Source organism: Ischnura elegans, chromosome 10, assembly GCF_921293095.1.
Source record: "Ischnura elegans chromosome 10, ioIscEleg1.1, whole genome shotgun sequence".
In the NCBI taxonomy this organism is placed as follows: domain Eukaryota; kingdom Metazoa; phylum Arthropoda; class Insecta; order Odonata; family Coenagrionidae; genus Ischnura; species Ischnura elegans.
Window position 1 is genome coordinate 38,054,538 of NC_060255.1, and position 50,795 is coordinate 38,105,332.

General features: G+C 40.0%; 3 protein-coding genes across 3 annotated transcripts; all 3 read left to right on the forward strand.

Moving 5' to 3' along the window:
• Positions 1-13,609: 13,609 nt before the first annotated feature.
• LOC124166821 lies at positions 13,610-18,342 on the forward strand. The gene is made up of 3 exons (XM_046544517.1): positions 13,610-13,862; positions 17,048-17,286; positions 18,085-18,342. Coding segments are annotated over exons 1-3 (369 nt in total). The 5' UTR covers positions 13,610-13,860; the 3' UTR covers positions 18,213-18,342.
• A 27,182-nt stretch (positions 18,343-45,524) lies between these two features.
• Positions 45,525-47,550, forward strand: LOC124166417 (piggyBac transposable element-derived protein 4-like). Its single transcript, XM_046543949.1, has 2 exons — positions 45,525-45,886; positions 46,046-47,550. Exons 1-2 carry the CDS (start codon positions 45,700-45,702, stop codon positions 47,548-47,550), a joined length of 1,692 nt encoding a protein of 563 aa, XP_046399905.1. The 5' UTR covers positions 45,525-45,699.
• Positions 47,551-48,760: 1,210 nt separating this feature from the next.
• On the forward strand, positions 48,761-49,800 carry LOC124167356. The gene is made up of 2 exons (XM_046545363.1): positions 48,761-48,878; positions 49,088-49,800. The coding sequence occupies exons 1-2, from the start codon at positions 48,769-48,771 to the stop codon at positions 49,725-49,727; spliced, it is 750 nt and encodes a 249-aa protein (XP_046401319.1). The 5' UTR covers positions 48,761-48,768; the 3' UTR covers positions 49,728-49,800.
• Positions 49,801-50,795: the final 995 nt, after the last annotated feature.

Genomic DNA, 50,795 nt, shown 5'->3' on the forward strand with positions numbered 1-50,795 from the left:
ATTTCTCTTTACCGCTTGTGATGTTACGTCATACAACTTCTGCGGTTGGACATCCTGCCGGGTAGGCACACCTCTTGAAAAGCTCAAATAGTAAACATAATTAGTTAGTTATGGTTTATAATTAATAGTTATAGTTTTCAGCAGCTGTGGGACCCTCTTATTTATGTTATCAATGTGCAGTATTACAATTGTAACATTATCGTAGAACAATTATTCACTTACTGGGGAAAAATGTAGTTATGAATTATTCTTCTCCCTGTCTTGCACTTTTAACATGGTGATAAAATCACCGCTAATGATGATGTATATCTATGTAGACATTTCCACTGAGAAATCTCAAAATTAATCCATCATACAAAATTTACTTAAGCATTAAACAATTCATAGCTGTCATTTAACCAACTACCACTGTAACTTTAGCTCCCCCAGAGCTTGTGGATGAACCTAAGGAAACGATGAAAGGAGAAACAAAAATATTTGCGTGGAATCCAAATGCCACGAAATTGCTTTTAAGTTCATACGGAGAGAGAAAAGAAAAATTTCGGAATCCCAAGGTGAAGAAGAGGAGTGTCTGGAGTGAAATTGTTAATGTTTTCGTTTCAAAGAGTTATTTATTTATTTATTTTATTTATTTCTAAATTCCCCGTAAACAGCACATTGTGGCCTTTTACAACGGGTCTTCAACATTAACAAATCACAGCACAAACATCCATGCCCTGGTTAGGGATCGCCTACCCAGGTGGGATTCGAACCCACAACCTTCGGATTGGCAGGCGAGGACTTTACCCAACCGCCACCGAGGCCGGCAAAAAGCCGGCCGGTTATAAAGTAGCTGAGGATATTTTCGATGTTAAAATGAGAAATCTTAAGAAAACATTTCAGAGAGTCAATGAAAATAAGTCAGCCACAGGCAGGGGTCATATTTCATGGGATTATTATGATTCCATAGTTGAAACATTTACTGATGACCGAACCATAAACCCTGGATACACACTGGCCTCATTTCAGTCATCTAGTGTCCCCTCTCTTAGCAAAGGTATGCCCTCAACTTCTGGGGTGAGTAGGGCAGTCTCCAGTACGAAGCCCACACAGGAAGCCTCATGCAGTCCACCCAATTCACCTATTGATCCCCCTCAAAATTTTTCACCTTCGGACTCATTTGATAATGTCACTTTGCCACCTGTTGCCTTCAATACTTAAGAACTCCAAAAAGAAAAAAAGTTATATGGGCAGATAAGACAACAGTTGGAGTTAGAAGGGGAACACAAAGATTCCATCAATCGCCTCACAGAAGCAATTAAAGAATCTAAGGAAATCCAGAGGGAAAGAAATAAAATCCTAATGCTGATGGTTAACCAAAGAAAATAAAATAATGATGAGTAACCTCTGATTTCAGGAATGATTTTGTACCGCAATATATATTGAGATTATAACCCTTTTTGTGTATATTCCAATGTAAGAGTGAATTTATTTAATTTTTGGGTTTTATTTGAGAGCTTTTTTCCCGTGGGTATTGTTTATTTCTTTCAAAAGTTCAATTATAACCTTGACACTTTGAATGTGCAATAATATAATAACATTTTTAAACATATATTCAACCATTCATCAGGTTATTTACTTTTAAAAAATGTTAATGCGTCACTTTCAACAGGTTGTTATTGATATGAATAATGAGCTGGAATTCTTATATCTCTGATTCATTTCAACATTTCTATGTGATAAAATGTTGATTTTATGCATTATAAATGATATGCTCCCTCTCCATAAATCCTGACCTTTGGTATAGAGTGCTGGCAATAAGTATGTTGGATATCTGATGTCATTGGCGCCGCCAACATTCTTCACGCACATAGTATTAAAAAATCACAAGCTCATGCGTAATATTCATTAAAGCTTTAATTGTGTATGATTTAAAAGGAAAAGTAATTTACATTAATAACTCAATAATATTGTTTCTTTTGATGGCAGCAAGCACCAAAACATCTTCATCGTTGGTTTCATTGGCATTATCGTCAGCGTAGTCTCTAAATTCAATATCATCACAAATAATTTCCCTTCTTAAAACGAGGAAATTGTGGAGCATACAGGCTGCTGCCACCACGTCACATCCTAATTGCAAGCTCTGAACATATAGATATTTTACTCGTCTAAATTTATTTTTCAGAAAACCATACGCTCTCTCTATCACTGACCGAACTGAGTTCAATTTTATGTTGTAAATTCATTAGGAGAGGGTATGCTGAATCTCCTATGAAGTGCAAGTGGGGGGGGGGGGGTAACAAGGGATTGTTTCTGTTCACCAGGGAGGCATAGACAGGACTTCGTCTTAGCACTTGGGCATCATGAATGCGCCCTGGTAGTCCAACGAAAATATCCAAGAATTTTGTGCGATGGTCTCCTATACCTGTTTAATAAAGACAAAGTTTGTTTTATCTTTTTAGTCGAACATACGAACTTAATTAAGAGAATGAGATCAAAAACAAATATATAATGAAAAATATAATCAGGTGTTTGTTAAATTTGTTAATAAAATTTTATTGGTCAAATTTTTGGAAAACTCAAAAACAGTTCTTTTTCCAACAACAACATAAAAGATATATTGAAAAGGAAAAGCTAAAAAATGCAATATTTTTTAAAGAAGAAATCAAGAACTTTCAAATGAGGTAAGTAACATTATCATGAGTTGAGTGCTTACTTTGTAATAGATTTTTGAAAAATAGCAAAAACGGCCGGCACACAGGGAATGACCTGCAGTTTTTGGGCCGGCATGCTAAGTGTTAATGATGTACTTCTTGTAGAAAATCTTAAATGCAATCTTTTGCCCATATCCAAATTAGAAGATAAAGGGTGTAAAATGACTATTGATCAGGGATTATTTACAGTTTTTCTCAATGATTATAACTGTGGCATAGGAGAATGGGACACATTAGTTCAGAGGGTCTTAGAAAATTGTGTAAATCAGCTGATGGTGTAGATGAAATTCCTAAAATGCATGGTAAATTTTGTGATATATGTGTCGAATGTAAACAAACAAGCACCACTCACAACCATCCAAGGAAGAGAGCAGAAAGACCTCTACGGAGAATACACAGTGATGTATTTGGACCAATAACACCCACTGCATATGATGGGGTTAGATACCTTTTAACACTTGTTGATGATTACTCCCACTTTGTAGTTGCTTATGGTCTTAAACAAAAAAGTGATGTACCAGCACTTATTAAGCAGTATGAGGCTATGGCTACAGCTAGGTTTTCAACAAAAATATGTCACTTCCGATGTGACAATGGTAGAGAATATGTCAATAATGAAGTGATTGAATTTTTCAGAAATAAAGGAATACAATGGGGAACCACTATTGCCCATACTCCAGAACTTAATGGTCTTGCAGAAAGGCTAAATCGCACAATAGAGGAGAAAGCTCGTTGTATGTTAAGAGATTCAAACTTGAGTAGAACCTTTTGGATAGAGGCACCATTGACTGCAGTCTATCTAATCAATCGTAGTCCAACCAAAGCATTAGAGGGAGATAAGCTTCCAGCAGAGCTGTGGTATGGGTACCGTCCTAACCTGAGCAAACTAAGAAAATTTGGTTGTGTGGCCTTTGTTAAGAAACAAGCATCTGAGTGTCAGGGTAAATTTGACACAAAGGGAAAGAAATGTATTTTCTTGGGATATTGTCCAAATGGATATGGATTATGGAGCTTAAAAGATCATAAAGTAGTAAGCGCATGTGATGTGAAGTTTGATGAAAGAAGAACTAAATTCCAAGATAGCTGGGAAGATTTCTTCCACAGTGAACACCTAAAGCCAACAAATGATTCATTTGAAAACGTAAAAGAAATTACTGAGTTAGTCGAGGGTTCAGATGGTGGGGAAGGTAATGCTATGAATGATAACGTAGTAGATGGTGAAGCAACTAATGCTAACAAAGAAGTAGAATTAAGGAGGAGTAAAAGACTTAAGAAAACCCCATCATACCTCAAGGATTATATTACAGATAATTGTCATGATTTTGTATCAGAAGAAGAACGAGAAAGAGTTGAATTTGCTTTGTTAATGAATATTCCCAATGATGGTAATGTCAAGTATGTTAATTTTGATCATGAAGGACTTGTGCTAAATGCCATTTCTTACAGTGAAAATGTTCCTAACTCATTTGAGGAAATCCGTGGTAGGCCGGATGAAAATGAATGGCTAAAGGAAATTAGTGAAGAAATGGAGGCAATTAAATGTAATCAGACTTGGGAGTTAGTTGAACTACCACCTGGTAAAAAACCAATTAAATTTAAATGGGTATTCTCTGTTAAATATGGTGATAATGGTGAAAGAGAGAGATATAAAGCACGTTTAGTGGCAAAAGGGTGTTCTCAAAAGTTTGGGCAAGATTTCACGGAAACATATGCACCTGTGGCCCGAATGTCAACTTTACGAACATTGTTGTGTGTAAGTAACTATCAAAAGTTGCATATACATCAGTTAGATGCAAAAATTGCTTTTCTAAATGGTGTCCTGAAGGAGGAGATTTATATGATACCTCCTGAAGGTATGCAAGTGCAAGAGGGACTGGTATGTAAGCTTAAGAAAACACTCTATGGTCTGAAGCAATCACCATTGGAGTAGAATGACCGGTTTGATAAGTTTGCTAAAAATATTGGTTTTGTTAAATGTAAAACTGATTTATGCATGTATGTAAGTACTGTTAGTAATGTCATAATTTACCTACTTCTCTATGTTGATGATGTAATTGTGGCATGCAGTGATCTTGGTGGATTGAGTAATCTCAAGGGTACGTTAATGAGAGAATTCAAAATGAAAGACCTGGGTGAACTGAAATATTTTCTAGGAATTAAAATTGAACGCATAAATGATTCTTTGTTTTTGAGTCAAGCAAGCAAAAACAACAACGCTCAACCCACGTGGTCTACAACGGTCAGCCCAAAAATCTTCTGGAAGTCATCTGGACAGCTTCCGGAGGACCAGAGAAGCCGAGCGCCCTCAAGGGCTCAGCCAGCTGAGGACCTGGTCCAGCACAGCAGCCGAATCTCTCGCCACATTGGCCCTCTTAAGGGCCTTTTCTACCGTGAAGCCTATATTCAGCCGCTTCTACTGCATCACCATTGGCCGCCTTCAAGCACTGCTTCGGCAGCGCATTCTTCGCCACTCCCGTCGCTAAAAGGGCACCCGGGGGGCCGCGGCTGACTGGGCTCGTACCTACCTTTCGAACCCGGTCACCGTGGTTATCACCTCCGGGTGGTGCCTTTTCACAATAGCGACTCCCCAGGTTGCCCCGGCCGCTACCCCAGGCACTAGAGTCTAACTCATTGCACGCCTGGGGGACTCGGCCGGGTCCCCTCGCTAGGGAGTTAGGCCCCTATAGCCCCCCCTGTCCTCCCCAACGAGACAACAGGCCGCCATGGAGTCCATGGCGGCCCAACCGAGCACCGAGACAACGGCCGGTGATGACCCCGCGGCACTGCTGCGGGCGATCACTGACCTGATTGCCAGGCTACCACCGAACGCCCTCCAGGTCCTTAAGGGGACCATATTGACATGCGAAGCATCGGTAAAACAAACTTCCACCTCATCTGCCATCCCCGTTCCAGCCGCGGCACCAGCTGCGACACCGCCAACTACCCTTACTCCACCAGCTAACCCTGCCAGCCAGAGGCTAAAAACGCAAGCCCCCTGTAAGAGTCTGGACAACAACTTCCAACCTACTTCCTCGCGTTCAAGAGGAAAAAATGTCACAGTCACGCCCATTTTTGTTAACTCAAATAAATACGCCCTTCTGGCCCCAGACAAAGTCAATACCGTCCCAAATAAAGACGCCTTCAGCAAACCGGCCCAAAAAAGGACCAATTCAAATTCAAAGCTAGTAAACACTGCAGAACCCAAGCCCCAAAAAGTCAAAAGCACCCCCAAGGCGACTAGCCAAGCCAGTCACGACCTGGCCCTTAAAAGGACCAATTCTGCGATTTTCAAAGAATCTGTGATTTTCACAGAAAATGAACCCCTGGGCAAAAACAATAAAGATTGCCTCAAGGACTCAAACGGAAACAGAGATGGCCCTTAAGAGGGCCAAAATCACAATCCCAAACTCAACTGAATCTGACTCTATAGCAGAGGAAATAACTGCCAACCTTATTCCTGACTCCCAAACCCAAGCCAACTCCTCCACGGCCCTTATAAGGACCAACACCATTCCCCAAAAAAGCAATCCCATAGATGCGATTAGAAGCATCTCGCACGCCGATCCCTGTTTAAACAACCTAACATCACCCATTGCCGATAATAGCACTACAGCTAGCTCATCGCAATTCACACAAGACCCAACCAGAAAAAGGTCCAATATTCCTCCAATTCATATTGCCGATACTTCCAGTTGGCCTTCTCTCCATGCGCAACTACTCAAAAGTTGCCAGTTCCCCCCAATTTCTCATGCATCTTCCAAAAATTCAGCAATTATAAAATGCTCTACATCTGCCGACTTCCTCACAACGCAATCCATACTGAAAAAACTCAATATCCCCTACAATACTTATTGCCTCCCTGAAAACAGGCGGAGAGAATTTGCACTGCGCGGCATCTTCGTCTCAGTACCAGACGAGCAAATACTTGCCGATTTTCAATGCCTAGGCTTCCCCGTAATCTCCTGTCGCCGCATTTACTCAACCAGGCCATCCCCCCGAGAACAAGGGACACTCTCAGTTCCCAAATACCCCACTCAAACGGTCCATGTTATAACCGAAAACAACATTGATGCCGCCAAATTTATGGCAACGAAACACCTTGCTGGTGTAGGAATCAAAATAGATATATTTAAAAAACCTGCCATCCCCGTACAATGCCATAGATGCCAAGCAATAGGACATACAAGAAACCACTGCGGACTCCCTCCCAAGTGTGTCAAATGTGCCGGAGATCACGCATCCATTGATTGCGAGAAAGACCCAGAACTTCCAGCAAAATGCGCGTTATGCGCAAATGATCACACGGCCAGCTACCGCGGGTGTGAAAAACACAAAGCGGCGAAAGCTGCCATGGCAGCTCGCCGTCTAGCAAGCTCCACCCAACAATCAGCTCCTCAACCTCCCCAGCTTACCCGCTCATTCCCCTCTGCCGTCAATCCTGGATTCCCTCCACTTGACCCTTCCGCTACTCCCCAAAACGATGTCAGTGAACTTCTTACTTGGTTCACGGACATAAGCTCCCACCTTTCCTCTCTCCACTCCCCAGTAGAAAGAAAAATGTTCCTACTTAAACAAATGCTACTCCTCCAAGCCCAACAATGAACATACACCCAAAGAACATTAATTCACTAAACGTCATATCATGGAACTGCAACGGCGTATTGGCTAAAAAACAAGAACTCTTCCAGTACGCCCTAGACAACAACACTGACATTATGCTATTACAAGAAACGCATCTTACACCAAACAAAGCATTTTACTCACCACACTACCACACATACAGACTGGACCGCTTAACACGTGGCGGCGGAGTAGCAATCCTTATCCGGAAAAACCTCCCACACTCCCTGTTAAACTCACCTGATCCCACCAAATTTGAAGCTCTTGGTATCTCGCTAAACACCAAAGCCGGTCCACTCAACCTTTACACAGTCTACCGCAAACCAAATCAAAAACTCACATCGGACGATCTGGATCACCTATTCCACGGCCCAAGCGGCGTCTACTTTGGAGACTGGAACTGTAAACACCCTATGTGGAACAGCAATAAGACAAACAGATTTGGGAAAACCCTACATTCTTGTATTAAAAAATAAAAACTTCCAAGTCCTGGCCCCACTCTCCCCTACTCACTATTCCCCTAATTCCTGTGACGTTATTGATTTCGGCCTTGCCCATAACCTACCAATTTCTTTCTCACCATCAGTAATCTATTCCTTCACCTCAGACCACCTCCCTCTAAAATTCTCCCTTCCCTTGCATAACCAGCCAACTACCCCCCCCCAGTAATGAACGTCACAGACTGGGACAAATTCATAGTCCACCTCAACGAGTCCCTCTCTAAAATAAACCCAATCACAGACCCAACACCTGAAATGATAGAAAATCAGGTGAACAAAATCACCTCCGCCCTAACCTCAGCCAAAGAACTGGCCTCTCGCTCCTTCACTCCTCGACAAAAGGACCACGCCAAATTCCCCCAATTCCTGGTCGAACTTATTAAGCGCCGCAACATCGCCCGTCGGCTATGGCAAAAGCACCGTGCACCAGAGTACAAAACCACCTACAACCGTCTCTACAACGAAATCAAAAAGGAAATAAGCATCATCAGCCGCCGCAACTGGGAAAATCACATAAAACAACTAACTTTCGACAACCCTGCTCCTATTAATACTAAATCAATCTGGAAGACAGTTAAATCATTAAAAAAAAACAGAAAAATATGTTTCATCCAATTTCTTTAAACCAAACTCTAATTTTTGATCCCAGCAAAAAAGTAGAAATTCAGGCAGACCATTTACAAAACACAATGTCCCTTAACAGGTCTGTCTCTCCAGTTGAAGAGGCGGTCAATAATTATGTGGACAACCTCCCTTCCTGTTCCATCGCTAAAATCACTCTCTCCACTCCCTCTGACATCCTTTCTATTCTAAACTCTCAACAAAAAAAGCTCCCGGCCTAGACAATATTAGCAACTCCCAACTCAGATATGCCGGTCGTTGCCCAAAGTTCCCTATTCTTCTATCCAACCTATTCAACCTTTGCTTCACCCTTCCACACTTCCCATCCTCCTGGAAAAAAGCCAAGGTAATTTTACTTCCCAAACCCGGGAAAGACCCAAAAGTCCCAGGTAACTCTCGTCCGATTTCCCTTCTCTCTAACCTGTCCAAAATCCTAGAAATCCTAGTCCTTCGCCGCCTCGAGTTCTTTTCCACAGACAACAAAATAATCAGACCTGAACAACACGGCTTCAGGAGAAGCACTTCTGCCATACACCAAATCCTACGGCTAGTAGAAAAAATCAGCCATAGCTTTAACCGCCGCCTATCCACAGACGCGGTGTTCTTGGACGTTGCGCGCGCCTTCGACAAGGTTTGGCACAGTGGCCTCCTATTCAAACTACAACAACTTAAATTCCCCCTTCCTGACATCCTTTTCATCAAAAAATATCTACAAAAAAAGGCAGTTCCTAGTCGCCGAAGCTAAAACCCACTCCTCCCTACGGCCAATGGAAACTGGCGTTCCTCAAGGATCCATTCTAAGTCCGCTTTTATTCACACTATTCGTCAACGACATGCCACACACATCAAACACTACACTACACATGTACGCCGATGACACCGCTATAGCAGCGACGTCTCGGCGGGGAGACACAAACATTAACAAACTCAACACCCACCTGAAACTCATAAACAAATGGACACCTACCTGGAAAATACAAATAAACGCCGCAAAAAGCACTCACATACACTTCTCACAAAGACGTAAATTTCCTCCACAGACATCACCTTACATAAGCAAGAATAGAATACCAAGAGCGCCCACCCACAAATTCCTCGGAGTCTTGCTAGACGAAAAACATTCCTACCAACCCCACCTAAAGTACTGCACCGGCAAGGCATAGGCTGTTAGGCAGGCAATTGCCTCACTATGCTCTAAATCCTCACCTCTCTCTCATAATCACAGAGCGAGACTGTACACCTCAACAATCCGTCCAGTCCTTCTGTACGGCTGCGAGATATTTGCTTTATCCAAAAATATAGAGACAAGCTGGAAGTTTTCCAAAACAAAACCCTACGCCAACTCCTCCGCCAATCCAGGTTGGTCAGAATGTCCGATGTACGGTCCAAACATAACCTTCCCACCATTAACACATTCATCACCAAATTAGCGATTAACTTTTAGTCCAGACTCGGGGCAACTAAAAACACATAAATCACAAACATATGGGATTATGATCCAACAATCCCCACCACATACAAACTGCCTCAACAAATCACTCGTCTATGAGTCTTTCCTATGTCTTTCTCTCTTGTAGAATAGTCTCCCACTGTAATATTAAAATGAAGGTATCCTATATAACTTTCTATGTGCACTCCAAATTAATGAAAATGATGATGATGAGAAAAGAAAAAAATATAAACAAAATATAAAGAAAAAATCTTGGAAAAAAAATACAAAAGAATGGAAAAGATAAATAAAAATATATAAATAAAAAATAATAACAAAAAATAATAAACAAAATACAAAAAAGAATAAAAAAAATATAAAAAATGATAAATACTTTATTCAAAGAAATAAATAAAGAAAAAAGAATTTCCATATGCATCATCAAAATTATAATATAGCTGTTAAAACCAAGTAATATCAATGTCAAGAAAATCTATGATTTTTTAGTTCAAAATGAATCTATGTATCAAATCAAAAATATGTATATGTAATAATCCTCATTAGTTATAAGTTTCAGCTCATACAAACAAAACATTACCCCCACATCACAGACAATTGCGCACCAAATACAATCAATGTAATCTGGCTGGTTAGGGTGAAGGAATTCACCGGGACAGCGAGACAGCGCCTTCGGCGCGTTATTTAATGAATGAGAGTCAAGCAAGCTATTTGGATAAAGTAATTTAAAAAATTGGAATGGATTCTTGTAAACCAAAATTAACCCCTCTGGGTATAAATGAATTGAATGATATTCCCTCACAACCTGTAGACAGTAAACCGTATAGAGAACTTATTGGTTGTTTGATGTATGCATGCTTAGCAACTCGTCCTGATTTATGTGCAGCCATTAATTTCTATAGTCAGTATCAAAGTAAAGCCACAAAGGCTCTTTGGGAAGGCTTAAAAAGAGTGGTACGTTACATAAAGGGAACATTGCAGTGTGGACTTTGGTTTAAGGGTAATACTAATGTAATTGTACGTGCCTATGCTGATGCCAGTTATGCCAATAATATCGATAGAAAATCAGTAACTGGATATTTAACTTAAAGTTTTTGGTGATACAGTTATATGGGGTTCTCGCAAACAGAGCACAGTTTCAAAATCTTCAACTGAAGCTGAGTTCAAGGCACTAGCTTCAGCATCAGCAGAATTATTATGACTTAAACAGTTATTAGCTGAGATGAAAATTGAAACTACTCAACCCATAACAATGTATGATGACAACCAATCATGCATATGTGCATTACCAAACTGGGAGCAGAAGAGATTAAAACATACGGATATTGTTTACAAATTTGTTAGAGACCAAATTAAGAATAAGATCATTAATGTAATTTACATTCCATCTGAAAGTCAAACTGCAGATGTTCTAACAAAGGGTTTACCATATGTTTTTTTCTAAGCACCGCACTGAACTTGGTATGAGTGAAATAAAACCAGAGTAATTGTAAGTGTGCCTTGTAAATATTGAGGAGTGTTGGGAGTTGCAATATTTTCAAGGCATTCCATGGCATACAAGTAGTGCCATCTTTCCCTGCTAAATTTTGTATTGAAAAACAGCTGACAGATGTGTTAATAAAAAGGCGGAGTCTTCCGTTGAGTGTCAAACAGAATGGACGTTCTTTCTTTCTTACCCAACCTGCGCCAACAAAAGCTTCCTCATTAGATACCTGAAATGTATTACCTTGTATTTTCAATGCTTACCCAGTACCATTAAAGTATTGTAGTGCAATTAATATGAGTATGACTTATTGATTTAACCTACGCATATGGGCATACGGGTATAAACCGTGAAAGAATGGTACAGTACCACCGATACTTTCGGTAATAAATTATTTTCTTATATTCTAACTTATTCGCATTTGGACGTTCTTGATTTACTTATGTTTAAAGGGACATAGCCTCGTGGAAATTTTTAAGCATGCCCAAAGAACAACTTGGATGTGTTGGAGTCATTGTAAAAATAGATGAGTGTCGTAACTCGAAGGAAGTACCATAAGGGCCGAATGGTCCGAGAGAAATGGGTGTTGGGAATTTACAACACCCAACGGAAATTAGGGGTGTTTATTTATGTTGTGCGGAGCGACCAGGGCACATTACTTCCCCTAATAGAGGAGTACGTTCCAAAGTATAATATGGACTGATGGCTGGGCAGCGTACGATGGGTTGAAGGATCTAGGGTACACACACCATACCGTGAATCACAAAAGGGAATTCAAGAGTGCGGATGGTGTGTGTACCAATGAGGTAGGAGGGTACTGGTCGCGGCTAAAGCAGTTTTGTCGACACACTGAGGTGTTGCGAAGCAATTCATTAGCCGAGCATATTGATGAATTCATGTACAGGCAGCATTTTCAATGAACCCCTGCCACAATTTATAGACAATTTTTGATTCACCTAAGCTATTCACTTAATGCTATTTTTTTATAACCTTTGATTTTCTAATATTGTATTTTGTAACACATTCATTTCATTTATCTTTAGTTACATAAAAATATATATTGAAAATTTGCCATTAATTTTTCAATAAATTGGACTGATTTCGGCTTTTTTTTTACTAATTCTCAGTGTACGGTCGTAGGACCGGAGGGTTGGGCTGGGTAGCGCACGGTGGAAGCCGCGCCGAAGGCGTGGCTTCTTTTAAATTATGTGCTCATACATGTCGACAGGGATTTATGATGGCAATAGCGTGGATAAGCGGGACGCCGTCTTTTGGTATATAGCCCTTGAAAACGACGGACGGTGGCTAGCAAAAGCGAATGGCTGTTATGGAGTAAAAGAAGACTTTGGGCCTAAAGAAGGGAGTGATTGTGAAGGGTCAGGAAGCTCGGGATGGGGAAACATATACGAGTGGGATGGGTATGGATGGTGATGTCACACTCATATCACCCCAAATGCTAGTTACTAATACAAGTGAATATTCTCCCATAGTATTTGATGTGGAAACCACAGACCTGTGTAATTCATATGAAATTATTCAGGTTTGTGCTGCGGGAGAATCATAATTCTCTGTGCACATTAAACATTCAGGAACTATTCCTGAGCGGGTAGTCGATTGACTGGGATAAGTGTGAGGATCGAAGCTCATGCATCATAGTGCTGTTGAGGGGCTGAAGGCCTTCATTCGATTTTTGTCGAAGTCAGAGAGAGGTGCCTTCTTGGTGTACCATAATCTGAATTTTGATGCAAGGATGATTGTGGCAGCTATCCAGAAGGCCAACCTATTGGAGGACTTTATGTCGGTTGTCGTGGGGTTTGCGGATAGCTGCCTCATATTTAAAAAGATTCTCCCTGTTAGGCAGTCCAATCGACAGGAATGTCTTGTTAAAGATATTATCCCAGACAGCACACGTTCATGGAATCCATGGTGGAAAAGAGATGGATGTATCCATGATGGATAAAAGGAATGGAATCAACCTGGAATGCAGATGTATTTCATTTCCAAATTTCCATCTTCACTTCAATGGAAATGTAACCATGGATTCCATTTGAATTCCATCCACATTCCATGAAGCAAGTTACCAAAGTCAAACAATATATTCTCGTAAGCATTTTAATGATGGGCGATTTCTTTGTAAATTTTACGTTCTTAAAAAAATACCGACAAATTTCATTTTAAAATTAGTTCTGTCCTGAATTCCACGTCTTGAAAAAAAGTTGTCAACCCGATGACTAGAGAAGTACTGTTTTCCGTTGGGGTTTTGGCGGAAAATTTGGTCATTTCCGTCCGAATCTTCATGATTTTGTGAGCGTGTGTCGATGGTGTTAGGTGATTCGAAGTTCCACAGTAATTAAATCTGCATCTGCTGCATCTTGGGAGGAGTTTCCAACCAGGGAAGCATTAAGCAACTGGAGAATTAGTTTTCGACCTTGCTGAAAATAGTTCTGAGGTGGGCCACAGCCTATAATTGTGGAATATTTAGAACCTGGTTGCACCATGTAAGTACAACATTCGTTAATATGCTTTAGATTAAAATTAGTTGCTGCTTGATGAATCGCTTTCCACCAGTGATGATATAGATACTAACTACAAGTCGGCGAAACCCTCGTCGGTTTGCGGTTAATTTCTACATTATAATTCCGGATTTCATTACAGTGGGTGACACTAGCATTCTTTTCGAAGAATTACTGACCGATTTCATCCACTTTATGCAATCCGCCTGTTTGATATTCACACGCATTGAATAAACGATATATTAATGCATGCTAGTCTGTATCAGCCGCCCTGAAAGCATTTGCTATTGACTTATAATACTGCTTTTTAATTCATCGCCAGAGATTTCTTATTATTCACGGAATAATTTCTTAATTTCAGGCAATCCATATAGATAGACCACTAATAAGGTTGTACATGAAATATTCTCCAATATATTGATGACTCTTGCCGTAAAGTGAAAGGGTATCTGATTTTTTGTCGGTTATCGCCTGTCTGATATTCACACCTATTGAATGGACGATATATTGATGCATGCGAGTCTGTATCAGCCGCTCTGAAAGGATTTGATAATAACTTATAATTCTGCTTATTAATTCATCGCCCGAGATTTATTATATTCACGGAATAATTTCTTCATTTCAGGTAATCCATATACATAGACCACTAATAAGGTTTTACAGGAAATATTCTTCAATATATTGATGACTCTTGCCATAAAGTGAAAGGGTATCTGATTTTTTAACTGTCAGTTATCGATAGATTGAGGGTTTGACTACGCTCGTTACATCAGTATTACCTCATATCCCTCTCCAGTCATGCCTAAAACCAATTACAAGCCTTGTGATGAAGTGTGCCCGAGGCACAAACGTAGACTACGGTTTAAGAAAGTGTTACCTGAATCTGTTTCCATGCAATGCGCTGATGTAAGTGCTGTCAGCGAAAATGTTCCAGATGTGCATGTTCCGGAGGCATCTAAAAAATGCAATATGTCACAGTGTAGTCACGCGGAATACATCGAGACGACTGACGTATTGATGGATAGAACTGAGCCTGTTACAGATTCGGAAGATTCAGATGGAGAAGCAGGTTTCGATTTCGAAAATTTCAGGGCCCAGTTAGCCGTTTGGGCAGGAAGTGATAGCATTACTCAAAGTAAAGTGAATGATCTCCTTAAAATTTTAAAATCGCACCCTGATTTATCCGAGTTACCTTCGGATTGCAGGTCCCTGTTAAACACACCTCGTAAAACTGTAATAAGAACCGTTGGCAGTGGGCAGTATACTCATCTAGGTATACCGCGATCGTTGGAAATAGCATGTGCCGGTTCAGATGTGCTGGTGACATCAGACTGATTGGGGGCTACAGTTCAATATTGACGGTTTGCCCATTGCTAAAAGTAGTGGCAGCCAAGTGTGGCCTATTCTTGTGGGAATTGTCAATTTCCCTTGGATTGATCCATTTGTAGCTGGTCTCTACCATGGTTCTGTGAAACCCAACTCGTGCGACGAATATCTTAGTGAATTTGTCAGTGAATTGCAGGATCTGCTACAGAATGGTTTATTCATTGATAGCCATAAAGTTTCAATCCACATCCATTCCTTCATTTGTGATGCTCCGGCTCGCTCTTTTATAACCCAAACTAAAGGGCATAATGCATACAATGGTTGCCCCAAATGCATCACTGTGGGAAAGTATATTGCTAACAGAGTGACAATCCCAAAAACAAACTGCCCCCTTAGGACTGATGAGGGGTTTTCTCAAAGAGATGATGGCCAGCATCACATTGGGATTTCTCCTCTAGAGAAAATTCCAGGACTTGGAATGGTGTCATTATTTCCATTGGACTATATGCATGTGATATGTTTGGGTGTCATGAGAAAAATGTTGTTGTCATTCATTAATGGTTGCAGCCTTGTGAAAATGAAAAGGTGTGAAAGAGATATTGTCAACACTAGAATCGTGAAAATGTCTGCATTCATTCCGTGTGAGTTTGCGAGGAAGTCTAGATCAACTGATGACCTGCTAAGGTGGACGGCCACTGAGTTTCGCCTTTTTCTGCTCTACCTAGGACCGTTAGTGTTGAAGAATGCTTGTAATAATTCCTTGTATGTTCATTTCCTGTGCTTGCATTTTGCAGTAAGGATATTAGTGAGTGATAAAATGATTACAGATGGCCTTGATTATGCGAATGAATTGCTACATTACTTTGTTACCACCTTTGGGCAACTATATGGACCAGAGAAATTGTCATATAATGTTCATTGTCTAACACACATAGCCTCCGATGCAAGGAAGTTTGGCACATTGGACAAATTCTGTGCTTTTAGATATGAAAACAAATTGAAATCAATCAAGAATCATTTAAAAAATTTCAATAAACCGCTGCAACAGATACACCGGAGAATATCAGAGAGGAATTATGTGGCAAAGAATGTCAGGAAATGTAAGCAGCAAAGCTATGATGTTGAATGCATCATTGCTAAAAGCCATCCTCAAGTATTGCCCCAGGGATTCAAGTTACCGTGCTACTCAAGCATCAGATTTAATGGTTTCAAAGTAACCACTCAAATCCCAAATAACTGTGTAATATTGAAAGACAATGGCATTGTTGTAGTGGAATTTATTGGACCAGATGATTCAGGAATAGCATTTTTTGGCAAGAGATTCCAAAATGTTGAAGATTATTATAGTAGCCCTCAGTCTTCATTGGATGTCGGCATTTACAAGGCATCTAATTTATCGGATGTCTTGGTAAAATGGTCTATTGCTGAAATGAAATGCAAAGCAATGATGTTTCCGTATGAAGAAAATGGTGCGGGTGGTGTATCTTTCATTGCGGAAATAATTCATCAGTGAGCCTCGTGATTCGAAGGCAGACTGAGGTGAGGCTGATCCCATTCACTTGCACTCATGTGGTTCAGGGATATTCTTAAGAAGCTTTCATTCGATTAGAAGACCTTAATTCTCATCCTCTTTATGACTAATATTGAACAATGTCCTGATACTTAGTTGATTAAATAATAGTATGTACATGGTTCCTAATGTAAAACATAATTTTAATACACATGTAATATTCACTGTTGGTTCTGTACATCTGCGATTGATATTGGCATGTATTAATTCTCTCCTGGTCCATCACATATCATTGTATTACACTGTCTAAAACAGCTAACTTCTCCATTTCCAGGGCAAAGTGGGTGATAGTCAAGTTTCTAGATTCGCTTGATGATGAGGAGGCTGCTTTTACGTTCTGTGTTATTCCGACGTCATGGCTGGAAACTGATGATGGGGCAGACTATGCCAGATGGCCTCCATCTACGAATTCCCAGAAGGAATTGAAAGCTATCGAAAAAATGATACAGGATGGTACCCCAGCATGTATTGAGTGGCCCATCCACATTGTTATTGAAAAAACTCCAGAAATTGGTGAGTTTGTGTGTGGAATAACTTTAAAGCAACCTATAGTTACTGCAACCTACCTTTTAATTTTTGTTGTTATGGCTGGAAAATTTTATACAAACCTTTGTCAAAATCTATTTAAGTGTTTACATTGCATCCTTTCTTTAGACACATACAAAGAGGCTAAGGAGTATGAAAAGTGCATTGGAAAGCTGGGGCAAGGCCGGAACCTGCTCAAAGGCTATGAGGCAAGGCGACAAGCTCTCCTAAACAAAAAAAGGGTTGTCTACCCCAACAAGAAGGCATTTCCAGTGGAAGAGTCGTCAACCGATGACGACAATATCTTCTTGTTACCTGAACTTCCCCCAGTTCCCAAGAGGAAGAAAATTGATACAGGCAAGAATACTGTTGCATTCCAGAGATATTCTTTCATGGCTTTGTGCAAACACTATCCTATGTCAATGCTTATTATATTGCAACCATTAACCCTAGTGCATGCATGGGTGAACACATGACCACTACTTAATGCAACTTTACAACATCTACCCCTCAAAATGGTCACTGCATTTATAACATAATGTAGTCCTTGTACCTGGGAGGTTTTACAATTCTTCGGCTGTTACTCGTACTATTGCTATAGGAGATACTGGTGGTGCTTAACCATTTATTTTGTTCTTATATTTAACTACATTTGGTGGTTAAAATTATATTGAAAATCTTCATTTTCACTTGGCATGAAGGATTTATGATGCAAGATTTCATTTTGTGGAATAGAAATTTAGTGTATATAATGGAACTGTAATGTAATTGCACCTTTGGTTTCAGTGAGAACAGAGAGTCCTGGAGAGGAGGTACGCAGTGGTGATGGAGAATCAACAAATAGTCACGGCATGTTACAGCCTCCAGTGGGACATGGCATCTCCTCTCAGGGTAATGATATGGAAGTGCTTTAGTTTCAAAATTTATTCTTCAATGTTTGTGCATATTTTTTGCCATTGGAGTTGATCATTTCATTTTAAGTAATAACTTTTCGCTTTCAATTATTCTTGTAGGTGCACTGACGGATGATAGGGTTGGAGATGATTCTTTGAAATGTAAGTAGTAAGCTTATATTTGAAGATATTTGTCTGATGGCTTGCTGTTTTCAACAAAAATTTTCTTTGCAGATGTCACTGTATCCATGTTCAATTAATTCAGGGTGTGGCAGGAAGTAGAGAATGCGAACCGGAAAGCCGAAAATGAAACCATATTAAAAAACCAAGAAAAAATTATAAATCTTCTATCAAATGGAAATTTAAAGGCAGGGGTTTCTGAAGGCTTCACAGTACCGTTGGAATTGCCGATAAATAGTTTATTGGAACTGGAGACTTCAGATGCATATCTTGGTAGGGACAAAATGTTCCAAGATTTCATGGTAAGCTGTCATTATTATTCAATACTTCATGGTAAAATATAATTGACATTGCAAGATAAACATTATGATATGCATTGAATAAATTACAATCCTTAGGCATAGTGATTTGAGCATTCATATGTTTTTAAATTTGTAAGTTTTTTTTCCCAATTTAGGTAGCGGATTTCAAGGGAATGAAAACTAAGTTTATTGGAGATTTCGTTAGAAAAAACTTAGTAAAAGTTTTGACTAATGCAGTTGCCTCGCAATTAAACTGGGCAGGAAAAAATGGCAAGGTTTCTTTCAAAAAGTTTTCAAACATAATACGAATTTTGAAAGGTATGTATCATTCAAAATATCAGGAATGATGGCCATGAAAGGATATCACTGGAATGAATATGGCCCTTAATAACCACAATCTTCCTGAAAATTTTGATCTTTTGGGATTCCCTCCAAGTGATATTCTCCATCAATGCTAACATTTTTCTAACACAGGACTTTTCATTAATTGAAACATGAAAAGCTTTGATGATTGAGGAGGGTTATCAATTTCCAACTACTACACACATCCCATTTCAAACAAATCTTTCTTGTTCAATAATTTGAATTTTCAATCCTGGAAAAGAACTCATAAATATCACATTTCATGAAGCTTGGTTGTGTATTTTCCTTTGCCAAAATATAATGTTAATTTTCTCTGTTTTCAGATGCAGCTCAAGAAGTTGAGGGACGCTTCGATGAAGATTTGTTTAAACTGCATATCGCAAACTGGCTTGCTCAAGCACCGAAGAGGAAGTGAGGTTGCACATATATCAGGGCTTGCACTTAACTGTGAAAACCTCAAAATCATCTATAAGCTGTGACTTTCGTCTACCATGAAAAAAAACAGAGAAAGGTTTGAATTTTGTCTCAAACTTCATTGTAGAACTACGATTGACAGATCAAAAGAAAAAAGTGATATGTCAATCATCTTTCAAGGCCCGTTTGCGGTGTGCCATGACAATGCATTAACCTTAGGTCCCCCGTGCCCTGACAACTTTTACAAAGACGATAAATTAGATGCCTTGTAAATGCCGACATCCAATGAAGACTGAGGGCTACTATAATAATCTTCAACATTTTGGAATCTCTTGCCAAAAAATGCTATTCCTGAATCATCTGGTCAAATGAAATCCATCACTACAATGCCATTGTTTTTCAATATTATACAGTTATTTGGGATTTGAGTAGTTACTTTGAAACCATTAAATCTGATGCTTGAGTAGCACGGTAACTTGAATCCCTGGGGTAATACTTGAGGATGGCTTTTAGCAATGATGCATTCAACATCATAGCTTTGCTGCTCACATTTCCTGACATTCTTTGCCATATAATTCCTCTCTGATATTCTCCGGTGTATCTGTTGCAGCGGTTTATTGAAATTTTTTAAATGATTCTTGATTGATTTCAATTTGTGTTCATATCTAAAAGCACAGAATTTGTCCAATGTGCCAAACTTCCTTGCATCGGAGGCTATGTGTGTTAGACAATGAACATTATATGACAATTTCTCTGGTCCATATAGTTGCCCAAAGGTGGTAACAAAGTAATGTAGCAATTCATTCGCATAATCAAGGCCATCTGTAATCATTTTCTCACTCACTAATATCCTTACTGCAAAATGCAAGCACAGGAAATGAACATACAAGGAATTATTACAAGCATTCTTCAACTCACATGGAATGAAAGCAGACATTTTCATGAGTCTAGTGTTGACAATATCTCTTTCACACTTTTCATTTTCACTAATGAATGACAACAACATTTTTCTCATGACACCCAAACATATCACATGCATATAGTCCAATGGAAATAATGACACCATTCCAAGTCCAGGAATTTTCTCTAGAGGAGAAATCCCAATGTGATGTTGGCCATCATCTCTTTGAGAAAACCCCTCATCAGTCCTAAGGGGGCAGTCTGTTTTTGGGAATGTCAATCTGTTAGCAATATACTTTCCCACAGTGATGCATTTGGGGCAACCATTGTAAGCATTATCCCCAACCATTGTAAACTTTATGGCTATCAATCAATAAACCATTCTGTAGCAGATCCTGCATTTCACTGACAAATTCACTAAGATATTCGTCGCACGACTTGTGTTTCACAGAACCATGGTAGAGACCAGCTACAAATGGATCAATCCAAGGGAAATTGACAATTCCTTCCCTTAACCCTGGCAAAAATTCAGACACTACTCAACTTCCCTGCCACCATGCTCCCTCCATTTTCCCACTCAGAACCTTTAGGCAGAGCTAAATTTTGCTATTGATACATGGCGCACTTTCATTGCTGCATTTGCATTCACGATGTCTGTCGAATTTGTTAAATTTTCTTTAAGTCAGTTTTCAATACTCCTTTGGAGAAGACTGCATTTGTCAACATTTACCCCATGAAAACCTGGAAAAACTGTAAATTTTATGATTTAGTTTGAGTGGAATCCGTAATACATTGATTGTGTAATATATATATATATTGAATAAATGTAATGGTTTTTGAATCTAAACCTTGCCTTTTTTCTTCATTAAACCTTCTATTCACAGAAGAATTTCATTCAAAGATAACTTGTATAAACTTCCTTTGAGGTAGGATTTCTTTTGTGGCATCTGAATTTGAATGGTTTTCCATAAGTCTTGTTTTACTGGTAAAATTTTTAAATATAGGCTGGAATCTTCCTCCAACATTTATATTCTAGATATTTTTGCTGTTTCGCCATCGTAGCACGTGTTGGAGTAGAATGATAATTTAATTCATTGGGTTGGAGATGGTGAAAGTGGACACATATGCCAAGTTCTGTTGGCAGGAGTAATTGGGGAGAATAATTGTTTTTGGGACATGGAGGAAAGGTTGATTGTCATTATAAGGAAGAGTATATGATTGGGAGAGGTAAAATTTCAGCACTCAAATCAGCTGGTGGAGGATACTTGGAAATATCATTCATGCATGAATAAAATGTTAAAGAGTGATTTCGTTGTGGTGGCAACTAATCTTATAGTTTATAACTGTGCAAATACCACTGTAGCACATTGAGGTGGAGGGTGAGGTTTTATAATACACTAGTTACAAAAGCAATTTTCATTAGATCTGGATCAATTAAAGCTAGTGTCAAACTTGTATGTTCTAATGCGCAGCTAATACATGCTGTACCTGGTAAGAATTTCATTATGAAAATGAGCTACATATAGCTTGGTGCAAGGCCAAACCTACCCTAAAAAAACAATAGAGGTTGGATGATATGGGTAAACATTAAAATTTCTTGTGCATTAATATCTGTGAAAAAGTTTTAGTTTCGATTGGTGAACTAAATTAAATTCTACTTGGTTTTGTCTACTGGATGGTTAATTGTTCACAAGTTTCATTGAAAATTATTTCAAAATGAATTATCCAATGGGCAGAATCAAGAATTATATTTGAGCTAGTAATAATTGATTACAAGTGGATTCCATAACACTTTTCCATGTGGATTCAATTTGGAAATTTTCCATGGATTATACATGGATTCCATGGCAATTTTCCATGTGGAAATTTTCCATGGATTATTCATGGATTCCATGACAATTTTCCATGTGGATTCCATATGGAATCCATGGGAATTAGAGGACATTTGCCAATAAAATCCATGGAAATTCCATATGGAATCCATATGGATCCAGGGTATTTCCATCATGGAATTTCCATGGATTTTATTGGCAAATTTCCTCTAATTCCCATGGATTCCATATGGAATCTCTCAGTCTTCTCCACTCCGAAACCAGGGGCAAGCGTCACCTTCTCTGATTGGGTCCTCTCCACAGCCATCGGACGCCAATGCCCTCATGACGAACCTGATCCGGCTTCTGGAACAGCAATCTCGGGCAGGCGCCTTAGCGGGGCCTTCCACCTCGTCCACGGTTCCACTCACACAGGTCGGGCTCCAGCCGATCGTCACTCTTCCTCCTTCCCAGGACCCGCCGCCACCACCAGCGTCGCAGATCCTGCCTTCTCAGGGGAATTCTTCACTTCTCGGCTCGCAGCCACTATCTCTCGACTTAGCCTTCCGGCAACTTCTCCCGGCCACCGCGCCCGGAATGTTAGCCACTCCTCCGGACCAGGAAGTCCTGGAGCTCTTCACGCTCCTCACCAATAACCGTGAGTCCAACAAACTGACCCGCCGGGACAGTCACGAAATCCATCTTGTTCTTACTCTTGCCGCAGAATGGCCCTCCTTGTCTCCTGCCATTCGCACGCTTTCTTACAACCGTGCGAGAATTCTCGCCATTGCGGCCACGCACGGATGGCAAACCGCCGCCCAGGTCTCGGCCCCAAACGAGGTCTTGCGGCTCCCGGCATCTCTCCCGGGGCCGCAAATAATCCGCGAGGTGATCAGAGAGCGGGCTCCCTCCGCAGCGACCAGGCCGACCTCCAGATACCAGCCCACCAGTTACCGGGGCCGCAGACCAGCCGTTGCCCGCGGTCCCAACCACCGTCGGCGCAACACGTAGTAACTCACCGCCCGTGCTCCACGTGCCGGGGCCGCCGTCTCCGGGCCCACCAAAATCAATGGAGGCTGACGCGGAGGACGACATCCTCGTTGGGGAGTTACTCCGATGGCACGACTCCGGTGAGCCCGGAGACCCGGTTGATTGGCACCCGGACTCCGACTCCGACCAGGAGTCGACAGCCCTCTCCGACGACTCCACCTCCGTCGCCGACGATGCAGACACGATTCCGGGCTCTCCGCCCTCACCGGACTCCACCAGACCGGACCTAGAGGAAGACCCGGCCTTAGACACTCCATCCCAAGGCCCAGGCTTCGGCGGATGGCGCGAAATTCCCGACGACGGACCGGATATGCGGCCCATAACGGACATTCTTGAAGGTACAGTGAACACTCCACTCCCAGTGGCTGTTTCTCACGAAGTGCTCCCCTCTATCTTGCCTTTTCCATACGATGACCCTTCGGTCACCGAACTTGCACTCTTGGGTGCTAACGTGCCTAAGCCGGACGCGGCTCCCTTCGTCTTCCATGATTCAGGAGCTGATCCTGATCTCCTACGTGTGCTTAACTCCCTAGTGCTCCAGGGTGTCCTGTGTCGAAGGAAACCTGTATGTGCCTTTCGCACCTTTCTTATTCCCAAATCTTCCGGAGGCCACCGCCTTATTCATGACCTGTCTCCGTGGACTCCCCACTATAGGAAGCCAAAGTTCCGGCTCAAAGACGCGGCAATGGCCGTCAGTGCTATTCCAGAAGGCTCACTATTGTGCAAACTCGACCTCCGTGATGCCTTTCACCAGTTATCTATCTCTGAACCACACATTCAGTTCTATGGTGTTTATTGCGGTGGGCAGTATTTCTCTTTTCAACGCCTTCCCATGGGCCACTGTCTATCGCCGGCCATTATGCAGCGCTGGGCTCGCGCAGTGTCGCGAGAAATCTATAACAGATTCAAAGTGTGTATGATACCCTACTTAGACGACTGGTTACTAGTCCTAACTTGTGATTTTATGACTGCTCGTGCTCTTGTGTTGTCTATTGTGGAATTTTTAACAGTGACCTTAGGGGTTTCCCTAAACATCAAGAAATGTATTTTACGTCCGACGCATCGCCTCATGTACTTGGGTGTCCGTATCGACACTATCTCCTCCACCCTTCAGCTTACTCCTTCCCTCACTCGGCTACACTTAGCCATTAATATTCTCCCTCGTCTTCGTACTCTTGACGTTCCCAAGCTAGCGGGATACGTCGCTTGGATCGCCTACATATTGAAGCTGCCATATTTTCTCATCAATCATTGCTACGCCCGTCGTACAGACTGGCTCCATCGCTGCTGGAACGATGGTCTCTTCCAGAAAGTGCGGAAATGTGCTCCTTATGGCATCCACTACAGGGCCTATACTGACGCCACCCCATTCCAGGGTGCAGTTGTCTGTCCTGCATTGGATTATGAAAGGATAATTCCATTCACTCACCAGTTACCTATCTACTATGCTGAAGGGGAGGCGGCGTTGCGAGGTGCACTATTCCTTTTACCACTGTTACCTGATTTTGTTGAATTGACTATGTATATTGATAATATGTCTGTATTAGCTTGTCTCCGCAAGGGCACAGGCCTTTTATTCCAAAGTGATGACTATTGCAAATTGTTTGTAAACATAATAAAGGATCCGACACGCAATGTGTCCTGGAGGTTCGTCCCGTCTGCAGCCAATCTCGCCGACCGTCCATCCCGGACCGTACTCCTCTAATATATGCCTAGGCCGGCCATCTTGGCTGCTTGGGCATATATAAGCAGGTTACGGTAAGGGACTCGGTTGAGTTGGAAATTGGCTGTGACTGGGACGAGCGCCCAGTCTCTCCGCGAGACTGGAGACTGGGAAATTGTCATGGAATCCATGAATAATCCATGGAAATTTTCCACATGGAATCCACATGGAAAATTGCCATGGAATCCATGTATAATCCATGGAAAAAATCCATGGAAAAAATCCATGGAAATTCCATATGGAATCCATATGGATCCAGGGTATTTCCATCATGGAATTTCCATGGATTACAGTTAGAATCCATGCAGATTCCACTGTGTGTGCTGTCTGGGATAGGGGAGTCAGTGTCTTTTGATCCCCATCATGCTCTCAGTGATGCATTAGCATTGAAAATGATTGAGATTTGTTATGATCATTTTATTTGAGAAAGCTTTTCTCTGGATTCATTTATTCGAAGGCGCGAGTTCTTGGGAAAAAGGAAGTCCATCTCGTGCAGTCTGTCTGTGCTCCGGGATATGGGAGTATCACAAAATATGATTGGTAGACTTGCGGATGAAGGACTCAGCTTTGGCTGTTTGAGAGAATTGTAAAGGGCAAGTGGTGAGGAAGGTGTCAAAGATCAAATTCTCAATAAGAAAGTCAATTTTGTAAGAGTTAACGGTCAATTGTGGTTGTCGATAATTCAGACAACCTGTCTCCCGCGAGCTTTGTGCCTAGGAGTCTCTTATCACAATGTATTATTTTCAACGGGTAAGAGACGTTTGGGAGAAAAGGCAAGAGAGTTGTGCTCGAAAGCAATTGTAAAAATCGGGTGCGATGGGAGTGGTATCGATGAACTTGGCTGTACAACTTGGCTGTTACACAATGCGAATTCCACCTTACCTCCTGTCTTTTATGTAAAGAAGCTCGTATCTTAGAGGCGTTCTATGGGTGCTCGCGTAGTGAAGAGGTCGAGATAGAGGTGTACCTCGCGGTTCACCAGGAGGTAGCGCGAGACCGCTTTCAAAGACAAACGATTTCGTCTTTTCGAGCGGTGTGCCGCGAGGTTCATCGGGAGGCTTCTCCGTCATTGGTGCATTCCGGGCCCCCCTACCACTCTACCTCTCCCTAACCGCTATCCTATTCCACTGGTCGCTACTCCGACACAGTACGCGACGACGTATGCCAACGGTTTTGTATTTTAAAAACTGTTTACAGTGTTGGTTAGTTTTTGTTAATAACTTTGAACAGCAGTAGTAGTGAAATGAAGGAGGATATAATTATCGCAGTGCAAAGTCGTCCAGCTCTGTGGGACAAAGGAACAAACACCACCAAGACCGTCACGTGTTGGACAAGGAATGGAAGGCTGTAGGAGCCGAATTGAACAGTACAGGTAGGTCTAAACTAAATTATACAGGGAGTCCAGCTCTGACTGTCCGCAACTGTACGGGGCTATTTGTAAGCAAAAAATAAACAAATAGTACAATACAACATGAGATTTGTCTTTAAAAATAAGCCCTTCAAAGTTTTCAACAGTCGAAGCTGGAAACCTAATATAATAGCAAATTTTCTGGGACGAGGGTATTTTAAAACTATACTATAAATGGTTATGTAACTATTTTATAATCCTTATATTATCCATTTTGAAGTACCGTGCAAGGAAAGGCCTGAGTCTATAATATAGTAAATAACTAGACAGTGGCACTTCATTTTCATGCTAACACTTGAATGTACTGTAAAAAATGTACAAAAAGAATTATTGTAATAGGTTAATACAAACAAATCAATACAAAAAGCTAGGGTCCAAGATCATAATTTTTGCGAAAAAACAATTTATACTTTCAATCTCCTTCAGTTTTTACACATTATTCACTAAGTATGCCTTAAGCAATTTCTGACTTCCTCCGCGCGGTTTGAAGCGGAATTTCTGGATCTCCCCAAAGGTTGTAGATTGGCTTCGGCAGGGACAGGCGGTCGGACACACTTGGACCCCAGCCATCTTTATCAATTATGATATTGTGATGAATGCACGCAGCCTTAATTTGTTGGTCTGCACTTTCCGGGGATGTTTCAATACACCCACTTAAAATCCGCAATTTGGCATATAAAATGCCAAAGGCGCATTCAATTGTCTTTCTGGCACTGGACAGCCGGGTGTTGTACACATCCTCAGCTTCGCCAACTGTGTTTTGTGAGAACGGCTTCATCAAATATTCCCGCAAAGGATACGCCTCATCCGCAATAAAAACATGAGGCACTTTAACATCACTTCGGGGCATATATTTTTCTCATGGAACGTTTAGTTCCTTCCGTTCCAACAACTTGCCCAAATTCGATGCTTTGAAAGTGCCCCCATCACTTTCCTTGCCAAAACCACCTACATCAACAAATAGAAATTTGTAGTGGTCATCTGCCACTCCTTGCAGAACGATCGAAAATGTTTTTTGTATTTCAAGTACATGGACCCAGAAAGCGCTGGACATTTTATTTTGCAGTGTTTCCCATCGATGGCACCAATGCAGTTTGGAAACTTCCAAATTTCTTCAAACCTCTTGGCCACAGTTTCAAAATCTGAAATTGTCAGAATTGGCATATGCTTTGGTTGAAAGGTGTCCCATAGCAGTTTGAATACATTCCTCACAATTTTTCCCACTGTATTATCCCCCATCCGCAATGAAAACCCATGAGTCTTATAGCTGCTTCCAGTCGCCAAGTACCTGCAATAGAACAACACAACACAGTATATTAATATCAACACAATCAAAACGTAATACACCAGTTATTATAAATATCCTGTTGTCGATAGACTAATCAATAAACTAGAGATATATTTTGGTAATATATGTATACATTAACAGGGTGTCAATTATGTTGTAACGTGCCATCTGGATCAGCTGATTGTGAGTGGCTTATCCACTGGGGCCTGACTCAATTGCCTTGACCAGCCGTTGACCCATTCCACCGCCCCAGGACTACTGAGGCCACAGTAGTCCTACTATGACAACGATTCCCCCCCCCCTTTTCTTATGTAAGAGAGCGAACTGAGTACGTGCAGGAAAATAGGTCCGCCGGCCAGCCGTGAGTGCTGGGTAGGAGCTCCACCTAGGCCAGAGGCGAGTATATAGGGAACAGCTGTTCCCTGCGTGTAGGTAGGCGTGCGGGACTTCGACACCGGCGATGAACTAAGCAGGTTGGGAACTGTGAGGTCCAACCACGCTTCCGCCGGTAATCGCACTGCAGGAAGTTCACCCGTATAGGCAGCATGCCGATCTCAATTACGGTAAGCGAACATCCCTCGCCTCCCTCTATCTACTGAATTTCACATTCCCGGGTTGAGCACTGGACTGATACGGGTTTCTCTAATTTGATTCCAGGGTTTTTGTTTCTGGGGTTTATGTTTAAATCCCTGATTTCCCGGATTTTGCATAAGAGGCACATGAATCCTCTCCTGTGCCTGTTGGACGAGCATGCCTATGCTCACCAAAGTCACGCTCCGCTGAAGTGTTCTGTTGGGACCAGACTGCGTTCAGCAGACGAACGCCAAAGAAAGCGGTACTGCCATTCAGTGGTTTAAATGTGCGAGGCATGCGTATGTGTTACTCTAAGTTTCCAAGATTTACTTATGAGTTCTTCTAATGTGTGGTGACTTTCAGATAGAACGTTCATATGTTCATCAAAGTTATGCTCAATTGGAGCATACTGTGGAGATTTGCAAGCGTTCATTTGCTTGAACGTTACCAAGGCTATGTTGGCACAGTTGTCTATTGTTTTACGTGTGTGTGTAGATCACATAGGTGACCTTATTTGTTAAGTATAATTACACGGAAAAAAAAGATTTGATTAAAATTATCGAACTGGTGTGATAGGGAGTATTTTTGTTAAATATACTTAAACTTTGATGCAAATTATTAAGCACTTGATTTATTTTACCAAACGCTAGCGTGAACTCTTGATATATTTCATCAAACATTTTGGTATTGCATAATTTGGTTAATTGTACGGAAGAGTTTCGTAAAAATAACCGAATTCATTCAATACGATTCTGAGTTTGATAACTTTTATCGAAGTTATGATTAATTTTACGAAGGTGATTGCTTGTTTGGTAAAAATTATCAAACTCTACATTGCTATGCAAATTTGGTTTGATAGAATTTACCAAGTGTTTCGTAATCTATCGAACGGTCTATCGTTCCTCTTATGCTTATACCAATACACATTTGCAGTTGAAACATTCTTAAACAGGCCTTACATAATAGATAAGTTGGTAGAAATGATTTTGTTTTCATTATTTGTGATGGCGATAACGTTTTAATTTTGTTTACGTTCATTTTTCTGTTTTTCTCCTGCTTTAAATTGCAATACTACCCGTTAGCTGGTGCATCAAAGACATAGATTGAATCGCATATTATCATAGATATTAAAGCTGTAAGGAGGTTTGTGTATTTCGACAGACTAAAACTTTGATTTAAGGTATTCCTGAGGTATAATCATTCGCGATCATGTTTAATAACATGTGATAAAAGCCGTGATACTAGACCCAATCCATGCGAAGGATATCACCCAGCACGTTAAAGTCATCTCTATATCGATTTAATAAGCCTGCAAATAAAGTTTTCTTTCGCATCTGCACTAGATATTCATATGGAGTAACTACGTAATGCAATTGTGTGCATCAAGTATTCCTCTTAAGCATACAAAGGGAAACTGTAGTCACACCTTATTCACATTTCAAAACAAAGGTTAAATACTTACAATAATAATTATATTATAGCGTTTAAGTTAACGATTTTCATGACAACCGATTTAGACTAGTTGTTAGAGTCCGTTGCTACAACGCGGAGGGCCCACGTTCAATGTTTCATGCAGGCTTGTTATTTTTCCACTTTCTTTTGTATTTTTTTTGCTGAAACTTACGCCAAACTCCTAATTTTATTATTTTCAATCATATTAGTGTTTTCTGGGTTGAAAATCTTTCACATGTGCACGCTACGTCGATTTTATTACCCTTTCGATTTTGATAGTTTTTATCGAACTACTGTAGCCATTTCGGTAACAATTACCAAATCAGTTTGATAGAATTTATCAAACTGGTTTTTTAATAATTACTGAATTTTTCAATGTGCCATATGAACCCAAAAGTTTGATAAATTTCATCAGAATTCGGTAGTTCTAACTAAACTTTTTCTTCCGTGTAGAGAGTACGAATTATTTGTACGCCAAGTTTTGCTACGCTGTTCATGATTTATATGTTACGTAACTATTCTTTTGCTGAATATTTGTTAATTATTACTTTCATTGATTCATTTATTTTGATCTTCAGTTGTTCAATAATTGTAATAAACTTGTCGTATATTGTATGTATGCAATAAACTTAGGTGAATTTTGTTCCAGCTGTCGAGCCTAAAGTATTCTCTGCCTAACAATGTTAAAATATTAATGTATGTAAGCTTAGCGGAGGCGGTAATACGATACGGCTTAACAATTTGGGGCTGCACGAATCTAACCTGGTTAAATAAAGTTATTAGCCTTCAAAATAAAATTGTTGCGCTGTTGATGGTCAAGGAAAAAAATGTGAGAGATGTTTACAAAAAACAAAATGTATTACCTTTACAAGAACTTTATAAATATGTGCTCATATGTGACCACTATTTTGTAAGCAAATACACAAAGAATCGCCAGGTAACTTCTGTGTTCCAACTACGAAAAAAATATGCTGTACGTACCAAGGTATTTCAACCTCCATGGTAGAAGGTTATTGGCGCATGCAGTCCCTAGGCTATTGAACACATTGCCCATATCAATGTTGGAGCTTAAAAGCATGAATGTTCTAAAAAAATCTCTAAAAAATTGGTTGTTAGAGTAATATTATTAAGAAAATATATATTTGTCCGCAAAGTGTACGGCATAATAAGAAATTAAACAAAGGCACCTGCTGACAAGCCGTTTGGCTTAGCAGGACCTAAACGGTATTATGTATGTATTGATTATTGATCCTCTTTGGTATATACTTTTCTTTTGTTTCATTATCTTTTTTTTATTATTATTTTATATTATATTATGTTTGTATATTCATTATAAGGAATTTCATTTTGTTTTTATTTATTCTGATTATGATAGCATAATGTATCTCATGTAATGTAATAATAAATCTCATGTATTTGAGCTTATTTTTCTTCTCACGCAACCCGGCTACTTCGGTGCGAGTTCATGGGACGACAATCGCGAGGTTGTCTGGCGCCCTATAAAAATTCCCCGTGAATGAGCACCCACGCCCTGAGTCTGCCGTGCAGCCGTGGCAATGGTAGGTAATCCCGAAGGGATTACGTCTTGGCAATGTACCGGAACACCTCAAGAACTCCGAAATCATTGCTGATGTGGTAATAAAACTTACTAGATACGAATATTATTTAATATATTTTTCTTCATGATAAATCCTATGTCGGCTTACGATGAGGCAGCAGAAGATTTATTTATTTAAGTAAATCATTTAATAATTTCGGTTACTGTGTATTCCTAATGGAAGAATAGCTTACAGGTCTTTCTTAAGTGTACAAGTTATAGCCTATACACAATTCTTCAATTTACCATAATTTTCATTTTATCTTTCAAATATTGATATGAAGCTAATCTGGAAAAACCTACGAGATGAATTCCGAAAGCAAAATAACAGAACTCATAGATCCGGAGATGCAGCTCCAGATTCAACATCATCGTGGAAATGTTTTGATTCTATGCTTTTCCTCAGGGACCAATTCGTTCCGAGGAAATCAAAAGGGAACCTGAATGATCTGTCGAACGACACTAACTTTGACGAAGGGAAACTGAACCAAGATTACGTTGAGGAGCAGGTGGATAGCCTTTCCGTGATGGATAACGAAGAAGTGGATCGTGACCTTACACAAATTGACATTCCGGGCACACCTAACCTAAGTGGAAGCAACAATTCTTCGCATACACCTACACTTACATCAACTAAGAGAACCACGGAGGAGTACACCATAACAGGATACAAAAAACGAGTAACAAATCAGGCAAAAAGTGGCCAAGAATTAGTAAGCATCGAGAAAGAAAAACTGAAATTGAACAAAGTGGATTAAGTTAACATGAATGACAAGGATGTGGGTTTTTTTAACTCTCTACTACCACATGTTAAAACGTTGGACCCGAGGACAAAAATGATGTTCACGGTGAAAGTTCAAGAATTATCATTTGGCATGGCTTATTCACCGGAACAGGAACCATCTGGATTTTTATGCGCTCTTCACCATCAGGATACAGTTACCATCTTTTGAAAATCCCTAACCTTTGCCATGTACTCGCCATTAATAGAAATTAGGCGTCTACCCATGTCCAAATCCTAACTATATGACACATTGTTGTTAAAAAAAAGTGTATGACTCTGTTGCCACAATATTGCCATAATAAAATGGAAATGATTTGATGAAACACAGAATGAATGAAGGTCTGGGATATAGGTATGAGCATATATTTTAACGTGTGGGACTCAATCTAACAACTATCACAGTCGTACGCTTTCTCCACTAGGCCATCACTACTGCTTGCAGCGGAGGCTTTATAAAACGTAAAATAGAAACCAATTGTGAAAAACGGGGCAAGTAAGAAGAAAATGCACACAAAGGGGCAGAACTGCAACTGGTTTTCCTTGGGTCATGGTGAGGATGATTAATTACATATTTAGCCTGTTTCATTTTTTAATATTAAGTAATGGTTGTGTCTATTTTTAGTGGGTTTTATTTGTTGTGGTTAATTCCATCCATGGTGGAGTGTGGGAAGGACATGCATTTGTGTGTGAAAGTCCTCATAATTTCAATGGAAAGGTAAATATCATAACGTGGTTAATTTTAAATTAAATGAGGGTGTGAAAGAAATTGAATGTGAAACTCAAAAGCGATATTTCACCTAAGACATTCGTAATCTTAACTCTTTTATAATTCTGATTTAAGATGTTCTTCAAATGGCAGTTTTTCATGGTTGAGAAAAGGAGTTTGTATAGTTGGTAGTTGGGTAAGGATGAAGCTCTTCCTCCCCTTCCCATTTTTCAGTTGAAGTCCTCTAATCCATGTTTTACTTGTTTAATGTTTGAGGCATTTTCAGGATGTGTTTAGTGATGCATATAGGCAAATTAATTGAACCATTTAAATTATGGCTATTTGACCTTAAATCCTGGATTTATATTCTAAGCTTATAAAATGGTTTCCTATTAAATAGTTTTATTAACCAAGTGGGCTCGGCCAAACCATGAAAACCAATATCTCACATTTTGTATTTGTTTTGTGCAAATGAAATGTCATGCAGTCTGCGGCAGATCTAGGACAGGGACAAGGGGGTGGGGAGGGTAAGCTACGATCAGTAGTGTCGGCCTGAACAAAATGACCATAACATCTAGTGTGACTTGGATACCCGAGGGGGGGGACACCCTGATCTGCCTCTGCATGCAATTCTTTTTCTCTATCTCTTCCTATTTTTTTCGCATTCATCCAAATTTAAGACAAATGAAATTCCTAGGCAAAAGAAATAATTAAACAACTATGATTATCCACGAAAGGAACTAAGGTGATGGTGATGATAATATATGCACTTGTAGCAGTAAAGTCAGGCCATTGATTCATAGAGAAGGATGTATTATACAAGTTTACATATAACCATTATAAATAATATCAAAAATTATGTGAATCAACACTTTTTTGTTGCCACGTAACAACCCCATGGCCGTTTAAGTATTCTTTAAAATTTCTCCGTGCTTGAAGAGCGTCCTCTGTCGCTCGATTTCCACCCTGCTGAGGCAGTCTTTCCAGCCTACCCTCAGCAGGCTGATCACTCCCATTCAAATTTGCCTCATTGTTTGAACTTTCTGTTAAAAGGAAATTGTGCAGGATACAAGAGGCAACTGTAGTAAGTTCTACCTTTTCCACAGATAAATGAATTGGTGTAATGACTGCTCTGCATTTTCCCCACCTCCCGTCGACTTCCGTTCGTCGCTCGCTGTTGCTGACTCGCAATCCCACGGTAGGAGTGAACGCTCACCTCAAGGGGTGGGGGTGGGAAGGTTCTGATGTTGGGTCAGCATACACGAGGCGGACGACGGTTGCGCGGATGGGACGCGCGTGGAGGAGGCGTCAGTCGGTTTGTAGAGTGGAATAAAGCATGTCGTAGAATGTACTACTGTCTCCTTAATTCATCATCCCGTTCCCTTGATGCGTCACCGACGAACTCCCAATAGTCAATCGATTTACACTGGTGTCAGAAGTGGGATGATATCGATTGATCGGAGAGCACCAATATCGCGGGTGGTGAATTAAAAGTTACAACATGGCGGGTCGCGTGACTGTGGGAGGCCGAAAGGTAGAGCTGCAGCAGGTGATCGACGAGTTAAGCGAAAGGCTGGGACTCCTTTCGGAGGAAAACGCGAAGTTAAAGAAAAGACTGTACGAGGATGACGGTACGTTGTCTTTATCTCCAAGACGAAGTTTCGCGCTTCTCTCCACGGTTGACGCTTTCTCGGGGCGACCTGGGGAATGCGTGGAAGTCTTTTTCGACCGCCTCGAGCAGGTGGCTGATCTCAGTGCGTGGACGGAGGAGGAGACGCTCAAGGCGGCGAAGACTCGGCTGACGGGAGACGCAGCGGAGTTTTGCCGGGCGAAGGAGGAGTGCCGCGATGCAGACACGTTTGCTGCCTTGAAGGTGCACCTGGTGGGGAGGTACAAATTGAAACGTACCGCTGGTTTCTACCGGTGGTAGTAGTAGTAGTAGTGTTTCTTTTATAGGGTGCGTCGGCGGCTAAGGCCATTGTGCACCACTCACTGACTGGAATTGATAAAGGGGATTAAGCCCGTTCTGAAATTAACGTGTCAATAATTTACTAGAGGTATCATTTATATTTTATCTGAGAGGAGAAGAGAGGGCCAGCCCATATGGAGAAAAAGATATACATGTTCTGTTGTGAATTGCTGTCGAGAGAGGGCAGAGACGTACTCTCGCACGGGTAAGCTGACCTTGGGTCCTCTCCCTCCCCTCTTTCCCCTCCAAAAACTGTTTGACGGGGGACAGTCGACACCGTCGACACCTCGGTCCGACGGGAGACGAAATCAGATCGGGCTGTGTGGGAGAGAGCTGTTGGGACAAAAGAAACGTGGATAGGAGGGATCTTTTTATCGCCTGGCGAGCTGCGCCTTCCACGAATCCTTCCCTCTTCTCTCTGCTTGGCTCTTTCCGTTACTACTGAAAACAATTTTACGACATGCAGCTGTGAATAACTGTTGAAACAGTCTCATACAGTTCAAAGAATGCGGTCCGAAGGCAAGAGAGAAAAATTTTCAGGGCACCGGGACCCCCGATTTGATGGTTATAAGTGAAAAATGAAGCACCCTTCATTATTGAAAACTCAAAATTATGTAATCTAACCTTAAATTACTCATCGCTTCCGCAAAAATATTATCCATCAGTCCGAAAAAAACAGATTCTTAAATTCTGAATGCTCCACCATTCCGGGTCATATTCCTTTAGAAAATTTTGTTCTATATTGATAAACTAAACGAATAAGCTACCAGTGAGAAAACTTCAGGGAAGTATCCACTCGACCTCCAGGGATTTTGATGAAATTTTGAGAGGAGATATGCACAAATATCGAATGGACGTTCAGAGGATTTCAATAAAAGACAAGGTCTCAGGCGTTATTTTATGGAATTGCTTCATGTTAAATGAAATAAAACATAGTTATTTTATTTCATTTAACAAAGGATTTTATATTCAGCAATGTGAGACTCAATGAGTCCTTTGACGAAGTTCTGCAGCCTTCCGCAATACGGTACTGGCACAAAGGCAAATTTGAAAGATAATAACGTCTATAGTATTTTGTCGGAAGAGATAAGCCACTTTGTGAAACTTATTGGGTTCCATTAAATGAGGCAATTAAATATTATCCGCTGATAAGTTGACGCAAAAGTGGTGACAAATTTATGAAAGTAGGAATCTTTCGTGCGAAAGATTCACAGAGAAAAAATCATTTGCCTTGACCGGGATTTGATTCGCGAATGATTTTTTCTGTGGATCTTTCGCACGATTGTGCACTGCGGGTGACTCCCGTAAAAGTTATCACCGCGGCTAGTCCCGGTATACTTTCAACTTGGAATCTTTCGTTCGGAGTTTCTTATTTCAGGAATGAAGAGCATGTAAAACGTAAAAGTTGGCGCACAACAACATGCGAAAAGAATCACACAAAATAGTTCACTATCTCAATCCGTTTGATTAACTCAAACATTCTCCTGCGAACAGATGTTTTTTATATACGCTGAAAATAGGGTATTTTCGGACAAATTCTAAAGTAAACGATCACACACACACTACTACAAAATGTTTTTCCTCTGTTGGAAGTTTTTTTTAACGTCTGAAAACATTTTACTAGTTTTCAAAAAAGTCCCTAACAATGGAGGAAATTGAGGGCTTTACTTCGGGAAAATTATTTACAGATTACATGTCAGTGAAAGTATCTCCGGAGGGGCTCGTCAACAGGTCGTTTGCAGCTAGAACATTGAACTTTATGTTGCACACTGGGAACAAATACTGTACTAACATTGAATATCAATATTGTATTGAATAATTTGTTATCTAAGGCAAACAATTAGTTTTGGTTCGTTAAATTCTTTGCAAAAAGTCAATAAATATCTAAAGTACATAAAATCAAATATTTCGTAGCCTTCAATGAATGGATAACTCAAAATACTTACGTGATAGCGGTTTAAGGTTTTGGACGTTGGATTAAGTCCACAAAGTTTTATTTGTGATCAGGGAAGCTTAAACAGAAAAGCTATAAAAGGCATGGTCGTCTCGTTTGAAAAACCTTATTTCGAGGTGAAAAAATAGAAAAATTTATTGCATATTTGATATGCCTCATCTTGTCAAATCTTTAAGAAATAACTTACTTACTAGTGACTTTATAGCGGATGGAAAAATAATTTCATTCGAAAATATCCGCAGTGTCCATAAGAGCGACACTTCGAGCTCAACCACAAGAGCGATGTGGAAATTAACGCCGGCTCATTTGTGGCCAAATGCCTTTCAGAAGATGTCAGTGAAGCTGGCAACTCAAATATTCAGTTTGTCCGTCGCCGCCGCAATCCGTGCGAGTTGCTCCACAGGAGAGCTGATACTATCATCGGCTACCTCTACTGCGGACTTCATTGAGATGATAAACAACATTTTTGATTTGTTCAACTATAAGTTTAATGTCCGCCTTTGTGATAGCAATATTAAAACCAAGGAGCTGCTGCATGAAGGGCATCGGATAATGAGTGGGATAACGAAAGTAGACGGAAATCGACCGCCGTGTTTCGACGGCTTTCTTTTGTCGATTAAGTCAATTATGGCACTTTTAGAATCTAGAGAAGAGGGAAATGCGACAGCAAAACTAAACCAAGACGCCTAAGAAAACTTTTTCTCCGTGATGAGGCAGAAGGGGGATTTAATCGCAATCCCACAGTAAAGGGATTCAGAACGAGCTACAGGCAAGTTTCAGTGCTGAAAGAAGTTTGCTGAAACCTCCTAGATCTTCAGGCTACGACGCGGATGATAGCTGCATACTGGACAGACAGAATGAGGAATGGATTAGATCCATGGAGCCATGCTCTTCAACTTTGCCTACCGATATGGAAGAAGGTGAAGAAGACACTTCAACAAACTCCTCCGAGGAGCATGTTGACGTCAACTCTGATATCGGAACGGATGTGATCACCGTCCAGGATTGCTCCGACGTATACGTCTCAGGGTACTTGGTAAGAAGACTGATAGAAAGATTTTCCTGTCCCAAGTGCAAGGAAATATTTGTAGGCAAGGAGGACATGAGCGATAAGTCTCAACTCCTGGTTTTATATAAGACCTTTCCTGGCCTGAAGAATACATCTTCTGGTCTTCATTACCCATCCAGTGACTTTTTTTGTTTTTACTAAAGCTGCCTTGAAACTTTTCAAAAGAATTTTCAAAAACTTTCACATAAACAAAATGTAAGAAAAACTTTAATTTCTCAGTTGAAAAGAAATCTGAAAGAGAAACTAAAGGGCCACACCAACACGAGCATTCCACTTGAATGCAAATGCATCTATTCAATGTATTTGACCTGCTTTTTACATGCCCGACGATATCACTGCAGCAGAACTTACCGCTACAATTTCTACCTTAAAGAATAAATCTGCGCCAGGCCCTGATGGTATTTCCAATAGGCTTCTAAAAAACCTGCCTAAACCACTTATTCCCATCCTCGCCCGTTTTTATAATTTCCTCTTATCAATTTCATACTTTCCAACATCTTGGAAACGTGCTAAAATCATCATGCTCCTAAAACCCAAAACTCTCCCGACCCAACCGCCTTTCTACCGGCCCATCAGTCTATTAGACGCCCTTGGGAAACTGTTTGAAGCTGTTATTCACCATAGAATGAAGATTTTTCTACGTGAAGAGAAAATGATCTTCCCCGAGCAGACTGGTTTCCGGGCGAAAACATCTACAGTCCATCAAATTCTTCGACTAACTGAAGCCATCGCCTCAGAATTCAATAGGAAGTTCACTTCTCACGCTGTATTTCTTGATCTTGAAGCAGCGTTCGACAGGGTATGGACCCTGGGCTTAATACATAAACTATCCCAACTCCCGATTCCACTCTACCTCCTTAACCCTTTAAGGTCCATAAGAAATGTAGCCATAATTTTAAAACAAAAATTGCGTTTTTAGGCTAATATTGGTGCGTAGATTCCAAAAATATCAATTTCAAAGTGATATCTCTAATAGTTTATGAGATATCGTCTGGGACATATATGTCCCTATGGACGGTAAGGGTAAAATTCGTTCAAAATGAAAAAATCATGTGTGTTGATTAGGAAATGGTTTATTTTCATAATTTTGGCGAGTGAATTATGTTATCCTGTATTTTAAATAAAGTCTTATTCTAAATCTTAACATTTTATACTTATTGCAACATAAATTTCGTCCAAAAATTATTAAAAATAATAAATAAACAAAAAGAAAAACAGAATAAATGAGAATTCAGAAGCTTTTCAGGGCATCAATCAACATCCAACATATTAAAATTTCCATTATATTGTTCTTATTCATGAGATTAAGAAAATTGTTTTATACATATTTTTGTTGATAGATAAACATGTCAAAAATACAAAAAAACATAATGCATCATTTTTGCGACTGTGTCCCCCTACACACAGTGGTAACTGATAAAACAATTTCTATCTGTTGTATAACACAAATAAACATGGCATATTCCACACATATTTGCTGTTCGATTTTCAATTTTATTTTTTGCGCATTCTGCGCACCTTTTCCGGCTTGGCATTTTCACCAATTTATGTTCAGGCTGTGGTGCAGGCATACTGTTCCTACTACTACGGACAGGGCCAGCCGGGACACCTCTCTTTCTATTAGAATAGTTTCCTATGAGGAACCTCGCAATGATTTGTCTGTATTGAAGAGGCGAAATTGCCTTATAATCAGGATTTGCGCCCTCATTAAGTTGCGTGTATAAACAATGTGCGTTATTCACTGCAATGTCCAATAGATCGAAAAAATTTCTCAAGTAGAACTTAATTTTTGCTTTCCTGTCAATTTCATACGTAATTTTTTTTTGATCCATTAGATCGACCCCACCCATGAACTTGTTATATGCTATTATTATCTCCGGACAAGGAATTTGTATCTTTTCTGCAATTTTTTGTTGTCTCCTGGAGACAGTGCTCGACTTATTTGAATTAATGAAATTTGACAACATTATTGCGTGTCTGTTGTCCATCTGTTGTCCATCCATTTCACGCAAGTGACACCATTTGCTGATAGCATGTGGCTTTCTCCACGTTTTAATTCTTTATCTGGCTTGAGGTTTTTTGGCATATGTTTTCTGTCACTTCGAGCCGTGCCACATAGGTATATATTTTTTTCTAGTAATCTCAACTGAAGCAATGGTGAGTTGAAGAAATTGTCAATATATATTTCGCAGCACAAGTACTCAAGGGATTTACTCAGCAACGTTACAACTCCCTCTCCAAGACCATACTCTGGGTCAGTTTTTTTTCCTGTATACAAGTCAAATTGATACAAATAGCCAGAATTTGAATCACATCTGCACCACATCTTAAAACCCCACTTTATAGGTTTACTTTTAATATACTGCTTCATGATGTTGTGACCTTTGAAGCGTATCATATGCTCATCTATAGACTGCTGTTTAGATGGTTTCCGCGCGTTCTGGAAGCATTGATTGAAATGTTTAATCAGAGGCCGAACTTTGAAAGCTCGATCATAATTGGGGTGATTTCTAGGAAGCATATCCTCATTATTTGCTAAATGCAAAGCATTCCTAATGACTTCAAAACGCCTCCTGGACATTATATTGGCAATGTACGGCACTTGCATGTCAGGATCAGAGGACCAGTAGTCCCTAAAACTCGGAACCACATGATACCCCATCACGAAATTCATCCCCAAAAACGCGCTAATCTCTTCGGCAGTGGTATGAAAAGATACCCCCTTTTGTTTCATATAAAGTTCACTTTGTTGAACGATCAGAGAAACCAGTTCGTCAAAACCGCAAGCTTTCCTAAATACATCATAAGCACTGGGTTCTAAACTCAAGTCTACATCTAGGTTTACCGCTCCATATTCATAATCAATTTTTTTCTTTTGGAAATGTGATTTACGGGGCTTCCAGGTGAATTTAATGTCTTTGCTTGGGATTATTTTTGAATGGCGTTTGCTTCGTTTTGCTTCAGGTGGGTCGTCAGGTGTTGGCAAAGTTGAAATGATAGCAGGTGGGACAGAAGTCGATATCAATTTTGATTTCACAGATGAGAATGGTTGCGGCGTAGAAGAGGGACCAGCAAGTGATAATTCTGGAATTGGGCGTTCGATGATTATTTCAACGCCCACGTTATCAGAATCTTCACCAAGGAAGCCTAAATCTTCTTCGTCAAGCGGAAGATTGTCTTCATCATCGCTCTCATCAGCAAGCAGAATATGCTCGATGGCATTGTCAGATACGGCGAATAAGCGATCAATTATCGGCATTCTATTCAGTTGGCTAACCACTGCAACGAAGCAGTCCACAAGCGTACTAGCACCGCAATTATTGTAAAATGTATGAACTACATTCGCAAAAGGGGATAAATACTTAAAGTATATTTACTCACCTTGTTACTCTCAGTATCAGGCCACAGCAACACGAAGAGAATCACTCAACCAGCAGATGCTGTTGCGTCGTAGGAAGGTATTCTATGCACAGAACTGCATCAAAACACAGCAGGGGCAGACTAAAAGTCGAGAACCTTGACCGTCCCACTAGAGTGGGAGGAGAACTATTGACACAGAAGAAAGGGGGGATTCGGCACCAGCAAAGCGGTATGGTGTACCTTTTCTTCAGAGGAACCCCAAGCCCCTGTTACAATGTACTTTTTTACCCTCCCTCTATTTCTCGCTCCTTATACCAGGCCTAATGCGTTATTTGGTCGAATGTGTCTCTCCCAAACTACGTCATAGCGCTTACAAAGTAAGAAAAAACACGAGATTCACTGTATGCCTTCTAGAAGGCGAACACAGCCACAACCTCGAGGGTCTTTACCCCCGTTGGAATGGCGCAGAAGTTCTGCACCACGGAGGATAGTTGGGGTCAGCGCCGGCAAGTCAGAATAGCATACATCTATTTTTCTAAGGGGCAACGTCTAGACTTTTATTAATAGTAATACTATCTACGCCATGAAATAAAACATGGAAATATATATATATATATATATATATATATATATATATATAATACAAGGCATTTCCCTTCTGCCAGCGAATATGATGCCGAGAGGAGTTTATAATAATACAGCGACAGTCGAAATACTTGAAAACAATACTTCTTATTTGAGACACAGCAAACAAGTTTCCATATCCAGAACAGTAAAAAATCAAAAATTAAAACCCTTCTCCATATGTGGAGCATTGTGTTCAACCTCAGTTACCGTTCAGGGGGTGCTAACATCGTTATCCATTCAGTTACTATATACTAGTTTTCATGAAAGAATACCAAGTCTCGCTCCCTTATAATCCATAGGGGCTCCCTTATGGTCCATAGGGACATATATGTCCCATTGCATAAAAACACTAATTTTGTCAAAACTAAAGCAAAAATGCGAAGTTTTTGGCTATAGTTCCACAGACCAGATACATATAAAGGATAAACCGAAAGTCCTTTTCCAATTCATCTCATCATTAATTTTTTATAAAATATCAAATTTCCGTTTCGTAAACAGCATTTCAAGTGAAAGTTTATAACAATGTGAAAAGTGCAATATCTAAAGGATCTCAAAAAAATAATATAAAACCTGAAGCCAAGATCCTATTCTTCAATAATTCCAATCCATACAATAATAGACCGTATCAATTGGATTTGAGAGAATTTCAAAAATTTGGGACATATATGTCCCTTGGACGTTAAGGGGTTAAGCTCATTCAATCCTTTACATCTGATCGTTCTTTTTACGTTCAGATTGATTCCGCTGCATCAACTTTTCACCCCATCACCTCCGGCGTCCCTCAGGGCGCAATTCTCTCTCCTACGTTATTTAACCTTTTTGTAAATGACACTCCTACCTCACCCAACACCAACCTCTTCATGTATGCCGACGATACGACTATCCTCGCCCAGGGCTCCGATCCCGAAAAAACAGCTGACTGGCTACAAGCGCATTTAGATTCGTATGAAGCATGGGCCGATGATTAGAAGCTTTCCGTCAACGCAGAGAAATGCTCTCAAATCGCATTCTCAAGGAGACCCAAGGCCGGCGTCGGACCCCGCATATTCTACGGAAACAAAAGAATACCGAGAAACGACTCCGCGCGATATCTAGGAGCGGAAATGGACAGAAAGCTGACGTGGTCGAAGCATATTCACCAAACCGTGCAAGAAAGTGTAAGGTTGATATTCGTGTCGAATGTGTGAGAACATGGCAACCGGCCAACGTTTGTATTGCATTTGTGTTAGTCAGTTTTAGTTAATAAATTTTTATAAAAGTTATCTCTGGTGTCCGACTTATCAATTTTTAAGAAATCATTGGAACATATGGGTAGTGACCGAGTGAAATATGATGCATGGGATGTACTACAGAGCATAAATCATTACAGGAGGCTCCACTAGGTAGCTGTATACAATATTAACTCATTCTCTCTTCTCCACTCATGAACAAATTAATATTTTAAATACCAGTGACATTTTATAGAGTACCCCCACCCAATAATTTCTGGAACCCCCAGAAATTCCTCCGAACTTATCCGCAGAACTTCTCCCGCTAAGGACTTCTCGCAGTAAGGTTTTTCGCGCAAAGGGCCTTCGACTCAAAGGCTCGGAGACTAAGGCCCGTTTCATAAAAGTCCCCTCAAAGTTGAGCTTGAGGATGGCCTCGCTTGAAGCCGGCCTAGCTCGACGAGGAGATCCCTCAACCGCATCATATCATAAAAGTCTCCTCCAGCTCGGCTCGGTGGCTACGGATACACCCGCCAATATCAACAATAGAAACAGAAATGGCAAAGTCAGAGCGCATGGCCAGGAAGGAGCAGGAAATTTTGTGCAATTTGGTGGTCAAGTACAAGGACGTAATTGAGTGTAAGCGTTCGGATGCAGTCCGTTTTAAGCAAGGCAAGATGTTGGCAGAAAATAACTGAAGATTTTAATAATCATGGATGTGTAAGCCAGGTAAGTCGACATCATATAGGATGATCTAATAATCGAATAGTTTTTGCTATATAACGCTTTCTACGAGATCGGTTCTGGAAAAGATCTGTAAATCAGTTCAACTGTGCTTATCTTATGATGTATTTCGGTTTTATTTTATTCGTGTAACTTATAAATTGTTATTACTCAGCCGTTAGATCCTTCACGAAATGTTTCTTTGTTTTCCATTTAATTGGCGAAACTGTAGACAATTGAGGAAGGCATCGGATAATATAAATATGAGGAGGAAAAGGGTGCTAGCAGAGGAAGCATGTCGGATGGGTACAGGTGGAGGACCTTGCCCATCCACGTCGAAAGACGGCACCATTCCAGAGTTGGAAGTGGCAATTCCATCGAACGATCACTATCTGTTGTCAGTTGGGGATAGTGATCGATTAATGGAAGCACCCAGCGGCCCTGAGGATTTTGTTATCATTGATGGAGACCTCGGAGGAGAAGGTAAGGTCAATGGGTCGTTTAAATTTATTAATAAATAATCTTGATTACTTAAGGTGCGTTGTCACTGGTGCGGCTGGAACGATAATCGTTGAACTACAGTCGTTGGACGATAATCGTAGAGCGCCTGCTGTGCATTGTCTTCAATGGCGCCGTTGTCACTGACGCGACTGTCGCCAGAGTCGCTGACTGCAGTCGTACGGGTCTGCTGCTGGAGCAGTCATAATCGCAGTCGTTGGCCGATTTTCGAGGGGTGCACATGCGAGTTTGATTGAGTGCGTAAGTGTGTTTGTGCAATGTCATCCAAAACAGCTCTAAAATTAAATTTTACACCTGAGGAAGACGAGAAACTAGTAGAGGCGATTTCTCCTCACCCTTTGATTTATGACCTGAGAAATCCCCAGTATAAGGACCAAAGGGCTAAAGACAATGTTTGGGTGGTTATATCTGAAGAAGTTGGAAGATCAGGTAAGTGTATTTCACATAATTAACTAATATAACAAACTAATAACCCCCACAGTTTGATTATGCTCTTTTTTATACTTTAGAATACTTTCTTTCAGAAAATATCATATTTTTTGCCTTACAAAATTTAAAAAAGCAATAAAAAATAACTGTAGTTGATGATACTCGTTTTCTATATCTGGAGGTCTCCAAACTTAATTATTCCTATCGGGAAGCAAATAGGGGCGATTTTTTTACCAATTTTTGGATGATATTTTATACCTATACCTATACCTTTTATACCTTTTTTACCTATAGGTTAAGTAGTTTCTTAGACAAGAGTACCTAAAGAGGAATTTAACAATTCGGAGGTAGGCCTTAGTGGCTCGCAGCGGTATGCCAAGTGATCACTCAATTTACAAGAAATAACTGTGATAGTAAAGAAACAAAAATACATCAAAACCTTTTTATTAAGACATAAAAATGAACATTTAAATGTTTGTTTCGTTAATAAACCAATAGCGTAAACTCTCAAGACATGTTGGTTTAGGATCTGTCTGTTTTGTGTACACTTGATTCTTGCCAACTTACTTTCCCCTCTTCCACAAAGTATGAGGCAAAAGTGCTCCTCACGGTGAAACCCTTAACGTTTGCATAACCACCAGTAGCTCTTAGGGGGATCAAATTTTCTGTCGGTAGGGCCTCGGTTGGGTCAAGTTCGTAGTTCGCTCTTGCACTACGAGAGAGATAGCCTTCCCTCATCATGTTGTGCAAACAACAACTGACAACTATGACATTGTCAACAGTTTCTGGGAGTAGATTGATTGGAGTATAAAAAACTCGAAATACCTGGCTCAAAATGCCAAAGGCGTTTTCAGAGGTTCTGCGAGCCGGTACCGGCACAACCGGTAATTGAACGTGCCTTAGCGTGCCGATCACGTCAATTGACGGAATGATGAGACAACTCCAAAACTGCTTTTCACGTCAATTGACGGAATGCTCATTTCAACACCATTTAAATTAGTAATTCCGTCACTAGACGTGATCCGTGTGTCTCTGTTCATTCCTTGGTGTAGTTAGTTCCATTTGAAGCCGATAGATGGCATAAGCATGCAGAAATATTATGCTTTCTAGCCACCTGCTCGTCTGTTGTCATTTCGACATTCACAGCATGCAAATGGATTCACGCCAGTTGAAGGACTGTGATATTCAAGCCTTATTAGAAGGTGATAATAGTGATGAAGATATTATTTGTGACAATTCTGATGATGATCCTGACTATGTTCTGCAGGAATTTCAAAATAATGAAGGTTAGTAGAGCAATTTGCCGTCATAAATTCCTAACCTATATACGTGAAACATATATGTTTGGTCAGTTGGATTTGTTTACATTTTTTTATGTTTGTGTCCATACGTTTTTTGTCACTATTTTCCTCATTTACCGATACATTTACTCATTTTTGGTTCAGATTCGGAATCAGAAAATGAGGACATGGACCAAACAGTAATCACCAACAACATACCGGCAAATCTTGCTGGTGCTTCTAAAAGCAGAAACAGACTCCAGCAACCTGATCCTAGAGCATTATGGAATGAGGTGGATGCTATACCGACTTTGGATGTTTTCAATGATATAAGTGGAGTGACAGATGATTTCCAACTAGATGTAAATAGTTCTGTGCTGGACCTTTTTTCGTATTTTGTTGACAATGAACTTATTGATATGTTCAAACAACAGACTAATTTATATGCACGTCAAAAGTTGAGAAAAATGAGAAGTTCTGAGTCTTTGACAGTCAAATCTAGAATGAATGAGTGGAAAACTGTTACTCTAGTAGAGATAAAAAATTTTTTAGCTATAATATTCCACCAAAGTATCAGCCAGAGACCTCAACTAATCGATCACTGGAGTAAAGACCCTACTGTTGCAAGTAACTATTGCCCAAATGTCATGAGCAGGAACCGATTCCTACTCATTCTTTCCAACTTTCACTTGAATGATAATTATTTGTTCAAGAAGAGAGGGGAGCCAGGTCATGATCCTCTCCATAAAGTTCGACCTCTGATTGATAATATTCAGCGTCGTTTTCAGCAGGCCTATCTGCCTGGAGAAAAAATAACTATAGATGAGGGTATGTGCGCATTTAGAGGTAGGCTGCAATTCAAGCAATACATGCCTCAAAAGCCCAATAAATATGGGATAAAATTGTATATGCTTTCGGAAGCCGACTCTGGTTACGTCTGGAATTTTAGTGTATTTTGTGGCCAGAGCAATGTTGTAATCAATATTGTTACTAATTTATTAGGCAGCTTATCTGGAGCTGGCCGTACCTTGTACACTGACAGATTCTATACAAGTCCTGAACTAGCAAGAGAACTTGAAAAAATTGGCACAGCTCTTGTAGGTACAGTAATGAAGAATAGGAGGGGTTTGCCAAGAGAATGGAAAAATCTAATTCTTCAAAAAGGGGAACAAATTTTTCGTAGGTCTGAAAATCTTCTAGCCATATGCTGGAAAGACAAACGCCCAGTGTACATGCTGAGTACAAGGCACACTGCTCAAATGATAACATATCAAACAAAAAGGGGCACTGAAAAAACAAAGCCTGCTTGTGTTCTAGATTATAACCAAAATAAGGCTGGTGTTGACCTAACAGACCAGTTGATGTCATATGGGGTATTTGACCACAAAACTGTGAAGTGGGGGAAGAAACTCACTTTTCATTGTCTTCTCATGAGTGTAGTGAATGCATGTATTCTGCATAATAAGGTAAAGGGAAAGAAGATGTCAGTAACTCAGTTCATGAAACTTCTTTGTACTGAGCTGCCAATTTGTGAGGGGGATTCTCCACGACAGGGTTCTTGCGGAGGCCAGCTCGGTAGGCTTTCTACTGGGAATCACTTCCTAGAAAAAAATTCCAATCCCTCCAGGAAAGACAAGAATACAGAAAATGTGCAAAGTTTGCTCTGCTAGAGGTAAAAAAGAAAGTGGAAAAGCGAAAAGAAAAGACACTTCTTACTGGTGTTCAGAGTGCAAACTAGCTCTGTGTGTGGAGCCATGCTTCAAAATTTTTCACTCTAAAAAATTTTTTTCTGCTCCACTTTGAGTAGTTTCAAATGTACTTTTTGGGAAAATGATATTTTAATTGTGTTTTTTATTGTTGTATAAAGCTTTTTTTCAATGCTGAACCTTAAAAATAAATCATATGAGCATACTAGTATTTGGTCAAATTTTTGGAAAACTCAAAAACAGTTCTTTTTCCAACAACAACATAAAAAATATATTGAAAAGTAAAAGCTAAAAAATGCAATATTTTTGAAAGAAGAAATCAAGAGCTTTCAAATGAGGTAAGTAACATTATCATGAGTTGAGTGCTTACTTTGTAATAGATTTTTGAAAAATAGCAAAAACGGCCGGCACACAGGGAATGACCTGCAGTTTTTGGGCCGGCATGCTAAGTGTTAATATTGTTTGCAAGAGCATCTTCTTTTTGGTAAGGTTTCATCATATTAGGATGTAGCTTGAATGCGTCATCTCCTATCAACACATGTGGCAGCAAAAGTTGACTGTTTGGAAGCCTTCGTGGAGGTGGAAGTAGAGTGCCATTGAAAAACGCTTTCCCCAAGGTAGATTTTTCAAAAATCCCGCTATCTCCCTCTTTCCCGTAGGAGCCGACATCAATAAACAAACTTGTAGTTAGCATCAACAACTGCAAGCAATACTATAGAAAAGAACCCTTTGTAATTGTAGTACAAAGAGGAAGACTTCATAGGACACCTGATTCGTACGTGTTTTCCGTCGATGGTTCCGATGCAGTTTGGGAAATTCCATTTGACATAATATTCGTTAGACTTCTCTTCCAGTCCTTCTTTAGAAATGTTTGGTAAAAACAGTGGCACTAGCTTCTCCTTCAAAACAGCCAGAGTTTGTTTTATAATACGGCTTATTTCACTAACTGAAATCCTGTACTGAAATCTTAAAGTGATATGACTCTCCAGTAGCCAAGAATCGGGAAAAAACAAGAAGTAACGTTAAATTTCTTAGTAATTTTGTAATTACAACTATTTTGTAACTATGACATACTATCTAAATTATGCATCTAAAAGGAAACTTGCATAAAAATATTTGTCTTTTTCAGTTGCTGACTGCAAGAAACGTTGGAGAAATATTAAAGATACACATGACAGGAAGATGCGAGAAAACAACAAAACTGGTTCTGAGGCCCCACCATGTAAAAAAGGGAAGAAGTGGCAGTTACAAGAACAACTTGCTTTCCTCCATTCTGCGGATGTTAAACGAAAGTAAGTTAAATAATATACTAAGGGTTAACGTTGATGGTATATCAATATTTGTATTGAGAATATGTTTTATTCTGGTTAGTAGTGTACCTTCCACGCGCACAGATACTTTGGGCCAACTGTAAACTGTAAAGGCCTAGCAGTTTATGTTTTCATTATTAAATCTTTTATTACGAGCAACAGGTTACCTAGTATTTTTTATTTGTTTTCAGAAGCTTCTGCAACATCACCGAGGACAACGAAGGGAGTGCTTATGACGAAAATGATGACTCAGTTCCTTTCGATGTATCTGAAATTGAGCAAGAAATGCAAACAGATGCAGCAGCTCGATCCTCGCCTCAGCCTGTGCCTCCGAAACAAGTGTCCACCAAAGAAGTCTTGTCTAAGAACGAAACTACTCTGCCAAAGAAAACTACTTTCCGCGATAAAGTTTGTTTTGCAATCGAAAAACGCTCCAAAGAGAGAGATACAATGATCAAGAATCTGCTTGAGAAGGATGAAGAAACAGACGATATAACTTTATTTTTTAAAAGCATTGCAAAAACTGTTCAAAAGATGCCCCCTAGCTTGCAACAGCGAGCTAAGTTGGAAACATTAACTTTAATTTCAAATATAGAATCCGATATGTGGGCGTCACGTCAGGGAACATCTGCAAATAACCAAATGTTTATGATCTCTTCGCCTTCGTCTTCTGATGCCAGTTTAATGTCATCAACGTCCCAATATGGCCAAACTCAGCAGTGTGGTGGGCAAACTTTATCTACCCAGCAGTATGATCAGAGTACAACAATTATGGATCCATACAATATGCCCAGTGGAAAATCTCCAATGTTCACTAACTTCATGAGTTAGTTTATTGAGACTTAATTTGATTTAAAGAGACTAAGTGTATTTGATAATTATTTTATCGGAGTTTATATCTCACATCAGGTTTATTTTTCTTAAAATTACTTTTACTTATCATTTTGAACACCAGAACAGAACTTATGCGTCTGCTTGTTTATTCTTGTGTTAATAAAATTGTGTTATTTTCAAAATGAGCAATCTCAGTTAATGAATTTACTTTCCCTTGTTCAACCTTCCCTCCTTTGCTGGTCCCATACATTATGAAATATTCTTGAATTTCAGGTGTATTAGGTAATCTTTGCAATTAAATAATCCAACATGATGCGGCTGGGTTTTTATATGCAAAGATGTATTTAAACCTAACCGAAGCATAAAACCTTTATACTCTCACTCCTTAAACAAAAGCTCTACTTGAACCTTTTCCTATTACAATATATGGGTTTTTATAATCATTCTAAAAAATCATTGCTTTACAAAAATTAAATAAGAATAAAAAATATATCCTACCTTAACGTAAGAGCTAACTTCTCATCTCCTGTGATTGGATATGGAATGTAGTTTGAAGACAACTTCTTAAGGTCCTCATTGATTAAACTAGACACAAACTGAAACTGAACTTTGGAAAGTCTAAAGAACTCAGAAAACATTCTCTCATCAGCTTGCAAATGATTGTTTATTAATATTTTGAAGTAACCTTCTTCCGTTCTCTTTGTGAATATATTATGTGTGTTAAGTCGTGGTACACTTAACATTTCTAAAATATCTTCATCTTCTAAATCTTCAACTAACAAATAACTCAGTAGCCGTTTCTTTAAACTCATCATTCAGTACTTCACTTAGCAACAGTCAAACCTCAACTGAACTAATGTTTATTAATCGCATCAGTGACAATGACCACTGCAACGATCATCGCTCGGCGATGATCGTCCACCGATAATCGTTCAACGACTATCGCTCTGGCCGCACCAGTGACAACGCACCTTTAATAGTTTTATCAAACAAAATTCTGTCAACTGTACTCCTCAAAGTTTATCAAGACAATTAGATTGCACTAATGAGTGGAAGTAATGTTCA

Excerpts from the sequence above, each read along its gene's own strand:
- LOC124166821 (XM_046544517.1), top strand. Across the intron at positions 17,287-18,084 it reads TGAAAAAACTCCAGAAATTG|TGAGAACAGAGAGTCCTGGA; the intron begins GTGAGTTTGTGT and ends CTTTGGTTTCAG.
- LOC124166417 (XM_046543949.1), top strand. The coding sequence starts at position 45,700 with ATGCTTTCTAGCCACCTGCTCGTCTGTTGTCATTTCGACATTCACAGC. Across the intron at positions 45,887-46,045 it reads GGAATTTCAAAATAATGAAG|ATTCGGAATCAGAAAATGAG; the intron begins GTTAGTAGAGCA and ends TTTTTGGTTCAG.
- LOC124167356 (XM_046545363.1), top strand. The coding sequence starts at position 48,769 with ATGCGAGAAAACAACAAAACTGGTTCTGAGGCCCCACCATGTAAAAAA. Across the intron at positions 48,879-49,087 it reads TCTGCGGATGTTAAACGAAA|AAGCTTCTGCAACATCACCG; the intron begins GTAAGTTAAATA and ends ATTTGTTTTCAG.